Source organism: Lolium rigidum, chromosome 2 (assembly GCF_022539505.1).
Source record: "Lolium rigidum isolate FL_2022 chromosome 2, APGP_CSIRO_Lrig_0.1, whole genome shotgun sequence".
NCBI lineage: Eukaryota > Viridiplantae > Streptophyta > Magnoliopsida > Poales > Poaceae > Lolium > Lolium rigidum.
The window spans coordinates 73,681,497-73,742,444 of NC_061509.1; the positions used below are offsets into that span (position 1 = coordinate 73,681,497).

General features: G+C 46.5%; 1 protein-coding gene and 1 long non-coding RNA gene across 11 annotated transcripts; both read right to left on the minus strand.

The window, feature by feature from the left end:
• Window positions 1–2,715: 2,715 nt before the first annotated feature.
• On the minus strand, window positions 2,716–7,945 carry LOC124691953. 10 transcript variants are annotated; one of them, XR_006999223.1, is made up of 8 exons: window positions 7,911–7,945; window positions 5,975–7,718; window positions 5,693–5,889; window positions 4,494–5,380; window positions 3,950–4,158; window positions 3,821–3,850; window positions 3,474–3,561; window positions 2,716–3,132 (listed from the first exon to the last, which is right to left on the minus strand). It is a non-coding gene; the product is annotated as an uncharacterized LOC124691953 (long non-coding RNA). The 10 variants fall into 10 exon arrangements; XR_006999227.1 differs by lacking the exon at window positions 7,911–7,945 and having other exon boundaries at window positions 5,975–6,147; window positions 7,206–7,900; XR_006999225.1 differs by lacking the exon at window positions 7,911–7,945 and having other exon boundaries at window positions 3,950–3,988; window positions 4,120–4,158; window positions 5,975–7,899.
• Window positions 7,946–36,139: 28,194 nt separating this feature from the next.
• Window positions 36,140–38,183, minus strand: LOC124686714 (glucan endo-1,3-beta-glucosidase 14-like). Its single transcript, XM_047220614.1, has 3 exons — window positions 37,860–38,183; window positions 37,533–37,720; window positions 36,140–37,424 (listed from the first exon to the last, which is right to left on the minus strand). The coding sequence occupies exons 1-3, from the start codon at window positions 37,862–37,864 to the stop codon at window positions 36,316–36,318; spliced, it is 1,302 nt and encodes a 433-aa protein (XP_047076570.1). The 5' UTR covers window positions 37,865–38,183; the 3' UTR covers window positions 36,140–36,315.
• Between the last annotated feature and the right edge of the window lie 22,765 nt (window positions 38,184–60,948).

Below are 60,948 nucleotides of genomic sequence, written 5' to 3' on the forward strand. Positions count from 1 at the left end.
GACCATCACCATCTTAACAAGGGGGAACACTTCCCTCTTTTTTTTGGATGATGCCATCTCATCACCTAGGGTTACACCGCCAACACCAACACCCCTTGTTTGTCCTTTTATTTTTCTTCCAACACATGTGCTTATGCACTTGGTACCAAAACTTAGCACATGCATTGGCATGGCTCCCTTCTCTCTTTTCACCCCTGCCCCTTTATTTTTCTCTTCTCTCTTTATCTCTCTTGAAGTTTGGCCGAGAGGAAAGAAGAGGGGAGACTTCCCCCTCTCTTCTTTTTTCTTCTCCCTCTCTTCTCTCTTTGCTGGTTTGGGCCGTGGCCGACGCCACCTCTCCCTTTTCACCCTGGCCCAACCCTAACCCCTCTACCTCCCCCCTCTCTGGCCCAAACACCACCGGCCCCTCTCTCTCTCCCTCGCGCCCAAAACCCTAGCCCTAAAACGCGCGCCACACTGGTCAGCGACATGATGGCACGACGCCTCGCTCGACGCGCCATCACGCCTCGTCTGCCGCGCACCACCTCGGCTCCCTCCCAACACTGATGCTCCAGGGCGACATCACCGTGGGGCCAGCGCGTGACGCCAGCCCTTGGCCGCTGGTTGGCCGTCGCCACCGCCCCTCCCCCTACCGCGCCCCTCTCTGCCTATAAAAGGCCACGCAGAGACACGCCTCTCCCCCTCAGCTCCCCACTCACTATGCCGCCAGGCTGCCTCTCCCACTCCCTGGCTGCTCGAGCAGCAGCTCGAGCCGCTGCCACCGCCACCTGACGACCATCGCCACCGTGGTCACCGTGAAGGTGACGAGGAGGAGCCGTCGACGACGCCACTCCCCTGCCGCTCCCCCTCTTCCCTTCATCGCCAGCACCACCTCCTACCACCCCTAACCCTCTCCGTTGCCCTCTGCCTTGCAGATCTGCAGTGGGGCGACGACAACGACGACGCACCGGCAACGCCCGTGATGCAGACGCCGCCAAGCAAGGCGACGCCGACATGTCCGAGCACCACCAGGAAGTCCACGAGCTGCACACCCACGCCGCCTAGCCACCTACGTCGAGCAACGTCACCGCAGGCCGCCGGTAAGCCCCTGGCCACCCCTTTCTTCCTCCACGCCGGCGAGCGCCTCGCGCGCGTCGTGGACATGACGGCTCCTGGCCGTCGGATCCAGATCCAGCGGCTGCATGGGCCATGCGGCCACGCCGGCCATGCACGGCCTGGCCCGCCACGGGCCCCGGCCCTTTTTCCTTTTTCTTTTTCTGTTTCTCCCTTTTTCTCCGACCACCGGAGTGCCCCACTGGGCCGGCCCATCTGCATAGCACCGCATGGCCCAGGGCATTCCCGCCCTTTTTAATTGTTTGAAATTTTGTAAAACAGAAATTAAAAATGGAAATCTGCCAGTGTACTGTTTTGCTAATAAAAATAGTTTGGTAGCTCTGATTGACATGATTCCAATTGCATTAGAACCAGTATGTAATTGTCTTTCATATGCCACTAGCCTTGTATTCTTAGGATTTTTGTGCGATTTTTAATAATTAAAACTTGATCTCTGTTTCTGGTTAGTATTTTGAGTCTCAAAAATTGAAAAATAAATATTTTTGAGTGATTCCAATTGTGTTAATCTTGTTTTGTTACTGTGCATCTAGGAAAAATACCAGTAGCCCCTTTTAGTGATGTTTCGTCTCTGGTTATGATTACTAGCAAGAACTGGCGTGGCGGCACGCCGCGCCCAGCTTGGAGTTAAAGAATAAAGGATGTCTAAAATCATGATGAATTATTGGCTATGATGTGGAGATTTGATAGTAAAACGATAATAAGCAATGTATTAAAATAGTCAGAAGTGAGGGAACAGGGTGTTTCTGCACCCGGGTGCATATGCACCCTTTATTTGAAATGCATATTAAACATATTTCCAAATGTTAAAAAAATAAAAACAAAAATGCCTCGTGTATACCTTGACATGTTACATGTTCACAAAGTTGTTTCAGCAAAAACCGATATGTTTTGTGCCCTGTACTAAAAAGACAAATTTTTGGTGTTAAAATAGTCTATTTCTCGAGGCATTATTTGTCTTTTTTACACATGGTACAAAAATTGTTGGTTTTACGTGAAACTTTATGTGTACACATAGAACATGTCCCTCTACATGCTAAATTTTTTTCCTAAATTTTTTTACTTTTTGAAATATGTTTTATACATACCAGGTGCATATGCACCCATGATCAGTTTTGGTTTTCCGGAAGTGAGTGGGCTATTGCTTTTTATGGTGGAAAGATCCAAGGAATGCAACTAATCATCTTATTTTCACAAAAAGTGGGTACAATAGGGACTTTATTATGGATTCATTTTATTTTCACAAACAATGGGTAAAATAGTGACTTTGACTATGGATTTTACTAAGTTCGGTACATAGGAAGCAATCGAAAGGGGCTACCATAGCTGCCTTCTTTCCTTTGAATAGTTCTTCAGGACCTATTGTCATCATCCTTATTGTTGATGATAGAACAATGATTTACTGGGAAGGCCGGGGCTGGTGTGTCTTGTGCTCTCATGTAGGAGAGCCTTGGCTCGTCTTGGCTACCAATGTCGGAGAAGATATCTCTCATACACCACTGGAGTGAGATATTTGAGCAGTGCTCTCCATGGCTTGCTACACTAACGCTTTCAGGACGAAGTGCTTATAATTCTAATACAAACTATGCGACTTCAATGAGCATATTGTTATCTGGAAAATCGGAACTCCTTCCAAACAAAAATATGGGCACGGTAGGAGGTTCAATTGGGTAGTGCACCTTTAACATGGTAATAAGAAATAAGAAAGGATCGCCTAAGAAAATATAGATGCTTTGTCCTTATGCTATCTTGACACTACTTGATCATGCGCATCTAGTTCTTCCAAAACCAACATGAAACCAGTACGTGCTTACTTCCATCATCAACTAACTTTGCTGTCCACACCAGCATTGGTCGCTCCATCATCTCGTCTTCTATGTTCAGCTGCAATTGATTTATCACTTGTGTAGTAGTATATGGACAGATCAGGCGCCATCTCTGGAGAGTTCGATGAGGTTTAACCCATTGCACCAGCATCATTTTGTAAGTAGTCATCGCAAGTAGGGACTATTTGCCTTTCAACTAAGATTTAAGAAACAAAATTGATAAGTCATTAGTAGCAAGGAGAAGGTGTATGCTTTCAACCGAGAATTGGCAAATATGTTTCACATAGTGGGCACATGTGAGCTGTCGCTAGCTTTGTTTTTTCCGATTCAAATTATGTGTTACCATCCAGCCTATCTAAATTACATACTGAGTACTGCATATTTATTTTGCACCAGTGGTGCATTTCTATATACACTCTATGTAATCGCCTTTATACATGACTACCTTTCAGGTTCAGTTTCGGCGATTTGTGCAAATTCAATTCCGTTCATAAAAATTGCAACTTTAGCAGAAATCCAACAGGAGGAACGACTTACCCAATGAACAAATGATAATACCATTTTAGGCATATCTTGTGTGCGAAGTATCCACTAAATCATAGGCCAAACAGATCGAAAATGCATGCTACAAAAACAACATTAAAACTGAATCATATGCCTGAAATCATCAGAATTTTGGACATGTCGGAAAACATGTCTTAGGTGTTATCTAATAGTTTGTCAAATAAAGTGTAGTTACTTTTTTTTTCGAGAAAACGCAATGACATTGTGTTTCTTTTCATTGCATAGAAGAAGAGTACATGACTCCTAGGAGGGGAGAAACATCAAAGAACATTAAGATTGAAGCTAAAACAACATTAAGATTCAAGCATCAGACTCCGTACCTTGCAGTATGCACAAGGTAGCACCAGTTTCTGGTCCACCAAACACAAGTCCAAAGAACATCATTAGGCGCAGAGGGTTCAAAGAATGAAGCTAAGACAACATTAAGATTCAAGTATCAGACTTCATACCTTGCAGTATGCCCGCAGAAGGTAGCACCTCTGGTCTACCTGGACACAAGGATCAAAGTAGAGAAGCAAGAAAACAGAAGATAAGTTCTAACAGGTATAGCAATAAATTTTACATCTGAAACAAAGTAATTCAGTTGAACACTACAATAATTTACAAATGAACATAATACCAAAAAAGAAACCATATAGCTTTTGTTCGACCTCTCCTCCTATACAGATCACATAAGATAAGAAATCATATTAAACGATGTTCAAATACCAGAAGCACATCAATTTTTTATCTTATGAATTCATGCACTTAAGGCAGATATAAAAAAAAAAGTCATTTTTTTCTTATCTTATGAATTCATGCACTGTGGGAGGTCCACACCGACATTCAATTTTGCTTTCGAAAAATTAGTGAATAAAACTTATATGATAAATTAAGAATAAAAAATACATACCATTTCAATAAATTAAGATAAAGCAAGTAAATGCATTAATACATATAGAGATCCAAATGCTTAAATATTTTATATGCAATAACAAATACTTTTAAACTTACCATTTTCTTCGTGTCATATCTAGTAATAAAACCAACAGCCGAATTACATTGTTGTCCAAGCCACAAAGCTTCACTACCGAGGAAGAGGTTTTCCGTGACATTGAAATGCACATGTAAAATATATATGCTTATGATCAAAGTATCGAAATGGCTGGACATAAAAAGATTCACCCAATATACCACCCAATATATTGACTGTTCAGTTGTATGTTAACCTGAATACAGTATGAAGTATGAGCAAAGCAGTCTCCTCTATACAATTTTCATATCATCAGGCTATTCAACAACTCTTCATGCGGCAATCTGAAAAGTGTCTCCTTATATGTCAATTTTCTGTTCCTGAATATATAGTTAGGAAAGGATGGTTAGGATTCTTGCCTAACTATCTTAACATTCCCGCTCAATCTTAACATAACTATGTTCTGAAATCTGAAAAGTGAGTCCTTATATAGATACAACACATTGTGTATAGTTACACGACGTGATTAAGAAGTTATACATGTGGGAAGAGTACACGAATTAGCTGTTCATCCTTATATATTTTCCTACAGGATTAAATAGCTAGTAGGATCATGTGACATAACTGTTAGATGAGCTAGGGCTATAACTTACATTGCTACTTCATTACATAGAGCTACCTAACTGGCAGATCAGCTAATGGTACTGATGTACGCTTTTTTTGAGATGGTACTGATGTACGCTGGTACTTATTACTTAGCAGATTAGGTAAGATGGGTGCTCCAGTTATCAATGGCCGGAATTGCAGATTGGGACGGGGAAGCGAGGACAGGCGCAGATTTTTGTCCTTACTGGAAGGCATGGTGAGCGGCAGGGGAAGGTGCTGCATTGGGCTCATCTTCTCCTTGCATGGTCGTGGGAGTAATGTTCTGTGCGTACACATAAATGAATTAAAATCAGAAGACAAAAGCAAGCAACAAATATATAGAGACCATGGCTCAATACTAAGTTAACTGATTACAATGATACAAAATAATATAAAGACATATGAGACAAAAGATAGTCTTCAGTACATTGATTACAACCACACAGGGCAACACGAAGCACAAAAAAGAAACTACTTGTTTGACTACAAAATATAAAGACTGCCTCAGAATGCATCCTGAAACAAAGGAACAACGAACTACTTGTTTGACTACACAGCATATGTATATTGCAAAGTATAACACAAATGAACATACCTGTACATGCAGGGTGCAGCGAGATTTACCATGAACAGTCAATTACTTTTTGATATATCACGTTTCCTGTCTCCAGGTCGTGCACCGTCCCCATCTGTTACATCAAGGTTGATTGCGGCAGTCTATACCAAGTTAAAACAACCTCCAGCTACCCTCTCTATGATGCCAGCCCATGAGAGTATGAGGAACGAAGAAACCTGGTAGTAATGCAAATTAGTTTAAGAGTTGGCCACAAAGTTCAACTTTTATATGAGCTAGTATCGAGGAAAAGAGATCACTTACTGATACTTGTGCTTGCATATTGCCTCTGAATTATTTCCGGGAAACCAGTAACCCAGTTTCGAGGAAAAGAGATCACTTACTGATACTTGTGCTTGCATATTGCCGCTGAATTATTTCCGGGAAACCAGTAACCTAGTTTGCAACATTTTCAGTAGCTCGGCCAAGCTGGTAAACTGATAAATCTTCTCCGCATTTAAATTGAAATATTTATATCTCATGACAGAAAAATTATTACTCGTGAACGAAAAAAATCAAGATCTCTAAGCAGAGCTTATTGTAAGTTGGAGTAAGACAAAGTTAATTCTGTCTAAATGGTACAAATACTCCTTAGCGTGCCATCTGTACGGGCATCTATTGGTCATGCCCATGTAGTATCAATGCATAAATTTCCTATACCTTTCTTCAACTATATTTAACTTACAGAAAAGGAACATAACAATCCCACAATAACAGAAGACCCCAACATTACTATCAGGCCTAAATGCTTCTGCTGGTATCAAATAGACAGTCAGATGTTCCAAATGACTGTAACCGTTTGAAAGAGAGGTTTGTGTTATGCTGGCTAAATACATTCATACTTAGAAAAGATATTATGTAGGATAGTAAACTCGTTTCTTCCATACCTCACATCAAATTTCATAATACTATCTAGTTGATGCATACATGTATGGACCTAAACGACTAAAATATTCTGAAGTTTCAGTTTGTGTATAGTCAGAGCAGTTACGGATATAAATTTTTTCTAGACTTTCAAATTGATACACAGTAATTATGGGCTGTGCAGCAGCGCAGAATAATATTACTTGAGATCTAAATAGTTGAAGTACCATAATGCACATTTCCAATCCAATCTATTCATAGCAGGTTTGCGTTGTGAACTAATCAAGTCATCCTGGCAAACCACACATTTATATTCACTCCTATCCCCCTAATCAACAAATGGTTTGAAGATGTGATCAACTGAGAAAAAATGGGTGAAACTTTCCTCCGTTGGCATGTAGTTAAATATATAAACTTATAGAGCATCAAACGGATCTATATAGAGAAGAATATGTGAAGAAAAAAATCCACAGCCCCAAGTATTACAAACATATAATCAGTATCATCTATTGGTAAATATAAACTAACCTTTTTGTTTATAAACAAAGTTAACTTGATAAAATTGGAGAAGTTCGATGTATGACCAATTGGCCATGAAGGATTGAGATGATATTTAAGATGAAAAACGTACCTGCAGAGTCATGTAGATGTAGTGGAAGTGTAATGAATGTCACTTCTTGCAGGTTTAACATTCGCAGGGACTGGTATAAAGGCAAATGATGGAAGAAAAAGGAGATAATTGTCCCTCATGGATATAAGAGGATCAGCAAGATCATCTGCTAAACCGTTACCCATGATAGCAGTGAATAAATCCATGGCTTCGTTCTTTCTTCCTTTCTGTTACCGTTCCCCATGACTCATCTTCTTGTTGAGGCCTAAAACGCAGAAGATGGCAACAACCACCGAATCCATACAGGCACCAGTGGCGCTGGCACCACAGAATTGCAGGACGGACAGATCGAGAGCAACACCGTGAGGAGCCAAAAATCTAGAAGAGAGACAAAAATTAAGTAGCATACCCGATGGTTGTTTCTCATCAGGAACGTTTCCTCCAAAATATATCACAGGAGCACCCAAATCGGTGGAGCCCGTCATCCTGAAGCTGGACCTGAAGCTCCTCCTCGGCCTTGTAACTCTTTGGCCTCTAGAGAGAAAAGAGAGAGAGAGAGAGATCAGAGGCGCTCGATTAGGTCGCTACAACAGGAGCCGCGACGACCTCTAATGGCGCAAGAAACTGCCGCCAATTGCAACGCTGCTTTCGTGGTGTCGCTGGCGAGGAAGGCCAATATCGCAGTCGCTAATAGAAGTTGTACGCCGGCAAGGCTGCGGCCCTCACCACACCGGCAGCCACTGCAGCTCCCGCTCGCCATGACGAAGTAACCGCGCGCGCCGGCCACCGCGGAGCCGAGGAGGTGATGGCGGCCGCGGAGCCGAGGACGCGCCGGCCATCGCGGAGCCGAGCACGAGAAGGCAGCGGCAGCCGCAGAGCCGAGGACGCGCCGGACGGAGCAGAGCCGAGGACGCGCCGGCCATCGCTGCCGCTCCGCGGCCGGCTATCGCGGAGCCGAGCAGGCAGCGGCAGCCGCAGCCGCAGAGCCGAGGACGTGCCGACGGAGCAGAACCGAGCAGGCGGCGGCGGCCGCAGAGCCGAGGACGCGCCGGCCATCGCTGCCGCTCCGTGTGTGTGCCCGCCTATCTAGCCGCCGGACGCCGAGCGACATGGATGGATTACTCGAGAAAGAGGATGAGGACTACTCGAGAAAGGCCACGGGACGGTGGCAAACAGCCTAAAATTTAGTCAAAGCGGTGACAGCACAACCGCACGTGCAGACCAGATCTGTACATCGTATCAGCTAGAGCCACCCGTAAAATAGAAGAAAAGAAATGAGGACCAGAAGCAGACATAGCCACATAAATCTTACGGGGCACCGAAATCGCACACGTGAAAAGGTCAGCCGAAAGCAGATTACGTGTCAGCCCGAGTTTAATTCTGATGAGACCCCAAAATTACCACAAAAATGATGTTGGTTCCCCTATAATATAGTAGTTATATATGTGTCACATGCAATAATAGGATTAGAGTTTGATGTTTTTAAATAAACCATGATGCTTTTGTTTATCAAAATGGCCAAACCATGTCTTGTTACTGCCAAACTACTCCCCTGCATATTTTCATCTTTCATTTATTTATTCCTGGTTCTTGAGTTATATGTTGATTGTATGCATCGTTTACTTTTTGCGACGCTAGATACGAACGAGGGAGAAGTTGAAGGGGAGGACTTTGGAGAAGGATTTGAGGAGTACCAGGGACAAGCCAACCAAGGCAAGCCATCTTTGAACTCTGTTTGATGTCTTGTTGGATGTCATTTGTTGATATCCCAAAGCATCTTGCTCCTATATGTGTTGTTCTCTCTATATTGGTTTATGTATGGTTGTAATCGGAGTACTTCCTTGTGGTGATATTCCACTTTTGCTCACATGTTGGAGGGATGCATGGTATCATGGCCGTGCTACTCCCTTGGTTCTACTTATATGCTCAACATGAGCATGTCCTATTCCAAGATAGAGTTTTACATCACACCCACCACTTTGTCGAGTCTAGAGGTATCAAAGTCATGAATCTTGGTGTAATTCTCAACTTGAGAGAAGTATGCCGTGTACCCTTGCGATTGTTGGTTGGATAGTGAACCTTCACCATCCAAGTTGTATAGTAGTACCACGAAACTGAAAGTTTGATCCACCCTATGTTGTCTTTTTACATGCTTACCTTAAGCAAGTATGATCCTCTTTATGCCACTCACACATACCCCTCATGGCATGATGACTCTCATCTCGGCCATGGTGTTGTATTAGTTCCCTCTCATGAACTATAGGTTGGGAACCCCTCAAGGTTTACCTTGTTGTAAATGTTTATGAAAACCTTGGGTGAGCTAACCCAAATGTATGGTTTAAGAAAACAAAGGATCTTGATAAGGATGTTTGGGAAAGTGGTGTATGGCTGTTTGTAGAACAACCAAGGTGTTGTGGGAAAAGAAATGGTTTCTAAAAAGGAGCACTGCGTATAAGTGTACACTAGCCCAACTTTTATTCGCGCAACCACATTATCCAATATGGGCACGGGCTTAGTCAGTAGTTCGTTGAGATTGGCATAGGCACCCTTCACAACTCTCTAGGGAGGGTCACGATGACCTCCGACGCCGGGTTGCGCTCTGGAGGAGGCAATACACTGTAGTTGCCTATAGCCGGACGATTACTGAGGGTCTTCTGTCGTGGCGCCGGAGATACGCTCAAAAAGGAGGTATGCTGTCGGGGTGCCGGGAAGGGGTAAGCCCGCAGGGAAGGACTTGTGCCAATGGAGACAGGCGAAAGGCTATGACTGGTTATCCGAGACTCGCATACATTCGTATGACGATCCGGGGATGTTTCCCAACGGATTTATCAGTTCTTGTGGGGAAAGTGCGCAAACTCTGCAGAGTTAAATCTATTCGAATAGCCGCATCCGCGGTCATGGACGGGTTGCAAAGGTCTACCTTTACCGAGGCTTGCGTTTTGTTTTGGCAAAAGCTTTGCAAAGGAAGTGTTGTGTTTATGTGTACCGAAAAGGTACGGCAAATGGGCGTGTGTTGACAATATGGAGATGGTCGTGTGAAAAATTGAGACCAAGTGGGGAACTCTTACCTAATGTTTCTTGAAGAGGAACTCTTCTTTAACAAAGATATAGAGATGTCATAGGATTTTCCCTTGCATATCCATCAATTGAGGTGGAAGAATGCAAACCTTCTTTAACAAAGATGTAGAGATGTCATAAGATACCTTTTGAAGTATCTTCTTTAACAAAGATATAGAGATGTCATAGGACAACAATAGTGTTCCCTTCACTTGAGAAGTCGGGATGCTATGTCAACAAGAGATGTTGATGCATGCTATATCCACAAGAGAAACTTCTTTTCCTCTCTTGTCTCCTTTAGTTAGCTTATGTTAGCACCCTCTTGTGATGGTTTGCGAGTACAATTCCAAATGTACTCACGGCTTTGTACCTGGCTATTAACTTGGCCAGACTATGAGGAGGACTATGAAGACGATGGAGGATACCAGGACGACTATGCGACCTAGGACGATCTCCAAGTCAGACGCCTATAGGTCTAAGGCATGACTTGGGCCCGACGACGTTGACGTGTATCCGCTGTTGTGTTTGTGAACTCGCCCTTTTGGCATTTATGTAAGACCAGGTCATGTGACCTCGCTATTGTAAGACTTATTTATTCGGTATTGTAATGGATGATGTAATTCTGGATATTCAGTTCGGTTATGTGCTCACGGTGCACTGATCATGGGATCGTGAGTTGAATGCATAACAGGGTATTTCAGACAGCTAGTCCGGGGTCCCCACAGAGCTGGTATCAGAGCCATCCTGACCTTAGGAGGCCCTAGTTAGCATGGACGCAAAAGTAGTACAAAACTATTTTCTATAATAAAAATGAGATGACTATATGCTGAAATAATGCCTAGTCTCTCCCCTAATTTCTCTTAGATTTAATATTACTTGCATTAATCCTTAATGTTTTTACTTTATGCTCTTAAAATTTTGCACACTTTTATCATGTTACTCATTAAGAACCTAAATTTTTTGTGTAGATGGATCTGCCGATGTTCACCGAGAGTCTCCAGCTAGGCTATAAAAAGCCTCCCTACCTGTTTGAGACCGCCCTCGTCGAGGTCTCACGGGCGTTGGACGCCTGTCACCCGAAGTGAAGGGAGGACAGATGGAGAGCACCAAGGACGGCGAGATGTCCTGGATGGTGGTCTGCACACTCCGTGGCTCTCATGTGAAGCAACTCGAGGAGATTGAAGTCCAGGTCTTTGACCGCACGTGGGAGGATGGACTTGTGAGGGTGCTCCAAGCAGCCCTCTCTCGCCTTGTCTTCCACCACCATGTCGAGTTGGAGGGCAAGGGTCTCCCTCACGCCTTCTTGGGATGCCGCAACGAGGAGGGGATTCCCACTATGATTCCCTACTTTTTCCCCCTCGGACGCTAGGTGTGCCAGATGGAGAACTTGCTGTTCAAGACCCAACTCAGCCTTGACTCCAACATGATGGAGAACGAGGTGCTGAAGCATGAGCTTGAAGGGCTCAAGATGGATCTGAAGCTGGCCAAGCTCAAGCACCGCCGCCAGCAGAAGAAGATGCTCCGAGTCCGCGAGTCCAACTACATGCTGAAGGTCAAGGTTATGCACCTCAAGGCCGCCCTCCGTGACGCCGAGGACAAGCTCGAGAACACCCAGGACGACGGCGAGGATATCCGCAAGGAGAACACCGCTCTCATTAGCGACGATGAGGATTACATGGAGGAGGAAGGACTCGACGGGCTTGATGATGAGGATGAAGATGACCGCGCCTTCATCAACGACGCGGCAGAAGAACCCGCACCACTTCACACCGTGGAGGCTACTCCGGATGATGAGGAGGATCCCGAGGAGCCCCCGTTTGATGGCCCTTCCGCACCACTCGACGATTTCTAGAATGTGCACCCCCGAGACTTGATTTATGTTAGGTTGTCCCGTATGATGTGACGTACTTTGTTGGTCCTTATGTGACCTTGGTGGTTGTGAACTTGATGCTTTTGGTAGTACCAACGTTTGTGGTTGAATGTTTGCAATTGTGTTTGTTATGCTTCCTTTATTTTCGAAGTTTCTTTTCTTATGCATGCACATTCCTTCCCCTTGGCAAGCACTTGAACTCCCGAATTTCTCTTTTTCCGTCATCTCATTACCTTGCCTATCATCTTTACCTCCTCAGATGGTTGAGACCCGCCGTGGAGGTTCCTCTTCCGAAAACCCACCACCACCCCCGGATCCCGACATGACTCAAATCCTGCGTCTCTTGATGGAAGACCGCCAGCGTGCTCGCGCGGAAAGTGAAGCCAACATCGCCGCACTTCGGCAAATTGCTCAAGCCGCCGCGGGAAACCGCAACAATGAAGAAGGAGATGGACACGGGGAGGAAGCGCCAAGATCACGCCATAGGGATTTCCAGAACACCAACCCACCCGTGTTCTCCAAGTGTGCCGCTCCCCTCGACGCGGACGATTGGCTCCGCACAATCGAGAACAACCTTGAAGTCGCTGCTGTTGGAGAGCATGAGAAAGTTCTTCTCGCCACTCACTTTCTCTCTGGACCCGCACGAGCATGGTGGGAGAACGTCAAGGCCATGCAAGCTCCTGATCACGTCATCAACTGGGTGGAATTCACCGCCAAGTTTCGCAAAGCTCACATTCCCACGGGTTTGATCAAGATGAAGCGTGACGAGTTTTTCAACCTGAAGCAGAACAACTCCAACGTGGTGGATTATCTTGAAAAGTTCAATACCTTGGCCAGGTATGCCCCTCAGGATGTTGACACTGATGAGAAGAAGCGCGACCGTTTCATGAATGGTCTGCATGAAGAAATTCAGAGTATCCTAGTGGATGTACCTTACCCAGACTTGGAAGCGCTTGTGGATGCCGCCATCATGGTGGAGTCTAAGCGCAAGGCTGCCTATGAAACCAGAAAGCGCAAGATGCAACAGCAACAGAGTGGACCCAGCAACCCCAAGTACCGTAGTCCGCCCCCGTCAAGACCCGCCAACCCACCTCAGAGGAACCCAGCATCTGCCCCAGCTTATCGCTCCAACAACTACACCCCCAATCGTTCAGCTCCACAGCCTCGTTCCGGTGGAGGAGGCTACAACAACAACCCTCGCCCCAATCCGCCAGCTCGTCCTCAAGGAGATGGATGCTTCGCTTGTGGGAAGCCGGGGCACTTCTCTCGTGAGTGCCCTACCAAGATGAGGACACCTCAACGCGCCAACGCACCAAGACCCAATCAAGCTCAAGCTAGGACGGCGTCAGGAAAGAAGCCAGTTGTCAAGAAGCAGGCCAATGCCGCCCATGGACATCTAAACCATGCCAGCGCTGAAGAGGCTGAGGAAGCTCCGGACATCGTGATGGGTACGTTCCTAGTCAACTCCACTCCTGCCCGAGTTCTTTTTGATTCAGGAGCATCTCATTCCTTCGTTACCGAACCCTTCGTTAAGAAAAGTGGGATGAAACCGACTACCATGAGACGCCTCATGTTAGTTCAAATCCCTGGATCCACTGCTAAAACCCGGTTGTCTTGCAAAAACGTTCCGATTATCATACAAGGTGTACCTTTCCAATCGGATCTTATCGTTTTAGGAGCTCAAGGTTTAGAAGTAATACTTGGAATGGACTGGATGACCAAGTATAAGGGACACATTGACTGCGTCCAAAAATCCATTACCCTAACCAATGATCAAGGCCTACCAGTAAAATACACCGCCACTATACACTCATCCAAAGCCTTCTGTAAGAAAAGCATCTCTGGACCCGACCTTGAACAAGTTCCTGTTGTCTGTGAGTATCCTGATGTCTTTCCGGAGGAATTGCCCGGTATGCCCCCTGACCGGGACATCGAGTTCATCATAGAACTAATCCCCGGAACCGCACCCATAGCCCAGAGACCTTATCGTATGAATCCCCAAGAACTGATCGAGTTAAAGAGACAGTTGGACGACATGTTGGCCAAAGGTCTGATCCGACCTAGTGCTTCACCATGGGGATCGCCTGTGATCTTCGTGGACAAAAGAGACGGAACCATTCGCTTATGTGTGGATTACCGGAGGCTCAATGATGTTACCATTAAAAATAAGTATCCTCTGCCCAAGATCGATGATTTGTTCGATCAGATGAACGGAGCTAAGGTTTTCTCCAAGATAGACCTTCGCACGGGGTATCACCAACTCAAAGTTAGAGAATCCGACATTCCCAAGACTGCCTTCACCACCCGTTACGGATTGTATGAGTACACCGTAATGTCCTTTGGACTCACCAATGCCCCCGCCTACTTCATGAATCTCATGAACAAGGTCTTCATGGAATACCTAGACAAATTTGTTGTGGTGTTCATCGATGACATCTTGGTTTACTCCAAAACTGAGGAAGAACATGAAGAGCATCTGCGACTTGTTTTGGGTACCCTTAGGCAACATCGACTCTATGCTAAGTTCAGTAAATGCCAGTTTTGGCTCAAGGAAGTTGGATTTCTTGGCCACGTCTTATCTGCCGGAGGACTCTCTGTTGACCCCTCTCTGATCAAGTCCATTGTGGATCGACAACCCCCTAAGAACGTTACAGAAGTGAGGTCTTTCCTCGGATTAGCGGGATATTACCGCAAGTTCGTTGAAGGATTCTCGAGTATCGCCAAGCCAATGACCCTCCTGCTTAAAAAGGATAAGAAGTTTGAATGGACAGAAAAGTGTGAAGAGAGTTTCCAAGAATTAAAAAGGCGACTCGTTTCAGCCCCCATCTTGACCATGCCCGACGTCACCAAGGACTTCGTGATCTATTGTGATGCTTCCAAACTTGGTCTTGGAAGTGTCTTAATGCAAGAAGGAAAAGTGATCTCTTATCTCTCCCGACAACTTAAACCTCACGAAGCCAATTACCCCACCCATGACCTGGAGTTAGCCGCCGTAGTTCATGCTCTCAAGACTTGGCGCCATTATCTCATAGGAAACAGGTGTGATATTTACACCGATCACAAAAGTCTCAAGTATATTTTTACCCAGAGGGAGTTGAACATGCGACAGAGGAGATGGATTGAGCTCATCAAGGACTATGATCTTAGTATCCATTACCACCCTGGAAAAGCTAATGTAGTTGCCGACGCCCTCAGCAGAGAACCCTGTTCCCTCAACTACCGTTTGAAAGTCGAGCAACCCTTGCTTTATCAAGAGTTTGAAGAATTTGGATTAGAGTTGGTTAGCCATGGATTCCTTGCTGCCATGGAAGCCAGACCCACCCTACGAGATCAGATCAAGGAAGCCCAAGTAGGACATAAGAGTATTGAAGGGATCAAGCGCCGCATGAGCAAAGAAGAAGTAGAAGGATTTTCGATAGACTCCAACGGAGTTCTGTGGTACAATGGGCGTCTTTGCGTACCAAATATTCCTGCTTTGAAGAACCTTATAATGGAGGAAGCCCATAATACTCCTTATTCTATTCACCCTGGAGGATCTAAAATGTATCAAGATCTGAAAGACACCTTCTGGTGGCACGGAATGAAGCGGGATATTGCCTTCTTTATCGCTCGATGTGATGTCTGGCAAAAGTTAAAGCTGAGCACCAACGTCCTGCCGGATTGCTGCAACCCTTGAAGATACCGGTGTGGAAATGGGAAGAAGTGGGAATGGACTTTATCACCGGACTTCCCAGATCTAGCCGTGGACATGATTCCATTTGGGTGATAGTCGATCGCCTCACAAAAGTCGCTCATTTCCTACCTGTCAAGACCACCGATCGCGGAAGAGCGTTAGCCGATCTGTACATCTCAAGGATCGTCAGTCTTCATGGAGTTCCCAAGGTCATCGTATCCGATCGAGGAACCCAGTTTACCTCCCATTTCTGGAAACAGCTTCACGAAGCCATGGGCACCAAGCTATCTTTCAGCACAGCCTACCATCCTCAGACCGGAGGACAGACCGAAAGGGTAAACCAGATTCTGGAAGACATGCTTCGAGCTTGCGTTCTTGCTTATGGAACCAAATGGGAAGATTGCCTGCCATTCGCCGAGTTCTCTTATAACAACAGCTATCAAGCCAGTCTTCGGATGGCACCCTTTGAAGCCCTCTATGGGAGGAGATGCCGAACCCCTCTCAACTGGACCGAGACCGGAGAAAGCCAAGTGTTCGGGCCAGACATACTTCGAGAAGCAGAGGAACAAGTTCAGCTTATTCGTGACCGCCTAAGAGCTGCACAGTCCCGCCAGAAGAGTTACGCCGACACCAAGCGTCGAGAATTAACTTTCTGCACCGGAGATTTCGCCTATCTTCGAGTAACTCCTCTCAAAGGAATGAAACGTTTCCATGTCAAGGGCAAGCTTGCGCCCAGGTATATTGGCCCTTTCAAAGTACTAGGACGAAGAGGAGAAGTGTCCTACCAACTTGAACTGCCCCCTGAATTGTCGGAGTTCCATGACGTCTTCCATATCTCTCAACTTCGGAAATGCCTCCAAGCACCAAACAAGACTGAAGTTTTCAAGGATATCAATTATCGGGCAATCGATCTCAATCACGACTTAACCTACAGAGAGAACCCCATTCGTATTTTGGAAGAAGCCGTTAGAGTTACCCGCCGGAGGAAGATTAAGTTCTTCAAGGTTCAATGGAGTAATCACTCTGAAGATGAAGCCACCTGGGAAAGAGAGGATTATCTGAGACATGAGTTTCCCCATCTGTTCAAGCTCCTAGCCGTGGAATCTCGGGACGAGATTCTTTTAAGGGGGGAAGGTCTGTAACACCCCATTTTTCAGAACCTGCATTTTCCTCCTACTTAAAATTTTGGACCAACAAAAACTTTTCATTTTATGTCTGCTAGAGTTTTTAATTGTGTTCATGTATGGTCTGATCTTAAATTTTTCATTAGGATTTTTAAACTAGAGAGTTACCTTGGTTAATATTTTAGTACCTCATTTTAAATCAATAGGGTTTGACCCTTTTTGTGTTGACACCAACCCTAATTATTATTTTCCCTCTCCACTAAGAACCCTAGTTTTTGTTGTTAACCATCACCATCTTAACAAGGGGGAACACTTCCCTCTCTTTTATTTGGATGATGCCATCTCATCACCTAGGGTTACACCACCAACACCAACACCCCTTGTTTGTCCTTTTATTTTTCTTTCCAACACATGTGCTTATGCACTTGGTACCAAAACTTAGCACATGCATTGGCATGGCTCTCTTCTCTCTTTTCACCCCTGCCCCTTTATTTTTCTCTTCTCTCTTTATCTCTCTTGAAGTTTGGCCGAGAGGTAAGAAGAGGGAGACTTCCCGCTCTCTTCTCTTTTCTTCTCCCTCTCTTCTCTCCTTGCTGGTTTGGGCCGTGGCCGATGCCACCTCTCTCTTTTTGCCCTGGCCCAACCCTAACCCCTCTACCTCTCCCCTCTCTGGCCCAAACACCACCGGCCCCCTTTCTCTCTCGCGCCCAAAACCCTAGCCCTAAAACGCACGCGCGCGCGCCACGCTGGTCAGCGACATGATGGCACGACGCCTCGCTCGACGCGCCATCAAGCCTCGTCTGCCGCGCACCGCCTCGGCTCCCTCCCATCGCTGACGCTCCAGGGCGACGTCACCGTGGGGCCAGCGCGTGACGCCAGCCCTCCGCGCCGTTGGCCGTCGCCACCGCCCCTCCCCCTACCGCGCCCTCTCTGCCTATAAAAGGCCACCCAGAGACATGCCTCTCCCCTTCGGCTCCCCACTCACTACGCTGCCAGGCTGCCTCTCCCACTCTCTGGCTGCTCGAGCAGCAGCTCGAGCCGCTGCCACCGCCACCTGACGACCATCGCCGCCGTGGTCACCGTGAAGGTGACGAGGAGGAGCCGTCGACGACGCCACTCCCCTGCCGCTCCCCCTCTTCCCTTCATCGCCAGCACCACCTCCTACCACCCCTAACCCTCTCCGTTGCCCTCTGCCTTGCAGATCTGCAGCGGGGCGACGACAACGACGACGCACCGGCGACGCCCGTGACGCAGACGCCGCCAAGCAAGGCGACGCCGACGTGTCCGAGCACCGCCAGGACGTCCACGAGCTGCACACCCACGCCGCCAAGCCACCTACGTCGAGCCACGTCACCGCAGGCCGCCGGTAAGCCCCTGGCCACCCCTTTCTTCCTCCACGCCGGCGAGCGCCTCGTGCGCGTCATGGACACGACGGCTCCTGGCCGTCGGATCCAGATCCAGCGGCTGCATGGGCCATGCAGCCACGCTGGCCATGCACGGCCTGGCCCGCCACGGGCCCCGGCCCTTTTTCCTTTTTCTTTTTCTGTTTCTCCCTTTTTCTCCGACCACCGGAGAGCCCCACTGGGCCGGCCCATCTGCACAGCACCGCACGGCCCAGGGCGTTCCCGCCCTTTTTAATTGTTTGAAATTTTGTAAAACAGAAATTAAAAATGGAAATCTGCCAGTGTACTGTTTTGCTAATAAAAATAGTTTGGTAGCTCTGATTGACATGACTCCAATTGCATTAGAACCAGTATGTAATTATCTTTCAGATGCCACTAGCCTTGTATTTTTAGGATTTTTGTGCGATTTTTAATAATTTAAACTTGATCTCTGTTTCTGGTTAGTATTTTGAGTCTCAAAAATTGAAAAGTAAATATTTTTGAGTGATTCCAATTGTGTTAATCTTGTTTTGTTACTGTGCATCTAGGAAAAATACCAGTAGCCCCTGTTAGTGATGTTTCGTCTCTGGTTATGATTGTATATGTGTCACATGCAATAATAGGATTAGAGTTTGATGTTTTTAAATAAACCATGATGCTTTTGTTTACCAAAATGGCCAAACAATGTCTTGTTACTGCCAAACTACTCCCCTGCATATTTTCATCTTTCATTTATTTATTCTTGGTTCTTGAGTTATATGTTGATTCTATGCATCGTTTACTTTTTGCGACGCTAGATACGAACGAGGGAGAAGTTGAAGGGGAGGACTTTGGGGAAGGATTTGAGGAGGACCAGGGACAAGCAAACCAAGGCAAGCCATCTTTGAACTCTGTTTGATGTCTTGTTGGATGTCATTTGTTGATATCCCAAAGCATCTTGCTCCTATGTGTGTTGTTCTCTCTATATTGGTTTATGTATGGTTGTAATTGGAGTACTTCCTTGTGGTGATATTCCACTTTTGCTCACATGTTGGAGGGATGCATGGTATCATGGCCGTGCTACTCCCTTGGTTCTACTTGTATGCTCAACATGAGCATGTCCTATTCCAAGATAGAGTTTTACATCACATCCACCACTTTGTCGAGTCTAGAGGTATTAAAGTCATGAATCTTGGTGTAATTCTCAACTTGAGAGAAGTATGCCGTGTACCCTTGTGATTGTTGGTTGGATAGTGAACCTTCACCATTCAAGTTGTATAGTAGTACCACAAATCTGAAAGTGATCCACCCTATGTTGTCTTTTTACATGCTTACCTTAAGCAAGTATGATCCTCTTTGTGCCACTCACACATACCCCTCATGGCGTGATGACTCTCATCTCGGCCATGGTGTTGTATTAGTTCCTTCTCATGAAACTATAGGTTGGGAACCCCTCAAGGTTTACCTTGTTGTAAATGTTTATGAAAACCTTGGGTGAGCTAACCCAAGTGTATGGTTTAAGAAAACAAAGGATCTTGATAAGGATGTTTGGGAAAGTGGTGTATGGTTGTTTGTAGAACAACCAAGGTGTTGTGGGAAAAGAAATGGTTTCTAAAAAGGAGCACTGCGTATAAGTGTACACCGGCCCAACTTTTACTCGCGCAACCACATTATCCAATATGGGCACGGGCTTAGTCCGTAGTTCGTTGAGATTGGCATAGGCACCCTTCACAACTCTCTAGAGAGGGTCACGATGACCTCCGATGCCGGGTTGCGCTCTGGAGGAGGCAATACACGGTAGTTGCCTATAGCCGGACGATTACTGAGGGACTTCTGTCGTGGCGCCGGAGATACGCTCAAAAAGGTGGTATGCTGCCGGGGTGCCGGGAAGGGGTAAGCCCGCAGGGAAGGACTTGTGCCAATGGAGACGGGCGAAAGGCTATGACTGGTTATCCGAGACTCGCATATTTTCGTATGACGATCCGGGGATGTTTCCCGGCGGATTTATCAGTCCTTGTGGGGAAAGTGCGCAAACTCTGCAGAGTTAAATCTATTCGAATAGCCGCGTCCGCGGTCATGGACGGGTTGCAAAGGTCTACCTTTACCGGGGCTTGCGTTTTGTTTTGGCAAAAGCTTTGCAAAGGAAGTGTTGTGTTTATGTGTACCGGAAAGGTACGACAAATGGGCGTGTGTTGACCATATGGAGATGGTCGTGTGAAAAATTGAGACCAAGTGGGGAACTCTTACCTAATGTTTCTTGAAGAGGAACTCTTCTTTAACAAAGATATAGAGATGTCATAGGATTTTCCCTTGCATATCCATCAATTGAGGTGGAAGAATGCAACCCTTCTTTAACAAAGATGTAGAGATGTCATAGCATACCTTTTGAAGTATCTTCTTTAACAAAGATATAGAGATGTCATAGGACAACAATAGTGTTCCCTTCACTTGAGAAGTCGGGATGCTATGTCAACAAGAGATGTTGATGCATGCTATATCCACAAGAGAAACTTCTTTTCCTCTCTTGTCTCCTTTAGTTAGCTTATGTTAGCACCCTCTTGTGATGGTTTGCGAGTACAATTCCAAATCTACTCACGGCTTTGTACCTGGGCCCGACGACATTGACGTGTATCCGCTGCTGTGTTTGTGAACTCGCCCTTTTGGCATTTATGTAAGACCAGGTCATGTGACCTCGCTATTGTAAGACTTATTTATTCGGTATTGTAATGGATGATGTAATTCTGGATATTCAGTTCGGTTATGTGCTCACGGTGCACTGATCATGGGATCGTGAGTTGAATGCATAACAAGGTATTTCGGACAGCTAGTCCGGGGTCCCCACAAGAACACCAGTGTTCATATGAAACAGCGGAGCGTGTCTCTCTCCCACATAAGCATGAATTTATTCAGAGAATGAAAATAACAAAACGAAAATAAAAGCACACAGACGCTCCAAGTAAAGCACATAAGATGTGACGGAATAAAAATATAGTTTCACTAGAGGTGACCTGATAAGTTGTTGATGAAGAAGAGGATGCCTTGGGCATCCCCAAGCTTAGATGCTTGAGTCTTCTTGAAATATGCAGGGATGAACCATGGGGGAATCCCCAAGCTTAGACTTTTCACTCTTCTTGATCATATTGTATCATCCTCCTCTCTTGATCCTTGAAAACTTCCTCCACACCAAACTCAAAACAAACTCATTAGAGGGTTAGTGCATAATCAAAAATTCACATATTCAGAGGTGACATAATTATTCTTAACACTTCTGGATATTGCCCAAAGCTACTGAAAGTTAATGGAACAAAGAAATCCATTCAACATAGCAAAAGAAGCAATGCGAAATAAAAGGCAGAATATGTCAAAACAGAACAGTCCGTAAAGACGAATTTTTCAGGGGCACTTAACTTGCTCAGATGAAAAAGCTCAAATTGAATGAAAGTTGCGTACATATCCGAGGATCACACACGAAAATTGGCAGATTTTTCTGAGTTACCTACAGAGAGGTCTACTCAAATTCGTGACAGCAAGAAATCTGTTTCTGCGCGCAGTAATCCAAATCTAGTATCAACCTTACTATCAAAGACTTTACTTGGCACAACAATGCAATAAAATAAAGATAAGGAGAGGTTGCTATAGAAGTAACAACTTCCAAGACACAACAAAACAGTAGCAAAATAAAACATGGGTTATCTCCCAAGAAGTGCTTTCTTTATAGCCATTAAGATGGGCTCAGTAATTTTAATGATGCTCTCGCAAGAAATAAGAGTTGAAGCAAAAAAGAGCATCAAAAGAAAATAAGAAATACTTTTAAGTCTAACCCACTTCCTATGAAAAGGAATCTTGTAAATAAACAAGTCATGTAAGCACAAAGCAACAAGCATAGAAAGGCAACACAAGCGCAATTTCAAAATTCTCAACGTAAAGAGGGGAAACTTAACATTATTAAGATGCATATAACCATGTTTCCCTCTCTCATAATAACTTTCAGTAGCATCATGAACAAACTCAACAATATAAATATCACATAAAGCATTCTTATTCACATGCATAAAAGTATCATTACTCTCCACATAAGCATAATCAGTTTTATTAGTAATAGTGGGAGTAAAGCTATCACAACCATCATTGTAATCATCATAAATTGCAGGCATGGTATAACCATAATAAACTTTATCCTCCATAGTAGGTGGCACCAAAATACCACTATCATTATAATCATCATAAATGGGAGGCAAAGTATCATCAAAGAAATTTTTCTCCTCAAAACTTGGGGGACTAAAAATATCACAACCAGACTTCCCCAAGCTTAAATTCTTCCATAGCATTAGCAATAATAGTGTTCAAAGAGTTCATGCTAATAACATTGCTACAACTATTTTGCAAACAAAGTTCCATGGGTTTTTAATTCTCTCTTCAAACACATCATGTTCTAATTCAATATAAAGTTCATAAAGATCTCTAATTTTTTTGTTGTTTTCCATTAAGCCTAACTAGTGAAAATAAAAACAAGAAACAAAAAGATATAATTGCAGGATCTAAAGGAAATAGCTTCGAGCACTCACACACCGGCAACAATGCTAGGAAATAGCTTAGTAGTCGGAGGATGTGAATACCTTTTACCTTACCTCCCGGCAACGGTGCCGAGAAAATAGCTTGATGTCTACGCACGCTTCTATTCCTGTAAACAGTGTTGGGCCTCCAAGAGCAGAGGTTTGTAGAACAGAAGCAAGTTTCCCTTAAGTGAATGACCCAAGGTTTATCGAACTCAGGGAGGTAGAGGTCAAAGATATCCCTCTCAAGCAACCCTGCAATTACGATACAAGAAGTCTTTTGTGTCCCCAACACACCTAATACACTTGTCAGATGTATAGGTGCACTAGTTCGGCGAAGAGATAGTAAGATGCAAGTGATATGGATGTATATGAGCGGTAATAACAATCTGAAATAAATATGGCAGCAAGTAAACATCCAGTAGAACAGTAAATAAACGGAGATTCGATATTTGGAAACAAGGCCTAGGGATCCTACTTTCACTAGTGGACACTCTCAACAATGATCACATAAATAAATAAATTCTCTTCACTTGTGCTACTTTCTCACACTCTCTTGTTGGATAACAAACACCATTCATTGTGTAGGGCTACAAGAGCACCCTCAAGCCGGAGTAAACAAGTTCCACAACTTCATAAAGGAAACACACACGATGCGCACGCTGTCACCGTCACATCATGGAGAGTAATTCCGGAGTTCATATTAAAGTAACCTCTAGAGTGCATAGTAATAGTTAACTTCATAATCTACAATATATTACAATCATAACCTACGCCAAGTACTACATGATGCACACACTATCAACATTACATCATGGAGGAGGAATAGACTACTTTAATAACATCACTAGGGTAGCACATAGATTAATAGTGATACAAAGCTCATGATTACATAAATATCACATCATGGGAGAGAGAAATGAACCACATAGCTACCGGTAGAGCCCTCAGCCTCGGGGGAGAACTACTCCCTCCTCATCATAGGAGACAGCAACGGCGATGAAGATGGCGGTGGTGTCGATGGAGATGACTCCGGGGGCAATTCCCCGTCCGGCGGCGTGTCGGAACAGAGACTTCTGTCCCCCGAAACTAGGTTTCGCGATGGCGGCGGCGCCCCTGGAGTCTTTCTGGAGTTTCGTCAATTGGTGTCGGGTTTTTAGGTCGCGAAAGATTATATAGGCGAAGAGGCGGCGCAAGGAGGTGCCTGGGGGCCCACCCCCTGGCTTGCCCTTCTGGCTCTGTGAGTCTTCCGGAGAAATAGAATTTCTGTGATTTTTCTGGATTTTTCCGAGCACTTTGGTTTTTGGGCCTTTTCTGCAATAAACAAACATAATAAACGAAGCTGCACTGTGGCATCTTGTTAATAGGTTAGTCCAATAAATGCCATAATATGATATAAAGTGCATATAAAACATGTGAGTATTGTCATAAAACTAGCATGGAACATAAGAAATTATAGATACGTTTGAGACGTATCACTCCTCTACCTGGAAGCCTCCAACAAGGTCACCAGTCTCGTTACTGTGGTGGAGAGAAATGAAGAAGGTCATGAGTACAAAGTCCAAAGGCCAGTCTATTACATTAGCGAGGTACTGACGGAGTGTTCCTAGGTAGCCAGAAGCTGAGACAATACTTCCAGGAGCATCCTATGACAGTTGTGAGCAAAGCTCCATTGTCAACCATCATCAACAACTCCGACGCAACAGGGCGCATAGCAAAGTGGGGCATAGAAATTTTTGCCTTCGACATCAACTACAAAGCCAGATCCTCAATCAAGTCCCAAGTATTGGTGGATTTCCTCATTGATTGGACTAAAGCACCGGAGGGCACACCTGTGCCAGAACCTGAAGCTTGGGTTATGCATTTTGACGGATCCAAGCAGCATCAAGGCCCGGGGGCTAGAGTTACCCTGAAGTCACCAACCGGAGAAGAACCACAGTACGTTCTGCAGATTCACTTTGAAGCTACAAATAATATGGTGGAATACGAGGCTCTACTACACGGTCTGCGCATCTCTAAGGAAATTGGGATCAAGCACATCATATGCTGCGGAGATTCCGACCTGGTGGCACAACAAGTAGACGAAACCTGGAACGCCAAATACTCTGTTATGGTTGCTTACAGAGACGCAGTTTATGAGATCGCCAAGTGCTTCCTCGGATATGAAGTCAATACATCAGGAGAGATGATAACACAGCGGCAAATATGTTATCCAAGCTCGGATCCGGCAGGAAACCCATTCCGCCTGGAATTTTCCTTGAGCATCTACGGACACCCTCGATAAAGGGCGCTAACCCGGAAAACCCAGATGTGGATGTGTCTCCGGCTAAGGAGGTGATAGAAATCACTCCGGCTTGGGCCCTACCTTTCCTGGACTACCTTATTGACCAGAAGTTGCCGGAGGATGAAGTCCTCGCACGACAGGTCGTCAGACGAGCAAGATCCTACACAATAGCTGATGAACAGCTCTATAAACTAAGTGCAAACGGGGTATTTCTAAAATGCGTCTGAAATCAAGATGGCATTGAAATCCTCAGAGAGATCCATCAAGGTGATTGCGGGCATCACGCTGCTCCCAGGTCCCTCGTTGCAAAAGCTCTCCGGCAAGCTTTTCTTGGCTAACATCTAAACAAGATGCCGAGAAGATATTGAAAACTTCCCGAGGTTGTCAGTACTATGCTACTCAACCAAACGCTCCGGCTCAGGAGCTGAAGACCATCCCTATCACTTGGCCATTTGCGGTCTGGGGGCTCGACATGGTCGAAAAATTTAAGAAATCATCTCCTGGCGGTTTTGAGTACCTTTTGTTCGCTATTGACAAGTTCAGTAAGTGGATCGAGGCAAAGCCAGTGAGAAAAGCCGATGGTGCTACGACACTAAAATTCGTTTGCAGCCTCGTAGTGAGATACGGCATCCCACACAGCATAATCACAGACAATCGCACGAAATTTGCATAGGGAGAACTAAAGGATTATTGCAATGACGTAGGGATCCGGCTTGACCTTGTATCTGTGGCTCATCCACAATCCAATGGGCAGGTCGAGCAAGCCACTGGCCTTATACTAGCCGGAGTCAAACCTCGCCTTGAAGAACCACTCCGATGAGCATGGAGCTTGGGCCGTTGTATCTGTGGCTCATCCACAATCCAATGGGCAGGTCGAGCGAGCCACTGGCCTTATAGCCGGAGTCAAACCTCACCTTGAAGAACCACTGCGATGAGCATGGAGCTTGGGCCGAGGAGTTAGATTCTGTTCTGTGGAGTTTACGAACTACCCCTAACATATCGACTGGATTTACACCTTTCTTCCTACTATACGGGTCTGAAGCTGTGCTCCCCTCCAATATCATCCATGATTCCCCGCGAGTTTCCGCCTACAATGAAGAAACTACTGACGAGGCTCAACAACTATCTGTAGACCTGCTCGAAGAAGCTCGGAATCTAGCTGACCAACGTTCCACCATTTACCAGAAGAAACTCTGACATTATTATAGTCGTCGAGTTCGGAATCGCTCGTTTAAGGAAGGTGACTTGGTCCTCCGCCTTCGACAGGTGAAAGAGCATATAGAAGTTGCAATCTCCTTGGGAAGGACCTTTCGTCATCAGCAAAGTGCTGCACAACGGATCTTACTACCTCGTTGATTTCCACGAGTTAAAGGATAGACCTGCCAATTGTTACTGGAAACGCAAGAGGGAGGATCCGGGTGACATATACGATGAAACAAACCGTCCCTGGAATATAGCACAGCTACGTCCTTTCCACACTTAGCAATTTCCGCATTACATACTTTGTAACAGTTATGATACATGATCGATGAAATAAAGCATATGGTTCACTCTTTGAGTCTTTTACCTCCTTTAATTATTCATTTTTGGATCGTGTATGTTTTCCGACTAAAACCGCAGAGCTGGATCTTTCCGCCTAGGCATGTATAAAAGTTGTGATTTTCAAAATCGTCCTTTAGGACGTGAGCTTTAGTTTTCTGGTGGATAGGTTTTTTCGTTGCGAACTTGTGGATTCGTGGTAGTGATTTCCGGCACCTTGGCGGGGGCTTGTTACCGCGGTTATGGACGGATCGCTATTGGGCTCCATCGCCATCGGCGAGCGTTTCCGGCTAAAGGTCTTCCGGCTCATTTAAGGTCAAACAAGTAAGCCGGAAAAACTTAGAAACTAGCAATTGCTTTTCAAACAAACGAAACATGCACACATAAGTTAAAACAGATCACAGGATAAGTTTCTTCCGCCCACATGCAGATGTTTCGTCCTAGCTACTTCAAATACATAGTTTTATTACTAACCTACCAAGGGGACAAAATGATGTGTCTGATTTTTTTCAGGAATTACTCGGAAGATTCTAGGTCATTCTCCGAGGCTTGATACGTGCCATCCTTGCCGGAACCTTCGCCTGAGTCGTCGTCGGATCGATGCACGCTAGACCCGGAGCCCTGCTTGTCATCTTCCTCATCATCGGAGAAACCGACCGGAGGAGCATGCTTCTTGTACCACGCCGAGTGATTCACTCGCTGGGCAAAGAGCATGTCAAAGCCTTCAGTTTCCGTGATAGCTTCTTGACATTGGTGCCCTTGGGGACTCCGCGTGCGATTGTCGCGAAATGCATGGCGGGGAAGTACGATTTGCACATGGCCAAGGCAATCGAGGCAGCTCCGCGAGCTGAAGACTCTTGCCAATCCCTGATCAGATCCGGCACCAGCTTCATCAACTTCGCCATCTTGTCGATGATTTTAGTGTGGGCTCTCTTCAGGGATAGCGTCTCGGCGATGCCACGACAAGCTTCGAAGAGATCGTCAATAGAGTTCCGGGCTTCTTCATAAGCTTCAGTCCTGAAAGGCTGGAGTCTTCTGTTCATTCAAATCCGAGACATGTTGATATACACCAACAATTGCACGGTCAGTTTCCGAGATGGGACAAAACAAATGCAATGGAGATGCCGGAAATATGAAGTCCTTACAGAAGATCAACTCGTCGATGTCCAACGCCTTCGCCTCATAAGCCTTTGCCTTAGACACCAGAGTCTTAACTCTCTGGTTGCTCGTCTTAAGCTTTTCGGCCAACTCCGACATAGCATGCGCATGCTTCTCCTCCAGTTCCTTCTTCGCCTTAGTCTCTTTTTCGGCTGATTCCTTGAGGAAATTCTTGAGGGATGCATGCTCGGCTTTCAGCACCTCGAGCTCGGGGGAGATTGAGTCGATGGAGGGGCGCTTGGCAAGTTGTTCTGTAAGGCGGAAAGCAAGATCAAAATAAAAAGACATATTCAAATAACGAAGAGTGCGTTGAGGAACTTCAAGCAAGGCGGAACACATACCCTCGTTATTTTTCAAACGAGTTTCAAGGAGTGTGATTGCCTGCTGGTCCTCCGCCTCCTTCTTGTTTAGCCTCTCGATCTCCGCCTTTTGCTCCAGCACCAGCGTCCGCAGATCCTCGTGCAGTTGATGGGTGTTCTGTGAAGCAAATAGGAATGGTTAGCCAGCAATTTAAAATCTGGGGGGCTGGACGAGAAGTTAAAAAACTCTTCTTGTGCTAGGAAATTTCAAGTTTCCGCCAAGAACAATTCAAGATTATACAGTTAAAGCATTGGCTTACAAATTTACCCCAAAATATCTAAACCAACGCTTGGGGGCTAGTGTTACCTGGTGCACGGCTTTGTGCTTGGCAAAGAAGACCCGAAGATTGTCTTCGAGGGTTGTTAGGTCTTGCTGCTCCGTCTTCGGCTTCCCCCACACTCCATTCATTAAGCTTGTCATTTCCGCATGATGCTGTGCGAGGGAAACTTTCTGAAGAACCGGAAAGAAATGCGGATGCGTTTTGGGCGTACCGGTAGCACCACTTAGCAGCAATTTCTTTGGGGCATCATTAGCCGTAGCTTCAGCCGAGGTGGTTTCAGTTTCTTCAGGCGGAGGCTTGGATGAGGAGGAACCTTTGCCGGAATCTGCAGTTGGCTCCTCCGGAATATCATCGATATTGATGACATCCTTTGGACCCTGAGCTGCAGACGAGGAGGCCTTAGGCGGAACCTCCACTTCCGGAGTAATAGGCATTGAGGCAGGCGAGTGCTTGGTCTTCTTCTTGGGGGGCTTGTTTTCGGTACTTTTGCTGCACAACAAAAAGAGCATAACACTTAGCAGATTGAGAGTTAAGTTGCAAAACAAGAGTAAGTCGGAAGCCAAGTACTTACCCAGGTTTGATGAAGAATTGCTCGATGCTGGCTTGCGAGCTTTTGCTGGTGTCGATTTCCTTGAGGCTTTGTTTCTATTTTTCATCCTTCTTGGTAGCCGCGGCGCTGGGAGTCTCGCACACAAGTTTTGACGCCGGGCTGGAAGATGCGCCACTCTTCTGCTTGGCGGGAGCAGGGGCCTCAGGAGCTTCCGCCTCAGACGCGCCCCCCGGGTTTGTGTTGCCGGAGTGTGGGACCCGGGTCAGATTTCCGAGATCCTTTTCCTTGAGGGCTTCAAGCTGAACATACAAAGATAAAGTCCTTAGACAAATTCGAAGGTACAAAAAGGGAAGTGATGATTAGTCGGAAGACTTAGCACGATGTCAGCGCCACTCGTGTGTATGTCTAAATTGCACACATGAGAGCGAACGTCACGCGGAATCTTGATCATTACCTGGATCCGCTTGTCTAGGGCGTCAAAGGAGAGGTTGTCCTTGGAGGCGTGCATGGCATCGTCGTGGCCGTTGTATTCATACATCAGGCGATCCCGATGTTGAAGAGGCTGGATCCGCTTGGTGAACCATGACAACGTCAAGTCCTTCCCCGACAAGCCCGACTCCGTCATCTTGCAGATCCGCCTTACCGCCCTAGTCAGCTGAGGTGACTCGGAGAGGCGAGGCCAGTTCGTCCAGGCGGGGGTCTCGCTGGCAGGCCCGTCCTTGAACTCCGGCAGCATCTTCGGGCTGGCCGGCTGTGAGACATCCTTCACGTAGAAGAATCCCCCAGACCAATACTTGACAGATTCATGACGATCCGTGTGGGGGTAGACGCGACCGGGCGGATCTTGAAGGTAATGCTCCCGCAGGTGGGAAGCGATGAAGTCTGCGGGACTGTCTCCTTCTTGACGGAGAAGAAATATTGAATAAGGGGAAAATCAGGTGTTACCCGGATATGACCCTCGCACAGGGTGACGTGGTTGGCGATGGCGAGGATGCTGTCGGGGGAGATGTTGTGAGGTTGCAGGTTGTACACCTTGAGGATTTCTGAGAAGAAATCGCTAGGCGGCAACAAAAACCCACGCTCGACCGACGCCTTGGTCAGCACCCACTCTCCGGCTTCGGGCGCCGGGATCAGGGCACCCGGAACCGTTCGCCAGGATCCGGGTTGTAGAAATCCCTCCGCCTCGAGGCTGCGGAGCTCATCCTCTGTGGTGGTGCAGGGCCACCTTCGCGATATCGGGCCTTCAACTTCTTGGCGGCGACCTCTTCCACCTTCTTTTACATCTGCTTTGATCCGGCTAAGTCTTCCGGATTGGCAGTGGCACCCTCGATGGTCTTGCCGGATCCCTTGGTAGGATCCAGCTGGACGGGGATGAAAGGCGGAAGGGCGGAGGAGATGGGCGTGGCCGCGATTGGTTCCATCTGCGATGGAGGCGGAGTAGAGGAAGACATCTACAAGTTGCGAGATAACTAACTTAGTCGAAACTCCTGGTATACACTAGTTGTCCCTACCAACGCCGATGAAAAAGCTCGAGCTGAAGGCTTACCGGAGATGGTTTCCGCTGTGGTCGGAGACGCCGGCGACGAGGTATTCGCTGTAGTGGCTCGCCGAGGTTAAGAACAGGACAAACACGACGCGGTAGCGCTGGCTCCAGCGAAGTTCCGGCAGACTCCGGCATGGCAGAAGGTGGAGCTCGGTGGCGACGCTCGAGTGAGAGATGAAACGGGGGGGGGGGGGGGTGATTAAGTGTGTGCGGCGGGGATATTTATAGGCGCGGGATGAGATTCGTGCTCCGCATCCTGTGGTCGGAACGCAAACGTCGCACCGTTGGATGATGGACACGTGTCGAAAACCCTAGCGGTAAAAATGGCTAAGGATAAGTTACCGTTAAAATTACCCGAAAATGGCGCCAAGATTGGCGGAACCGTTTGAACCTTTCAAGGTTCCGGGTATGAATTTAAAATGACGAGCCGTTATCTCTGCAAGGGAGTAACCCGGAGACTCGTTGTAAAAATGAGGTCGGTGGATGAAGTCCCGCGGGATGAAGGATCTTTCCGGCATGCAAGCTGGAAAGGGAAGAATCATGAAGTTGGAGTTCTTCAAGTTTCTCCATGTTACCGAGAGGATTGTCGGAAGCACAGGTGATTCGAGCAAGGTGGAAACAAGAGGTGAATCTTGGAGAACTCTGGGGGCTACTGTTGTGGGTATAGTTCATAGGTGTACCATCGAAAGTGCCTAGATCTGGAAACCCCGGGTGGCCCATAGACGGTGATGGTGGCGTATGGCCCATCGGGCGACCCAGTTGTTGTAGATCAAGATGGATGAAGTCCAGCCCAGGAACAAGGAGCCAGATCCACCGATCGAATCTGGAAGTCGGATCCGGCCTGGCCCATCAAGGGTAGCCGGATCCAGTACGGCGTATAAGGAAAGGCGGATCCTCAACGTGCACGGCAATGTAATATTCCGTAGTTAGGTGACTTGTATTCCGGCTAGGACTCTAAGTGTAAACCCTAGATACTGGCGCCTTTATAAGCCGGATTCTGGGAGCCCTAGAGGCACAACCACAACTCATTGTAACAACGCGAAAGCGCCCAGATAATTTCAGACAAGCAACAGTAGGCCCTATCATTGTGCAGGTGTTCCGAGGCAAGGTAAATCGCGTACCACCGTCCCGAGGACTCTCCGCCCGATGGCCCCTACTTCTTCCCCCCTCGTGAGGATCCCTCCTCCGAGGTACCGTCGAATAAGCAACGACACAACCAATCTTAGATTGGCTATTAAGTAAGTTCTCAATAGTTGACTCTATGAGAGAGTTTCCAATCTTCAAGTCGAAAGGTGGAATACTTGTATTGTTAGAATTAACAAAGAGAATAATAGTAGGTCACATCTCAAAGTGATCATTGAGACCATTGAGAAATATTGGAGAGAGTGTTGATCATAGGACCTTGAATAAGTTTATCTAGTAATTTAGAACCACTACTCCTATGAGTAGGAGTGATCTTAGAAAATCAAGTAAATGAAACTTGATATCAAAGCAAGAGAAAAATACAAGTCTTTAGTGACAAGCCTATTGGATAGACAAGTGGAATATTAGGAGTTGATATAGCTCTTGTGACTGAGAGTATATTATCCATGTGTATCTCATAAGAGTGAGAGAAAGTAAAGTGAGCCTTAGTATATTTAGGAAAGGAATTCCTTCACAAGAATTCCTAGTCTTGAGTATATATAAACCCTAGGAAAGTATCTTCATAAATCTCAACTCCGGTAAATATGAATCCATCCAAATCATTTGAAACCATATTCATTTTTCATCCATTCACTGTGTCTGCTTATAGCAAAACCACTATAGCAGATACTCTAAATACTTTAGAAGTAACCTAAACTAAAATTGAGAGTGACACAAGGTATTATAAAGTATTTCCCAACAAAAGGATATCTATTTGAGATTTCTCTCAAATTGGAAACCCTTGGTTGATGTTCTATATTACATATGAGAAGTGAAATAAAGAAAGCCTTTAGAAACTTTCCAAAAATCTAAGAAATCAAATATAGAGAACCTACGGAAATTCTATAAGGTTCAATTTTTTTAACTAGGATAGATTTCATTTTCGAGGATTGTCAAAAATATTTCATTCTATACAAATTCTTTCCCATTTGGAAAGTACTTCTTAACACCTTATTCCAAATACTGAATAAGCCCTTGGAAAATATTAGAGCTAGATATTCAAGTCCATTGAATTGGTGAGATTCAAAATAATTATTTTGAATCAAAATACATAAAGAGGGATTTGAATATTATTTGAATACGACATATTGTTATGTGGGAAAGAAATAGCTTTAGAACTTTTTCCAAATAATTCCAAGGGAAGCCAAATACCTCTCAGTTACTTCCAAAATAATTCAAGGTACTAAATTATTCAAACTCCCAAAGTTGAAATCATTCCCTTTATGACTCCAAAATTCATTTGGATGTCACATATAAATATGTGAGGTAATTAAAACTAAAAATATAAAACTTAAATTATTTGAGATATTTAAATATCTCTCAAACATATTTTCAATCACTTCAAATAATTAAGTTATTAAATTCACCCCAAAGTTTGCATTTCCTTAAGTTTTTTTTTCGAAATGGGGGAAATATCGCCCCAGCTTCTGCATCCGAAGGATGCACACGGCTTTTTTTTATTAGATTATTCACAACACCTTACAAGAGCAATACAAAAGATCAAACTCGAAGCCACCTCGCTAAACCTACAGAGGGATGAAGGGGTGACAATTCACCAACTCACATCAACCAAAAACCAAATGCCTTCCCAGGCCGCCCAATAGCATATGAGAAGCACATCCAGTCAAGCAGACTCTCAGCATACGCCAACGCACACGCCGTAGAAGTTGCTACCGCCATCTTCCTCGACTCCATCTTCAAGAGAGAACATCGCATTGACCATGCCAGATCTACCATCGATGCCGCCACGGCGCCAGACGACTCCACCATCCTGCGCGTGTCTATCACACTGCATCCGTCCCGAGACACCACTGCACCATGCCATGGCGACTCGACGACGCCGACACAGCAAAAGCACACCCGCTCCACCTCAGCACCACCGCCATCCGTTGTCTGCTCCAAAAACGATACCCCCAACAGGGAGAACGGCGTTGCGCGCCGCCATCGTTCGATCCGGGAGACCCGAGTCCGGGGTTTCCCCGGAGCAGCCCGGACGAAAGTAGGCTGCGGGAACAATGCCTTCAACAAGGATGCGACGAACGAGCGCCGCCATCGTCCGCCATGATTGCGGTCAAGACCGGTTTTCACCGGTAGCCACGTCGCCGTGCGGGACAAACGCAGCTGCGGGAACAATGCCTTCAACAAGGATGCGACGAACGAGGCACCGCCATCGTCCGTCATGACTGCGGTCAAGGCCGGTTTTCACCGGCAGCCACGTCTCGCCATTGGGGACTAGATGACGGATCGCGAAACCCGCCAAAATAGCCACGAGCCGGCCGATCCCCTCCGTCGAAAGAGGAAACCGCCACCGCCCAAGCTTCCTCATGCTGCGAGATCGGACCCATGAGCACCGCCGACAACCAACAGGGACGCCAGAGATGCAGGTGTACACAGCCCGACCAAGCCCAGATGGGCTCAGATCTGGCCCGCCTACCCGCAGCCATGGCCATCCGTCGCTGGAGACCGAGGAGCCCTGGCCGCCACCGCCGCCTGCAACAGTGCCGTAGATGGCCGGAGCGGGCGCCGCCGCCACCACGCCATGCCGGCGACCGAGGAGATCCGCCGCCGCCACCATGCCAAATGGGCTTTGCCCGGCGGCGCCTCCGGCAGCGGTGGCGGGCGGGGATGAGCACAGGGGAGGGAGGGAAGGCGGCCTCCGGGCTCGGCCTCCGGGCTGGGCACCCCGGTGCGGCGCGGTGCGCCGCCGCACGGGGGTGGGAGGGGGATGATGGATTGATGGCGCCACCAACATAGAAAGCCCTTAAGTGCATCAAAAGTCATTTGATAGCCACATAGAAATATGTGAGGAAATTAATAAATAAAAAGAGAGACCAAGAACTATTTGAGGGAAGTAAATGCCTCTTAAATACTCATTGAAATAGGAAACATTTTAAATGGGTATTTGGTATCTAGCAGGGTATAAAAATCATTTGGGCTTGGCCCATGTGTTCTCAGTAAATTCATAATAGATCTCTTTCTCCTATGATCCTACACTATTAGAGGACAAATTAGGCTTTTGAGGAGCGCTTCACACGACTTCTCATTTCCATCACCATGGGTCTTCTATCATCCAAGTCAGTCGGTCAGTGTATTGCCGTCTTCGTCATCGTCTTATTGGACCAGTCTTCGCCGATGTTATCGTCAACAATGTTACCACTGCATCATGTACGGTGATTCGGTGACTACATCTGCAAGATCGGTAGATGCGACATATTAGGCTCTAGTCATTAAATATGATTGTCGTTACTTATGCCCCGCTAGTGTTATGTTGTTTAATACATATATTGTATGTTTAAGATCTACACAGTAGTAGCTGCTTTAATCAATGATTTTTTAAAGTTAATCATGAAATTTTCTAATTTTCGAACAAATTCTGGTACGGGGTAGCTCTCTAAACTTAAAAGAACCAAGTGGTTGCTCCGCAAATAATGAGAATTAAGCTCTGCGGAAACGGGAAAAAAGATGTTTGATAATCACTTATTGGAAGAATCTCTGATTGTTTGAACTGTTGTTCCTACGATCGTTTTCCACCCAAGTGGTTGCTCGCGTGATCGAATTCTCGATGATTAAACACGTGCCAGACCGGAAAAATCCACGGAAGTTCATAGAAAGTGAGAGGATCGACAAAGGCATGATGATACTTTTCGGCGTCTTCTTTGGAGTTCGCGAGTGCTGAGAGTCTTCTTTTCGCAGATACCACCAAACTTTGCGCAAGGATCAGAAAGCGAGAGACGAAGACCCCAAAACCGAATTCCCTCACATGCACGGCAGATTCAACATATCTTCTATCTAGAGCGCTCACATCTGTGTACTGCCCCTGTTTGGATTAGCTTTCTTGTTTCATTGCAGTCTTGTCACGCGAAAAAGAACGGCGGTGGATGAGTCACTCACTCGCCCGCAGACATGCATTGGACTGTTTCAGGTTCTTGCCAAACTTTTCAGTTCGTCGCTGTGATAAGAAAAAGCATCAGAGTTAACCACCACTCTGGACGTCTCCTGCTGGAAACGGAAGGTGATAAAAAATCGGGATTCTATGCCTGTGCAAGTTATTCTTAACTTGGCGCACATCAACATCAGGTTGATGCTTGTTATTCAGAGTTTGCAGTTGTGGTAAGCGGTTGCAACGACCAGAGATGCCTTGACTGGTAGAGTATCATAGGCATTGAGGTTGTTTTTCTTACATTACTTACTGTGAAAGGAAAAGGGAGAGGGTGGTGAGATTGAAGATGGTGCGTCGTGGTTTCTATCGTCCTGTAATTGTCATATCACCTTTTTTTTCAAGAAAAAGTTATGGTTGTAGATTAGAGAGAATCAGGCTCTGATTTGCGAAGACAAGTTAAAAAGTGCGTTCTTAAAATTTGTGCAGTAAAAGGAGCCCATGCTGAAAAGTGACATCTGAACTCTAAAGCACGAGCTACCCATCATTCAGAAATGATTCGAATATTTATATACAGTATAAAACGAACAGGACACTGATGTATGTGAGAGATTGAGATTTGAGAGGATCGGTGTATCGAACTGTGGAATTTACAGAAATCATGGCCGTTTCCTTCCTACGTAAACACAGGCTTGCTAATCTGCCCGCGGTCAATGTTAATCATGCTGCCAAAGCTAAGAAAACGAATGTGCATGGCAGAAGCGCCGCCCAGTAGCGCAGGATCCACCCCCTGGCTCGATGCTCGGTGAGCAACGACGACGAGGACGACCTGAGGCCCTTGAATCCGATGTCGAGGGAGACGCTGCCGTCGGGCTTGAAGAGGCCGAAGTGGCGCTCGCTGCCGGGTCCGGTCTTTTGGTCCTCGTTGAAGAGCGCGAAGATGAAGGCCTTGACCACCCGCTTGGGCCTGTATGGCGTCCCCTTCCTGAGGAAGAGCCGCTTCCTGAGGTTGAAGTTGTATGTCCGCGCGTTCTCCAGCGTCGCCGCCGTCTCCGAGGCGTCCCCCTCGGACGCCCAGCCGGTCTCGGACACGCGCACCTCCATGTCCGGGTAGCCGGCGACCTCGAGCGCGGAGTAGGTGGCGTCGAGCTGCGCCTCGAACATGTTGTCGTAGTGGAGGTTGGTCTTGGGGTCGAGGATGCCGGCGTTGGGCTCCATGAGCGCGTACTTGACGTCGATGTGCGCCGGGTCGCTCATGTAGGCCAGGAACGGGTACGCGTTCACGTAGAAGGGCGCGCCGGTCTGGGAGAAGAAGTCCAGCAGCGGCTTGAGGTACACCATGAGGTCCGGCCGGAAGGTGCCGTTGGAGGGCGGGTAGGAGCTGCCGAACACGGCCTCCGAGTGCGGCGTGTTCACCTCGATCGTGCGCGAGAGGCGGAGGGCGCGGAGCGCGTCGTGCACGTTGACGACGGCGCCGATGAGCGCCTCGGCGAGGCCCGAGTCGGCGCCGCCCAGGATCTCGTTGCCCACGATGATGGCCACGATGCGGGTGGACGGGTAGTAGGGCTGCACGTTCTCGTTCACCCAGTCCATGGCCTTGGCCGGGTTCGCCGAGATGTCCTTCACCAGCCCGTTGGGGATGGCGATGGCCAGGTTCAGGCCGGAGTTGCGGAACGCGTCCAGGATGTCGTGGTTGGAGTCGAAGATCCGGACGTTCTTGATCTTGGCCATCTGGAGCAGCCTCACCACCTCCGGCGGCTTCGGCAGGTTGTCAGCGATCTGCCCGTAGTTCACCCCGTACGTCCCCACGAACGAGTGGAACGCCGACGCTGTGAGAAAATCAAGAATCAGACATGACTACCCTGCTGCTCTGCTCTCAGCATGGCAGCAAACGAAGAGGAATTGATGCTCGATTGGAGTTGGACAGGTACACGTACCGCGGCAGGGGAAGAAGGCGAGGAGGCAGCAGAACAGGAGGAGCAGGAGCATCGGCCGGCGTTGGCAGAGGCTGGTACCGGGCCGGCCCCGGGGAGTCACCGCCATGATCTTCTTCCGGCGCGCCGACGAGGAAGAGAAGGTGGAGGCGAGCTGCGCACGCAACGACCGGGGGAATAGGAGGAGGAGGCTGTGGCGGTGAAGGGGGCGGGCATTAGAGGAGGTCCGCGGCGCCACTTTGCTTGAGGTGCAGGGCATGGCGGCACGGCGGCAAGTGCCATGGGGGGAAGCAAGGAGCAGGGAGGCGGCAAGTATCCGCGGTTACTTACTCCATCAGGCCCGGTTTGCTCGCTTGCTTCCTCGGCCGGAGCAAGCCAAGGATCAAAGTTGCCGAGAGTGGTAAGCAGGCGATCGAGGTTAATGTTTGGATTCCAAGGATGGAATGGAATCCGGTCTCTTGCGTTGCTCCCGCGCGCGACGTACTATGCTCTGCTCTGTGTTTGTCAGTGAACCTTCAGGCTTCAGCTGCAACAAGATTGTTTCCTTCCTCTACCTCCCGCTCTATCCAGCAACTTCGATTCGAGTACGAATACTTCCAAGGAGCACTTCCAATTTTGTTCTGCCGATAAAAGCCACTAAGATTTTCTTATGTCCATGACAACGATGTCAGCCGTCAGATCCTGCACGGTTGGATCAAAGTGTCGATTTAGACGTAAGGAAAATATCAGGCTGGGTTGGATGAAGGTTCCTCTCAGTCTCATCTCACTAAAATTAAAGCACGCATCAATGATTAGCATAATAATTTTGCACCATTCAAGACCATGCAATTTCAAAACGTAATGTAACTTCTAGCTCGGAGAATATATTCCAATATGAAGGCATAGGAAGTAGTTGGTTGATGTTGATCTACAGCCTATAGGATTATGAAAGTGACTGCCATTTGAGAAAAACCCAAGCAGCTTATAAATAGCTTGTTTTTGCATTTTAGTACTGTACTAAGTGAAATAAGGAAAACATCATTGCCAAGTTTAATTGTTATCATTGTTGGGTCCGTTGCACAAACGTCTCGCCTATCAACCAGCTCAATGGGACAGCGACATGGACTTACATCAGTCTTTGGGTCATGTCCCTCTAAATAGCCTATTAGGGGAGAACCCCTCCGCCTTGTAAATCACTTTCGATCTCCTTTCACAACTAGTGTGGGACTAAACCCAACGTATGAATTTGAGAAACGTTCCTACTAGTTATTGATGAATTACACTTGAACTGAACCACATAGAGATGGAAATTCTCAAATCAACCAACAAGTTCTAGCTTGTTCATGATGTTCTGGCATTTTTTTCTTATAGTCATTTTTAGGTGGCTGATTCATGTTGAGACTCTTTGCGATCCATAAGTTGTAATAATTTGTAATACTTTCTACTCCCTCCGGTCCCAAAAAAATGTCGGGCGAGTCATTTTGCAAAAACGACCTAGCCTTTGTTTTTTCCTCAACCCGCAGTCCAAACTTGCACCCACGCGTTCACCCAGGGAGAAGCTGGGTGCGGTTGAAATCCCCAATCCCGTCGCCTCCCCCACCGATCCCGTCGACCGCCGCCGATTTGGTGCCCGACGCAAGTGAGCACAGGCAGAGGAGGGCTCCACCGTGGAGGAGGAGAGCTCGCCGGAGCATGCAGCGCCGGGGGCATGGCCGACGGTGGCTGCCAAGGGTGGCGGGGACCATGCACCCGAGCGGACGACGGGGAGGCGCGCGGCGCGCCGTCGGCGCGAAGCGGCGTTCGGGGAGCCGGCTCTCCGGCGAGGGCGGTGGAGGCGGGGACGTGGCCGTCTCCGCGACGAACTTGGGCCACCGCCTGCTGGTTGCCAGAGCTCGGCTGCTGGAGCAACAAGAAGAGAACGGACCATGTTTTTCTAATTTTAGAAGGGTTAAAGTGTAAAACGTAAATATGCTAACCGTTTGGACACTTTTTTAGGATCGGAGGGAGTATCGATTGATGCAGAGGCCGAGGAAGCCTATTTCGAAAGAAAAAAAATGTTGTTGATGTTTACCTTGTTTTTCCGGTAAATGCTAATGAAACATTAATATCTAGAAGATATCAAATACATCAGGTCTATGTAACAACTTAATATCATGAGCAATTCAAGACATCTAGGATTCATATAGCCAAATTATTAAAATAATAAATGATCCGAGGCAACATTTACTAAGTTGATTATGAATATTTCAACTGATTTTAGTGTGACCTTGCTTAAATTTGTACCCGAGTTATTAAATTTTACTTTTGTGAAGCCAACACAACGTCAAAGGTACCTTTAGTGACGAAGGTGAGGAGGACAACGAAGAGGTGTTGTTGTGTTTTATTCATCCACTCTCTCACCTACTCACCTATGGAATGCTGAGGAGGCAGAAATCTGAGATGAGCACGAAGCTGCCTGTGCTTTTTTAGTTACTCATCGTGCAACGTGCACCCAAACATGATAATCTTTTGAATAGTCAAATGCCACATGCATGTTTTTTTCTCTCTGCTTTCGAGTTCTTTCCATTCTAGGCGATTGGAGCTTTCGTTTTTTATGAGGAGTATGAACTACCAGAATTAAGGCCCAAAAGCTATACTTTGTGTAGTGCTTACATAGCTTTAGCCTTTTAGAATTCAAACGTTCATCTAAGGACTTGAGAGTGGTCCTACACGCGTGTCCTAAGAATTGCCTTTCCTTTGTTCCCCTTTTGGACACAATTAACACTAACAGGGTGGTCTCCATTGATTTGGCATGCATGTAGCATGCCAAGCCGACATGTAACTCGAGCTTATTTTAAATAATCTCGCTCAAAAGTTAGTTTTAAAACATCAAGCTCAACTCTGTATTATTTTTGTGTGGTTCTTCCACCACAAGGTAATCTTAACAAAGGATAACTTAGCAAAACATAATTAGCAAGGAAGTAAAAGTATGTATTGTTTATGTGATGGAGATGAAATAGTACAACATCTTTTCTATCAATTGTCCCTTTGTAAAAGTTTTACGGAGGTTTGTTCATATAACTTTTAGTACCTTACCACCGTCCAATGTTACAAATTTATTCAGGAATGGTTGAGTGGTTTGGCTAAGAATAAGAATGATAAAACCCACGTAAGAGTGGGTTTGTGCACTTTATTATAGGCTATTTGGCATGTGGGAACAATTTGATCTTTTTCTTTTTTTTTGCAAAATCTAGTAGATGTAGATGCTCACGCAAATCTACATACACTCACCCCTATGAACTCACGCACACACACTCTACCCCTATGAGCACATCCGAGAGACTGAGTTCAAGAAACTGTTTCAATGGCTCTTGAGATTGACAAAGTCACCACTGACGCATCGCTATCGACGAAAACAATTTGATCTTTAACAAAACACGCTCTCCTTTATTTTTGCATGTTATATCTTTGGCTACTCATTGAATTCGTACCTAATCCTTTCACTAACAGATGGATCAGCGCCATACTATAGATATTGGATGCAACGGGATTTGTATAGATGGTGCAGCTGACGTCTTGATAGAGGAATGACATACCAAAACAAAGAAGCTTCTATGGCGCTTTGCATCTTTGGATATCTGATACATGTATCAACACCGAGTTATCCCTTAAATGCAATGCCTGAACACCTCTTTTATAATATAATAAGATAAGAAACATCATATACACCGATTTATGAAGAACCCATGGCTCCCCCTGGAAAGACTATATTACTCCCTCCGTCTCATGAAATATGTCGAAGGTTTATCTGAATTTGAATATATCTAGGTACTAAATAGTGTTTACATACGTTCAAATTTAAATAAACTTCCGGCACAACGTGATCTGCGCTGGATCCACCTAGCTAGTTTTTTTTTTAGAAAACTTTAGATTTTTGTTGTCGGATTTTGTGGTATTTTATAACAGATATTTGTACGGCCGGATCTATTGTTTAAAGTAATAAAGTGCCCATTTTTGAAAAAAATATTCTATAGGACAGAGGGAGTATTTTGTTCCGAGGAAACGACATCAGACCATCCTATCAGAAACAAAGAAGAACACCAGTCTGTCAAAATTGCTGAAGAGAACTGAGAGGCTTCGATAGAGATCGAGTTCTTTCTACGCTATCTCTTTTTTTTTGAACAAGATCGTCGGGTGAGAACACCCGACAAAAGCTGCTATTGATAATCTGGATTACAAGAAGACCTCAAAAGAAATAGAAATTACATCTGGGTCTAGGAAAATAGCACAGAGGACCCTGGAGGAAAATTGAAACGCGATCAAGTCCTCCATCCTTCTCTCCAGATCGAGCTCCGACCAACAGACAGCAACTTCATCGCCGGGGAACTGGCCACTTGGAGACGAAGCACATGAAGCACCATTGGCGGAGCAGAGCAGCGGTGGAGCGACAGCCCTACTGTCTTTTGGTCCGACGCGAAGATAGCACGTCGGAGAGGAGCTCCTCAACGATACTGTCGTCGCCATCAATCGACTCCCGCTGCGCAACCACCACCACGGGGCTTGATGAAGCGAGAGAGAGAGACAGCAGCGACGAGAACAGCATCAGCAGCAAGGAAGAAGCACTGCTGTACAACACCTCCAGCTCCCTCGCCTCCACGGCAGGCCAGGCCAGAAGGAACCCAAGCAGCCCGCCTCCTTGCGCACCTCCCTCGCCACCATGGCCGGCCAAGGGGGCAAGGAGCCTTTTCCTCTGCTGTTGACTCCTAGGCACCTTATGTGAGGGTGTGGTCGTCGACGAGCTCCAGATCAAGATCCTCCATGGATCTGGAGGGAGGCCGCCGGCGACAGGCCGCCTGATGCTGCGCCGGAGCACCAGAGAGGCACACCGCCCCTGCCACCTCCAGATCAAGCCCTTGTCGGCAACTTCCTCCAATCCCCCTCACCACCAAGGCTGGCCAGGAGCGGGGGAAGAGGCGGCAAGAGGAGCTTGAGGGAGATGACAATGACCTTATTACGGAGATCAGCCGAGGTGGAGGCGCCCTGAGCTCCGACCGCCGGAGCAGCGAGGAGCACCACCAGCCATGGCCCGCACTGGATCTGGCCGAGAAACTAGGCTTCAACTCCAAACCTAACCGGCAAACCGCCGGGAACTACTCCTAACCTAAGCCAACCTACTCCGGCGCCTCACCTCCGCCACCTCCGGCCAGCATCGCCGCCGGAGGGGCTCGGGATCGGGCCGGTCTTCTCAGAGTCTCCTCCGGGTACTGTAGCGGAGAGGGAGAGGGGAGAGGGCCGATGCTTTACTTTTTCTACGCTATCTCCATAGTTCACTATTTGAAAAGGTAGGAGCATTCACACGGCGTGTACTTGAAATGCTAAAGAAGTTCTGATAAGAATTTTATCTCACACGTTAGGAAATTCATAAAAGGGAAAGTCGATTGCCAACAATCCTAAGTGGCACGAGAGCGTTGTGGATACCGTTCACAACCACGAACAACGGGTTGCCATCGAAAACGAGAGGACAGTACATCGGATTGATTGGCCAGATGCTCAGCTACGTGGATAAGCACGCATAACACCACCGGTGGTGTGTCTTCGTTCATGAGAAAATGATACGACACGCCAAAGCGATATATATAGTGGGACTGTCTAATTAACACACGCCTATTTCTTAATTCATGCACAAACAGATTTTCCGCCAGTCATTTGCTGACACGTGTGTCTGTCCTCAGCTGAAACCAGCTCTAACTCACGTTATAAACACGACAAATAAATAAAACGAAATCGCAGCAGAGAAACAAGATTTTAATATGGAAAACATCTCCAACATAAAAGGGGAAAAAACCACGACCGCCAGCCAACAAAACTTCACTATGTTGGGAGTGTTTACAAACGTCGTGGATTATCTTATAACCTGATAAACCCTAACCGACGGCTTACGAGAGGTATATATAAGCGGTGGCATCGATCCGTACGACGGGCCAAGCTAGGTTAACATAACAAACTCCACCTTGAGATAAATTTCATCTTATAGATGAACTTCAACAATCTCCTGAACAATAAAGAAAACACTTGTTAGCGCCAACAGCTACTTAGGCTAAACAGTTATACCAACCAAGCTCGAGCAAAGCTCAAACTTGGCCACATCAATTCACTTTGTCACCATATCAGCTGGATTATCATAAGCACTTATCATGCATATCTTTATTTTACCTTGAACAACAATATCACAAATATAATGGTACTTGACATGAATGTGCTTTATCCTCTCATGAAACATTTGATCTTTAGTAAGATATATGACACTTCAACTGTCGCAAAACAAATTAATGCTAGAATAATCTCCACAAAGCGCAGCATACAAACATTTCAACCAAACATACTATTTGCAAGCTTCAACAATAGTCATATATTCTGCTTCGATTGTTGATTGGGCAACAACGGATTATAATGTTATCTTTCAACTCACATCACATCCACCAACACTGAACACATAACATGTGAGGGACCTTTTGTTATCTAATTCGACAGCAAAATCTAAATCCGCATAGCCTACCAGTCCCTTACTGGTCTTTCCAAACTTCAAACAAGATTTGGATGTACCATGAAGGTACCTGAAAATCCACTGAACAACTTTTTATTATTTTTTTACCAGGATTAGCCCTGTATCGACTGACGAAACTCATAGCATATGATAAATCATGGCGAGAACAACCATGGATACATCAAGGAACCAACAGCACTAGAATATGGAAATTGTGACATGTACACAATATCTCCGTTAGTGCTAGGACATTGTAATGCTGAAAATTTAAAGTGAGAAGAAATAGGTGTACTAACAGACTTTGCATCATGCATATTAAAATGTTGAATGATTTTCTTAATGTAATTTTGCTGACTACGAAATAACACACTATCTCTTGTAATTTGCATACCTAGTATTTTCTTAGCAGCGCCAAGATCCTTCATCTCAAACTTCTACTTAATTGTGTTTTTAAAGTAGGGATCTCTTTCTTTTTCTTGGCAGCAATTAACACAACATATGACAACAAATATTTAGGTGATCCATTAACAAACTTGATGTAAACATAGCTATCATACCGAGATCTCTTAAAATCATGTGCAAGCATAAATAAATCAAAAAACTGCACCACTGTCTTGGGAACTGTTTCAGACCATAAAGGAACCCTTTTAACTTGGAAACAAAGGTATATATTGATGGGTTCGTTGCATGGAAAATAAAAAAATCTACCGTGAATATGAACAAAAACCAAGCCAATCTAAGAAGAAGCAAGATCTAATCAACGAAGATCGAAGCAACGATATGTATGTGAGACTAACCCTCAAAGATTCCAAAGCCTACGAGATTAGATCTCGTTGTTGATGTAGTCGATCGTCCTGTACTGCAATCCGGCAGCACTTACGTACTCGGTCGTGCGTACGGTGTCGATGAAGCCCGTCCTCTCCTCGTTCTAGCGGGCAGCGGATGACATAGGCATCCCCAATGGATCTGCCGAAGATGGTACCCGGGATTTACTGGAGGCCCATAACCCAAAGTTTATGAAGCCCGAAAGCCCAGTTAAGCTATGGTTTGGAAAGATAGAGTTGTATTAGGAATAATGACTTGTAACTATTACGGGACGAACTCAAAGAGTATTCCGGTCTTTGTAACTTGTACATCACGAAACCCTCGGCTCTGCCTCCTATATAAGGGGGAGTCGAGGGAGAAAGAGAGGATCGATTTATTGTCAACATAACCCTAGTTTTCTAACAGTCGAGTACTTTTCCGGCTGAACCCTCGAGATCTACTTGCCTCTACTTCCACGAAAATCCTAGTCTACAATCCGTAGGCATTGACAAGTCGATACCTTGTCAATTGGCACCGTCTGTGGGAAATTAGAGGCGACAAGGAGCTGATCTCGATGGCACGTTCAACATCGTCGACATTTTCGGTGGCAAGCAACGCGATGGACAGATGTAAACAGATCGAAACTAATCTAGTCGATTTTGTTCCTCACCCGCCCTCCCGTGTGGATGCATATGCGTATCTGGAGGAGCCTATGGAGATGACGTTCGGGAGGTTCCACTTCCGCGTTGGAAAAGAGGGATCGCATCGTCTCGAGATTCCGGTTTCGTCGGGATCGTCGGCGGCCGACTCCGATTTATCGGAATCGTCGTCATCGTTTGAGATGGGCGCCGAGGAGATCTCGTCGCCACGCTTCGTCAAGTCTACGACAAGCAGAAAACTCGTCAAGATCTTCAGCAGCATGTCCTTCGGGTCGTCTGCGGACTCCAATATAAGCAGCGACTCAGACATCGTCGACAGCTTCGACTTCATCGACAAATCTACGTCTGTTCGGGAGGTCCTCGCCGATCTATGCGACGGTGTCACCAACCCCTACGAAAATCAAACTCCAAAATATCATCAAGTCTATGTAATTGGAGAAACGAGTCGACCACAGGAGGAGACATCAGAGGCTTTCGATGATTTGGGAAATCTATACATCGATCCCGATTATCTTACGCGAGGTTTAGGCACCAAGTATGTCGGACCTGCAACGAGACAGATGGTGCAACTTCCGCAAGAGGCTTGGGACAGAGCGGCAAAAGCCATGGATGGCACAGAGCCAATGACTACGACTGCCACAGTTGAAGAGTTGCAAGCGTACCAATATAAACTCGTCCGTGCTGGACGAGAACTCGAAAAACAGAAAGCCGAGCTTGATAAGAGGAGAGCCGCAGCTTCCGCGTCAATCCGAAGAAGGGCAGAGCTCAGTCGACATTCAGGAACTTCGGAATCCAATCACAGAGCAGCCCGTAATAGGGGAAGATCTAGGCTGCAGAACCTACCCGAAGGCGAGAGGGAAAATCTGATCCAAAATCTTGACATGTCCTTTATGTCAATAGATACAAGGGGAAACATTATTCCCAAAACACCGGAAGCTGGATATATGGTGACTCACGCCTTTATACTGGCGAATAAGCCACCTCCAAGAGATCCAAGAGAAGCATTGTACAACATGGCTATGGCAGGAGTTGGAGTCATGGGAACAGCGTTCGCGGGCACAAGTACACCTCCTGAAAGTGCTCCAAGGCAAAATAGTCCACGACCCACAGTGGTAGTACAGGACCCTCCAAGAACGAGCGCGGCAAGAGATACAGCGACACATGCGCGGGTCGACAGGGCGCGACAAGAAAGGAGAGAACGTCGGCATTCACCAGAGGTCGATGAGGAGGATATGTGCGGACTCGCTTGTTTTACCCGAAGAGTTCGCAAAACACGGGTCCCATCTGGTTTCAAGTTGCCCGACAACTATAAAAAGTTCGATGGCCTGCAAGATCCCGATGATTGGCTAGTCGACTATCTGGAGACAGTAAAATTGATGGGAGGAACCAAAGCAACTGCCATGCAGAGTATCCAGGTGCACTTAAGTGGAGCAGCGCGATCATGGATAAAAAAGTTACCGCCTGGATCTATCGACAGTTGGGAAACTTTCGAGGTCATGTTCGTGAAAAAATTCTTATCTACATGCAAGAAACCTACGTTAATAGAGCAGCTAAGGGCCTGCAGACAGAAGTATGATGAGTCAATGAGGATGTACATCCAGAGGTGGAACATTATCAAAAATTCGGCAGAGAACATATCTGACAAAAGAGCAATAGATGTGTTTGTTGCTTGGATCCGAAGGAAGGACTTAGTCAAGGATTTAGGAAGGACTAATCCGAAAACAATAGCAGCACTCATGGAAATAGCGAATCGCTGGGTAGATGGAGAAGATGTTGTTCACAACAAATGGCATAGGTCGCCTAAGGATGATCGTAACCGAAACATTCAAAATAGACGACGCTTTTCTCGCCAGTTTTCAGATTATTATGATCCCAGCCAAATATCGGCTGACTTCCGAGGAACTAGTGGAGGTAATAATCAAGATGATTATCAAAAGAGTGGTAAACAGCGCAGCGATTACAGGGACGGTCCCCGTCCCAACAGGCAAAATAATGGACCAAGGTTCCAAAGGCCGTATGTGTCACCCGAAAATCTCTTGAACGGACCATGCCAAATGCACTTTTTTATCGACAACAACGAAAAGAGGCAGTCGGGGCATCTGCAGAAGGATTGCCGAGCTTTACAGGCACTACATAGATACGCATGGCATGCCAATTTTTCATATCCATCTATCTAGATTTTCCAATTCTTTGTTTAGTTCATCTTAGTGGATGCCCTAAATCAAACATGGGGTTCTACGTGAGCTCCGTTATGGATACTCTCCATGAGTATGAACATCATCAAGTCAACATTAGAGTCGACTCTAGTAACTCAGGATGAACCAGCTGGACAAAAAACAGGACCGATAGGATGTGTCATTATCTCCTAGATTACCTTTAAAAGTATGGTCAATTGGTGTGGTACTTTTTGGCTGTTGGTTCAACCGACTATAAGAAGTTCAAGAAGGGGTCCCGGCTCGGGGGCGGGGGTATCTTACCTCTTTTCCTCTGCGTTCGTGACAAGCTAGTAGGCACTCTTGTTTGGGTTGGCTCATTCCCCCGGAAAACGAATATTAAGAAGATAGATACCAATAGCAGCGCCAGGCAGCTAAGTTGGTATGGAAGAACTGCTGCGCCGCGGGAAATCCTTCTCTATACAAGTTCTCGTATCGGGTTTGCAATAAACAACTCCCTCATTATTCAAGTGGAAGTCAACATGTCATCGAGAATAGAAGTGTGATAGCCTCCACGATCAATGATATAGATAGTAGCTTCAATATTTCTTTGCTTCAATAATCCTTGAATTCTTTCACGGTTGATAATGGATTTATCATACTCAGAGGATGCAATAATGAGTTCTGGCCCCCACCGGTTGTACAACACTCCATGATATTGTTGCCTTAGATGAACACATCAAGTCAACATTAGAGTCGACTCTAGTAACTCAGGACGAACCAGCTGGACAAAAAACAGGACCGATAGGATGTGTCATTATCTCCTAGATTACCTTTAAAAGTAGGGTCAATTGGTGTGGTACAGGAACCCTCAGGGGCCAAGGAGTGAGATCCATCTCCCACCTCCACCCGCAATCACGGACGAAAATCGACAATAGTTACAATTAGAGACAGCTCCAACTAATGGTACTTATATCGACACCAATGGTGCGGTTGCAATGATTCAGAAGAGCAGGCCATCCAACAGAGCTCAAAAAGTGAGTTCGCGACAAGTATTTATGGCAGAAAAATGCCTCCATCAACAATCGAGTACCTGAATTGGTCGGGACAAGACATCGGCTTCACCATAGCGGACCACCCGCAGCAAGTCCCTCGACCAGGGCAATCAGATTTGATCTTACCGGCGGTGATTGCAGGATTCGACGTTTCACGGGTGTTCATAGATGGAGGCAGAAGTTTAAACCTCATGTATGCAGATACATTGAGGAAGATGAATATATCCTTGGTGAATTTAACACCAACTGACATGCGTTTCCATGGTATTACACCGGACAAGTCAAGTTATCCATTGGGAAAGATCAATCTCGACGTTTAGTTCGGAACCCGAGAGAATTACAGAAGAGAGAAGCTGGAGTTCGAAGTCGTGGATTTCCCATCACAATACCATGCTTTACTGGGACGACCCGTGTATGCCAGGTTTATGGCGGTACCACACTACACATACTTGTTGTGGAGACTCCCTGGACCAAAGGGCCCAATCACAGTAAAAGGCAGTTTCGCGCTAGCAGATAAATGCGACAAGGATTTTCATCGGCTGTCAGAAACTTTCGGGATGCAAGCAGAATATATGGCGTCAAGGTTAACAATTGATTATGACGTGCTGCCAGACGGAGGGAGGCCGCTAAAGGAGCCAACCTTTGATACCACCAAAAACTCGAAGGAAGTACAGGTTCACCCGACAGATCCCAAGAAGACGACAGCTATTGCAACAAACATGGATCTCGCATAGGAAAACGCGCTCGTCGAGTTCCTCCGTGAGCGCTGGGAAATCTTCGCATGGTGTCCAGCTGACATGCCAGGAGTACCCAGGGAACTTGCCGAGCACCCTCTTAACTTGGATCCAATGGCTAGACCAATTAAACAACCTTTGCGGCGTTTTTTGGAACCAAACCGCAAAGCCATGCTATCAGAAATTAATCGACTCAGAGAAGCAGAATTTATTAAAGAGTTACACACAGAAGCCACGTGAGTAGCTAATCCAGTGTTGGTCCCAAAGAAAAACACAGAGGTCCTTCGCATGTGCGTCGACTTCACATGTCTCAATAAACATTGTCCAAAGGATCACTTCCCCCTCCCGAGGATCGATCAAATTATCGACTCCACGGTAGGTTGTGAACGTCATTCCTTCCTGGATGCATATTCTGGTTACAACGAGATCCGACTAAAAGAAGAAGATGAGGTCAAAACAGCTTTCATAACACCCTATGGCGTGTTTTGTTACAGAACAATGCTTTTTGGGCTAAAAAACGCGGGAGCAACATATCAGCGGATGATGCAAAAGTGTCTTGCCACACAGATTTGCAAGAACGTTCAAGTGTATATTGACGATTTCGTCATAACAACAAGGCAGGGATCAACCTTGATCGAGGATCTTAAGGAAACTTTCGACAACCTCGACAAATTCTGCCTCAAGCTGAACCCGATGAAGTGCTCTTTTGGTGTCCCTGCAGGAGAGATTCTTGGGTTTCTGATGTCAGCAAGAGGAATTGAGGCTAACCCAGAGAAAATTCAAGCCATTGTAACAATGAGGAAGCCAACTAAGCTCAAAGAGATACAACAACTAACTGGGCGAGTCGCGGCTTTAAGCAGATTCGTCGCCAGGCTGGGAGAAAAGGCGTTGCCATTCTACGCGTTGATCAAGCAAGGGGAAAAGTTCGAGTGGAACGAAGAAGCAGACAGAGCCTTTGAGGATCTCAAGCGCACAATCTCGACACCGCCAATATTGGTGGCGCCTAAAGAAAAGGAACCTCTCCTGCTATATATCGCATCCACACCTCAGGTGGTTAGCACGTTACTTGTGGTCGAAAAAGAAGAAGAAGGGAAACTTCATGGAGTCCAGAGGCCGATATATTTCATCAGTGAAGTCTTATCGCCTTCAAAACAGTGGTACCCGCAGTACCAGAAGTTGGCGTATGGAGTATTTACAACCGCAAGAAAATTGCGACACTACTTTTCGGTGCATCCGATGATAGTGGTCAACGAGGCGCCTTTATTAAACATATTGAAGAACGCAGAGGCTACGGGTTGTGTCTCCCTTTGGGGAATTGAACTTTCCCCTCGGGACATCACGCATGAAAAAAGAAAAGCAATAAAGTCGCAGATTTTACCAGACTTTGTCGCAGAGTGGATGGAGCTGCAAATTACGGGACCCCAGATCTGTCGAGAACCTGGACCATGAACTTCGACGGATCCAAGAGGTTAGATGGAGCTGGAGCAGGCGTAATATTAGTGTCACCTCAAGGAGATAAGATGAAATGCGTACTACGGATGACGTTTTCTAACGCGTCTAACAACGAGGCGGAGTATGAAGCACTCATACATGGGATGAAGATGGAGAAAGCCTGTGGCGCAACCCGATTAAAAATCTTCGGCGACTCCCAACTGGTGGCTCAACAGGTGATGAACCAGTGCGACGCAGTCAATGACAGCATGGTAGCATACAAAGAGGTATACAACGAACTCGAGAAACTTTTTGATGGGTGTGAAGTGAATCATATAAGCAGACTCAGCAACGATGAAGCCGATGTTTTGGCAAACATCAGGTCGCAATGCTTAGCAATACCACCCGGCGTATTTTGGGAGGAGATAAATGAAAGATCAACTAAGGCGAAGAAACAGCCAAAGAAAAAGGAGAAGCTTGAGAAAGACTCGGGAGCTCCAGCAAGATCAGAAGCAAGCGCATCGGGAGATGAAGAGGAATCACATGAGGTTATGGTGGTACAAGTCCCTTGGATGCAGGTTTACATAGCATATATCTTAAGGAAAGAAATATCCGAAGACCCGGTAGAAGCAAGGCGAGTTATTCGACGGTCCAAAGCCTTTGCCGTGGTCAAGGAGAGCTGTATAAGCGAAGTATATCGGGAGTATTGCAGCGATGCGTTACACCCGAAGAAGGTAGAGTTATCCTGAAGGATGTACACGAGGGAGTATGTGGACACCACGCAAGCAGTCGAGCTATAGCAGCAAAAGTCTTCAGAGCATGATTCTACTGGTTAACTACAATAGAAGATGCAGAGGACATAGTACGTACTTGTGATGCGTGCCAAAGATTTGCGGCAAAACTCCACTCCCCGGCAGTAGAGCTGATGCCAATACCCTTGTCGTGGCCTTTCGCACAATGGGGTCTCGATATGGTAGGGAAATTACATAAGGCATGGCCAGGTGGATACGTGTATATGCTCGTGGCTGTCGACAAGTTCACCAAGTGGATTGAAGCAAAACCAATAACCTCGCCAGATGCAGCATCGGCAATAAGTTTCGTCAAAGGCATCGTTTTTCGATTCGGTGTCCCTCATTGACATAGGCGTCCCAAATGGGCCTGCCGAATATAGTACCCGGGGTTTATTGAAGGCTCACTATCCGAAGAATAAGAAGATTCGGGAGCTCAAGATGTATTTAAGGAAAAGATAGAGTTGTAATAGGAAGTGTTATTTGTAATCTGGCGGGATGAGTTAGAAACCATCCCGGACTCTGTAACTTGTACAAAACGAAACCCTCGGCTCCACCTCTTATATAAAGGGGGAGTCGAGGGACGAGGAGATCATCGAATCATTGTCTGCAAACCCTAGTTTTCATATTCGTCGAGTACTTTTCGGCTGAAACCTTCGAGATCTACTTGCCCTCTACTTCTAACTAAACCCTAGCCTACAATCCATAGGCATTGATAAGTTAATCCCTTGTCAATTGGCGCCGTGCTGTGGGAATTAGAGGCGTAAGGATCCGATCTCGATGGCACGTTCAAGATCTTCGACATCGTCAACCGGAAGCAACACTATGGATCGAGGTAAACAGATCGCTACTGGTCTTGTTGATTTTGTTCCTCACCCACCCTCCCGTTTGGATGCATATGCGTATCTGGCGGAGCCCTTGGAGATAACGTTTGGAAGGTTCCACTTTCGCGTCGAGAAGGAAGGATCGTATCGTGTCGAAATTCCGATTTCGTCGGGATCGTCGGCGGTCGATTCTGATTTTTCAAGCTATGCATCGTCAACTGAGTCAGAAGAAGAAACTTCGGCAACACGTTACGTTAGCATCAGAACAAGAGAGAAACTCGCCAAGATCTTCAGCGACACATCGTTTGAGTCATCTGCGGACTCATATATAAGCGATGGCTCAAGCGATGTCGATAGTTACGACTTCATCGACAAATCCATCACAGTGGGCAAGGTCTTCATCAATCTCAACAATGATGTCACCAAACCCAACATAGATCTGAGTACCAAGTATCATCAGATTTATGCTATCGAAAATCAAGAGGAAACATCGGAGGCTTTCGACGAGTTGGGAAATCCTTTTGTCGATCCCTCAGATCTAAGGAGAGGTATGGGCACTAAATATGACGGGCCCACACCACGCGTCGAGTTCAACTTCCACGAGGCAGCTTGGGATAGAGCGGCAAAAGCCTTAGATGGTTCGGAGCCAATGACGACGACGACCACAGCTCAAGAGCTGCAAGCTTATCAATATAGGCTCGCACGAACCGCCCGAGAAATAGAAAAACGGACAGACTGAGTTGAACAGGAGAAAGGAGGCAGCTTCGCATCCGGCGAGGAGAAGGGCAGATCTAAGTGGACAATCTAGAGTTTCGGGTGATAGCCACGGGGAGGCTCGAAACAGAGGAAGATCAAGGTTACAACACATACCCGACGAGAAAGAGAACACTTGGTTCAAAACCTCGACATGTCTTTTATGTCGATAGATACAAGAGGAAATATTATCCCTAAGACACCGAAGCTGGGTATATGGCGACACAAGCTTACATCCTTGCATCCAGGCCACCCCGGGAGATCCAAGGGAAACATTATACAACATGGCGTTAGCGGGGGTTGGAGCTATGGGGACGAGCGTTCGTAGCAACGCCTCCCGAAGGAGCGGCAAGGCAAAATAGTCCACGACCTGCGGCGAGCAACGGCGGCAGCTCTCGAAGGACCAAGTGGAGCAAGAGATACGGGAGCACAAGCAAGGGTCGATAGAGCGAGGCAAAGCGAAGGGATCATCGGCAGCCCCGGAGCTTAATGACGAGGATATGTGCGGTCTACCGTGCTTCACGAGAAGAGTCCGAAAAACTCGAGTCCCCTCAGGATTCAAGTTACCCGATCACTTCAAAAAGTTCGACGGCCTGCAAGATCCAGAGGACTGGCTAATTGATTATCTCGAGACGGTGAAGCTAACCGGAGGAACTAGAGCAACAGCCATGCAAAGTATTCAGGTGCACTTAAGTGGAGCCGCACGATCTTGGATCAAAAAACTTCCGCCGGGATCCATCGACAACTGGGAAAGTTTCGAGGACATATTCGTCAAGAACTTCGGATCCACGTGCAAAAAACTCTGCGTCGTTAGAAGAGGCTGAGGGCATGTCGACAAAAGCCGGATGAGTCAATGAGAAAATATATCCAAAGGTGGAACATCATAAAAAACTCGGCAGAAAATATATCTGACGAGAGAGCAATAGATGCGTTTGTCGCAGGAATTAGGCGTGGGGATTTTGTCGAGGACTTGGGAAGAACCAATCCAAAAACAGTATCCGCGTTGATGGAGATAGCAAATAGATGGGCAGACGGAGAAGACGCTGTCCACAATAAACGACACAGGTCGCCAGAGGAGGACCGTGGTCGAAATTATCAATCGAGGCGACGATTTCCTCGGCGAGTACCGAACTACGACGCTCCAGGGCAAATTTCGGCTGGATTCCGAGCCGGCGCAGGAGGAAACAACGAGAGATGATTATCAGAGAAGCAATGAGCAGCGAAGCGACAATAGGGATGACTCCCGCAACAGACAAAATAGTGGGCCGAGGTTTCCAAGACCTTTCGTGTCCCCCGAGGAAATGCTGAACGGACCGTGCCAGATGCATTTCTTCCTCGACAGCAACGGGAAAAGACAGTCAGGGCACCTGCGGAAAGACTGTCGAAATTTTCGAGCAATGTTCGGATACGCGAGAAAATGCTCATGCTCGAGCAGCACGAGAGAAACCCTCGGGAGCCTAGGAGCGAAGTTCATCTACCGCCACCTCCCGCGATTACGAGAGGACAATCGACACCAGCTCGGAATAGCGGCAGCACTTGCACCACCACCCTATGTTGATCCTAACTCCAACGGAGCGGTGTCGATGATTCGAAGGGAAGGCCGTCCAACGAGCTCAAAAAGTAATCTCACGACAGGTGTTTATGGCGAGAGAAAATGCCTCCACCAACGAGTTGAGTACCTTAATTGGTCGGGACAAGATATCGGCTTCACAATAGCGGATCATCCGCGGCAAGTTCCTCGACCGGGCGGTCAGCACTTATTCGCCGGCGATTATCGCGAGGATTTGATGTTTCTCGAGTATTCATAGATGGTGGCAGCAGCTTAAACCTTATGTATGCGGATACATTGAGGAAGATGAACATATCCTTAGCAAATTTGAAACCAACGAGACACAAGGTTCCACGGCATCACACCGGAAAAACCAAGCTATCCATTGGGAAAAATCAATCTCGATGTCCGAGTTTGGGACCCGAGAGAATTATAGAATCGAGAAGTCTGGAGTTTGAAGTCGTGGATTTTCCATCGCGAGTACCACGCTTTGTTGGGACGACCAGCATATGCTAGATTTATGGCGAGTACCACACTATACATACCTGTTATGGAGATTGCCTGGACCCAAGGGACCAATCACGGTCAAAGGGAGTTTCGCCTTAGCTGATAAGTGCGACAAGGATTTCCATCGGTTATCGGAAACATTCGGGATGCAAGCTGAATACTTGGCGTCGAAAAGCATGACTGATTACGACGTACTGCCAGACGTTGGAAGGCCAAACAAAGAATCAACTTTCAACACAGAGAAAAATTCTAAGGAGGTGCAGATTCACCCGACAGATCCAAAAAGACGACATCCATTGCAAACAACATGGATATCGCATAGGAAAGCGCGCTCGTCGAGTTCCTCCGTGAGAACTGGAAAATCTTCGCATGGTGTCCAGGCTGACATGCCGGGAGTACCCGGGGAACTTGCCGAGCACCACCTAAATTTGGATCCAACGAGCGAAACCAATCGGACAACCTTTGCGGCGTTTTCGGAACCAAACCGCAAAGCCATGCTTTCGAGAAATAAATCGACTAGAGGAAGCTGGTTTTATCGAGAGAGATATCTACGAAGCCACATGGGTAGCTAACCCAGTGATGGTGCCGAAGAAAAACACGACAGTCCTTCGCATGTGCGTCGACTTTACGTGCCTCAACAAATATTGCCCTAAGGATCACTTTCCCCTCCCAAGGATCGATCAAATTATCGACTCCACGGCAGGTTGTGAACGTCTTTCCTTTTTGGATGCATACTCTGGTTATAACCAGATCAGATTAAAAGAAGATGATGAAGCCAAAACAGCGTTTATTACACCTTACGGCGTGTTTTGCTACAAGACAATGCCCTTCGGTCTAAAAAATGCGGGAGCAACATATCGAAGGATGATGCGAAGTGTTTAGCAACACGGATCGGGAAAAACGTGCAAGTATACATCGATGATGTCATTATAACGTCAAAAAAGGGGGCAACGCTGATCGAGGATCTCAAAGAAACTTTTGACAACCTCGACAAATTCTGCCTCAAGCTGAACCCGACGAAATGTTCTTTTGGCGTCCCAGCAGGAGAACTTCTGGGGTTTCTAGTCTCAGCAAGAGGGATTGAAGCAAATCCCGACAAAATACAAGCCATAGTAACAATGAGAAAGCCAACGAAGTTGAAAGAAATACAGCGACTAAGCTGGGCGAGTCGCGGCTTTGAGCAGATTCGTCGCCGGGTTAGGAGAAAAAGCGTTACCATTTTATGCGCTGATAAAACAAGGAGATAAATTCCAGTGGAACGAAGAGGCCGATAGAGCTTTCGAGGATCTGAAGCGAAAAATATCGACACCACCAATCCTGGTGGCTCCAAAGGAAAAGGAACCCCTCCTGTTGTATATTGCAGCCACACCCCAAGTGGTTAGCACGGTGTTAGTTGTCGAAAGAGAAGAAGAAGGGAAAATCCATGGAGTACAGCGGCCAGTATACTTCGTGAGCGAAGTCTTGTCGCCCTCAAAACAAAGGTACCCTCGGTACCAAAAGCTAGCATATGGAGTGTTCACGACGGCACGAAAATTGCGCCACTATTTTTCGGCACACCCGATCATAGTGGTCAATGAAGCTCCCTTGTCAAATATCTTGAACAACCCGGAAGCTACGGGTCGTGTCTCCCTTTGGGGAATAGAACTTTCCCCTCGGGACATCACGTACGAAAAAGAAAAGCAATAAAGTCGCAAATACTGCCGGACTTCATCGCAGAGTGGATGGAGTTGCAAAATACGGGACCTCAGATTTATCGAGAACCCGGACTATGAACTTTGATGGGTCCAAGAGACTAGAAGGGGCTGGCGCGGGAGTAGTACTCATATCACTCGAAGGCGACAAGTTGAAGTACATCCTTCGGATGACGTTCCCTAACGCATCTAATAATGAAGCAGAATATGAGGCTCTCATACACGGGATGAAGATGGCGAAAGCCTGTGGAGCAACTCGATTAAAAATCTTTGGCGATTCACAGTTGGTAGCTCAGCAAGTTATGAACCAATGTGACGCAGTCAATGATAGCATGATGGCATACAAGGAGGTGTACAATGAGCTCGAGAAGTTGTTCGATGGATGCGAAGTAAATCATATTAGTAGATTGAGCAACGACGAAGCCGACGTTCTTGCAAACATCGGGTCGCAGGTGCCTTGCGGTCCCACCGGGTGTATTTTGGGAAGAGATAACGAGAGAGATCCACTGAGTCGACAAAATCAAAAAAGAAGGAGAAGAAACCCTCGGGGGCTACCAAGGAGAAGCAAGAGGAAGAAGAAGAAGAGCAAGACCTGGTCATGGTAATACAGATACCGTGGATGCAGCCATACATATCATACATCCTCAGGAAAGAAATACCCGACGATCCGGTCGAGGCAAGGCGAGTAATTCGACGCTCCGGAGCTTTCACGGTGATTAAGGGAGAATTATATAAGCGAAGTATTTCGGGCGTCTTGCAAAGGTGCGTCACACACGAAGAAGGAAGAATAATTCTGAAGGATGTGCACGAAGGAATATGTGGCCACCACGCAAGTAGTCGAGCCATCGCAGCCAAGGTTTTTCGGGCAGGATTCTACTGGTTGACAGCAATTGAGGACGCTAAGGACATAGTAAGAACTTGCGACGCGTGTCAAAGGTTTGCCGCAAAACCTCACTCTCCAGCAGCAGAGCTAGCACCAATACCATTGTCATGGCCTTTCGCTCAATGGGGACTTGACATGGTGGGTAAATTACACAAGGCATGGCCAGGAGGAAAAGAGTATATGCTAGTAGCTGTCGACAAATTTACAAAGTGGATAGAAGCGAAGCCGATAAATTCACCAGATGGTGCATCTGCAGTAAAATTCATAAAAGGCCTCGTCTTCAGATTTGGAGTGCCTCACAGCATCGTCACAGACAACGGCAGCAACTTCACATCCAATGAATTCAAAGACTATTGCGAAGAGGTGGGTATCAAGCTGAACTTTGCATCAGTTGCACATCCTCAGACTAATGGGCAAGTCGAGAAAGCCAATGGCATCATCTGCAATGGCATCAAGAAGCGCTTGTTAGGACCACTAGAAAAAGCTCGACATACCTGGCCTGAAGAACTACCAAGTGTGTTGTGGAGCATCCGAACAATACCAAATACGACGACACAGGAAACTCCGTTTTTACGGTCCATGGAGCGAAACGGTATTGCCAATCGAGATAGAGCACAACTCTCCACGCGTCGCGGAGTATGATGAAGAGACGTCGAGAAAAGCGCTAGAAGATGATGTCGACGCACTTGATGAAGCTCGAGATGAAGTACTGTCTCGGGTAACCAAATATCAACAGGACTTGAAGAATTACCACAGTCGACGTTTGCGGCCAAGATCTTTTCAAGTGGGGGACTTAGTTCTTCGGCTCACGCAAAAAAGTCATGAAAAACTCGAGTCACCATGGCTTGGTCCCTATATCGTCACGGAAGTAATTGGAGGAGGAGCATACGGAATAAAGGACAAGAAGACATGGGTGGAGGAGCAAAACCCACTGGAACGTGGCGCAACTCGGGCGGTTCTACGCCTAGAGCTAAAATATAGTCCTTGTAAAAACTTCAATGTATTGAAACGCCCACGAGTTTTCAGACGCACTCTTTTCCTTTTTCGGGGCACCGAGTGGGGCCGGGAAAGGTTTTTAATGAGGCGGGCTCGTGGTGCTGCAATATAATAAAGATAGTGGAGATATACTTCTTATTTTTCGACACGCTCGGGGGCTCAACGCCCAAGTCTCAAAATAGATTCAATATAGATTCACGGAAATATTTCGCCTTGGTACATCAATACCTCGCCAAATATAAAAACAGAAGCCAACAATCATAAATATAGTGTACACATCAAAAAACTTAAATGCTTTGGTCTAAGAACCTCGCAATACAAATATAGAACTTCGACATCAAAGATACTCGAAGGCGGCAATCTATTCAAAGGAAAAACAAGGATATCTTATCGCAACAGGAAAGATAGATTTCAAGGAAGAACCTTCGCCCAGTTAGGCTCGGGGGCTTCGGCAATATAGAGGGCTTCGGCAAGCGTACAATAAGTTCCTTCGGAAATAAAAAAGAGGAATAAGCTACAAGGTCCAATATAATACAAATCAGTTAAATCCCAAGATACTATCTACAGACAGGACTCTGGTTGTTTTATGTTCAGCATAAGAACCCTTGGTAAAAAACTCTGAGTCCATCAGAAGAAGTTCATCTATCATTGATTCGGCAACGGGAGCTACCATAGCATCGATAGAGTCGATATCATTTTTTCGACGAGTTTTCTTGGCCAGGCAACCAGCAACAATCTTCGACAGGTCCAACTTTGGATAACAGATGTTTATCATGATCATGGCAAATCTCGCTCCAGCAGTGAGTTGAGCTCGCACAAAGTTATGGATGCGGGGAGCATCTCGAAATACCTCCAATAATTCGGGAAGAGTTTTTGGAACCTCGTTTCGCGGAAATAAATTCCTATAGACAAGGGTTAATGTCGCCGTGCAAAAGCTGAGAAAATCGCGCACTTGGCAAGCACGATCTTGGAACCTAACAATTTGTTGGGTTCGTTCAGGAGTGGACCAGAACAAACACCCATGATTAAGGGAGAGATTAACAATAAGATTTGTCCTCTCATTTACTCTCTGATCTTCGGCAGCAGAATCAAGAACTGAGCCTGTTAAAAGCGACAGGGCAAGAAATTGGAAGAAAGGCACAGCAAGATAAAGAGGAGGCATCTAAAGAAAACAAAAACGTACCTAGCATATCTGTGCTAGCTTCCAGCATTAGCTCAAGCATACTATTTTCTCGGGTTGTGGCTCCCTTTGCTTCCAGTACAGCAGCATCCCTAGCAGCCATAGCTTCTTGGGCTTGATGAAGAGCAAGTTTTTCTCCTTCAGAGGCTCTCCGAGATTGCTCCATCATGGCCAAAATTTGCTTCTTCATAGATTGAAGTTGTTGTCGAAGTTCTTGCAAATCCTCCGACGGATGTCCGCTAGATGAACTCTCGAGGAGATTACGGTCGACTAGTACTTTCTTCGAGAAGGAAGATGCGAGGTGAAGCGGCGACGGAACAAGGAGGGGTCGAGTAGTTATCAAATATTAGCTGGAAAAGAAAGGCCCGGGATCAATGAAAAGCACGAAGAGAAATTTCATTCCTTGCTAGAAAATTTACACGGACATTACAAAAGAAAGTTTTCCAGGGGGACTAAGAGGGTAATTGTCGCCAAAGCTAAAATGGCGACAAGAGCAAAAGAAACAGAAAAGGAAACAAGGAGGCATGCAACTAGACCTCCGGCCTCGAGGAGTTAGGAGTCGAAGATGGCTTGATCCCGAGGTACGCCAAGATCTTCTTCGTGTTGGGCTTGGCCGCCTTGATCAGCGACCTCCATCTCGACTGCTCTATCTGATCGGTGTCGCCAACCTTCATCCAATCAAGCGTCTGTTGGCTGTCAGCAACCAGGGCAACAGTATTCTCGACAGCAACCTTCATATTCTCCTGACGCATCTTCAGTCCAAGGTCTTCCGACGAATTGAAAAGCTTGGCAAGGGCAAGGAAAGTCGAAGGTTCTTCCTTCTTCGGGAAGAAGTAGGGGAACAACGCCGACAAACTCGCACTGGCATTGGCCACGCCTTCACGAATTTCGCGTCCATGGAACTCCAGAA

Coding starts and splice junctions, on each gene's coding strand:
- LOC124686714 (XM_047220614.1), bottom strand. Junction 37,425..37,532: donor CGCCTTCTTCCCCTGCCGCG/GTACGTGTACCT, acceptor ATTTTCTCACAG/CGTCGGCGTTCCACTCGTTC.